Raw genomic sequence first — 72089 nt, forward strand, 5'->3', positions numbered from 1 at the left:
GGACCTACTACTGGCAATGTGGACGATCATTGTTTTACATTTGATCATTCCTTGACATTTGAAGAAATGTAAAAATCAAAGTCTTTTTTTTTAAATATACATTGTCCCAGGGATATTAAAACAAATGGGAAACTTACAATACAAGTGTAGAATGCAAAAAAGGAGCTTAGAAGCAAAACACAGATCCCTGCTTGATGAATATTAGTTGCAGTCAGGGAAAACATGGTGTGCTGCATGCTATAGACACAAGCGTTGGTCATAGCTCTGCGGACAGGAGGGGAGAACATGCTGTGGCAGACAGTAATATATTAAACCAATATTGATTCTTTTCTAGTAATTTAGTTGAAGGGTACCAGGAACTGTATTGGAAAAAAGTCTTTTACATTTTGTGCTGAAGATGTGGGAGCCATTTAATCAAATGTGATTTCCCGTAAGGAGAAAAGTTCCTAACCTTTATCTGTTTACATGAAATTGTATTGGATCTCTCCATTGCCAAGTCTGAATATACATTCAATGCACATAGTCATGTTCCTTTTTTCTTGTAATAGCGGTGGAACCCTGGAGATCTGTACAAACTCACATCATCACAAAATCAACCCAACAATTACCAAAAAATTAAATCTGTAGTCTTCGTATAGATAGCTAGATAAGTATATGGAGGTAGCATGCTTAGTATATTTAGTATATTAAATGTATAGCCAAATTTTACTAATACCATTTAGACAGTTGTCAACAAACCAAGCGTTACCATTGGAAGATTTTCCCTTGACTATGTCTTGTCGCAAAAGTAACATTTTGGTGTGGTGGCCCCATTCATTTTTTTTCATGCAATCTCCACCTGGTAATCATGCAAATAACACACATGCTGTCCCAGCTTGGCTATGTTCACTCCATTGTATCTATGGACCAGTTTGGTGCTTTAATCTCAAATTTAGATATTGTCTTCACATTCTGAGGTTCTTGGGTTTGGTCCTTGGTGTACAAAAGCAGCCCACATATTACTCAGATGCCCCTTAGAGACACTCAGGGCCGATCCGCCCTATAGGCTCACTATGCAAGCCACATAGGGCCCCGCAAAGCTACGGAGGGCCCCCCAAATTACTACAAGCCCCGCCTGGTGAGAAGTAATTTTCGGTCCATGACCCGGCTTCTTAACTCGCTGGCTGCATGGGAGAAGAGGTAAGAAGTCAGCACCCCCGCTTCTCACTTTGTCAGGCCCCGTACACACGACCGAGTTGTTTCTCGGCAGAATTCAGCCAGAAACTCGATCGGAGTCGTATTCTGCCGAGAAACCCGGCCGTGTGTACACTTTCGGCCGAGGAAACCGACGAGGATCTTGTCAGGCCAAATAGAGAACATGTTCTCTATTTCCTCGTTAGTCAACGGGGAAACTTGGCTCGCCGAGATCCTCGGCGGTTTCACAAGGAACTCGACGAGCAAAACGATGTGTTTTGCTCGTCGAGTTTCTCGGCCGTGTGTACGGGACCTCAGATGTAATTTCCGACAGCAGAACACCCCCGCTTCTCAACTTTAATCTTTAATGTGACGTTCCACTGTCGGCAGCGCCCCCCCTCCGTTTCTCAACTTTAATGTGACATGTCATTTTGCTTAGGGCCCCAGGAAGGTCAGGATCGGCACTGGAGACACTATCAACACAGCATTGGTAAAATACACTTTAAGTATCAAAACATCACTTACCATTGTCCGAAAGTTCCAGGGCCATCAATTTACAACTCTAAGCAGTTCTTTTAAAGCAGTGGTTCTCAAGTCCTGGAATTGAGAACCACTGTTTTAAACCATCATTAAAGCTGTCAAGTTTAAAACATTTTAGCCTTCCCCAGGATCCTCATACTGCCTTGCCTGGTCAAAGTGGGTACAGCACCCAAGGTGGAGAGCCAGAGGAAAAAGTCCTGCTGGAGGGGTCTACCCTGAAAGGATCCTGGTACTCCATGGGATGGAGGAGAAATGTGGCGCGGAATCCTGGCTTTTTGACTTATCTGAAGCCCTAGCCCTCACTACCAGTGAGCTGGAAAAATTAAATATCTGAAAAAGACTAAAGTGATTGGAGCTCTTCGTTATTATAATTCTCCACTATGGCAATAGATCCATCCTGGGGTAATCTCAACCCACCCCCTCTTCTGAGGTTTTCCATTCTTCCCAGTTGGGGCAAGAGGGGGTACACAAAAAAAAAAAGGGAAAAAAAGGTTTTGGCTTTATACATACCCTATCCAGATTTGGGTGGCCTGACCCTTTAAGAAAACATTTGCATAGAGTCCACTTAAAACTGTAGCCACCGGTTATTCTGTACAAAGAGCATTGATCCAGGAGACGCCAGTCCTATGGTTGCTAATAAATTCTATTTCTGCGCCAATAAGTGGCTTTTCATATCTGTGCTCTCTGTTGGACCTGTCAATGGGTATTTCTGATTTGATTAATAGGACCCAGGGTTAAAGCTGACGAGGGTCACTAATCAGTTATCAATAGGCCACCTGGCTGCTTCCAGGAAATAATGATTTACTGCTCCTGCCTTGGAAAATAAAAAACAAGGCGCGTCCGTCCGGAGTCACTTAGTGTGAAACGGCTTTGTTCCCTGAGAAAATGCACAGCGTTGCTCAAACCTCCCACTGTCTTCCCCGCCGTCATCTAAGAAATTCGCCTTCAAAGTGGTCTAATAAAAAGAAGAGCATTATTTTTATTTATACAAAGGTAGTTTTTAATGTGTGCGCCTTGAACTTCCACACACTCCCAGGTAATTCCGCTCTCTTTTATTCTAAGTACATTAATTACTGTCACCGTCGGTAAATATATTACAAATTGGTACAGAGGGTTGCTCGCACATGCTACTCATTTATTGACCTTTGTTAGAAAGGGGGGAGAGGGGGGACAACATGAATAAATTAACTTGCCTTCTTCAGAGTAATTTTAGAATTTTTTGTATGAAGGACGGCTGTACACAGTGGATTAAATCCTTTGGCAACAAACAGAAATGCATTCAACACAATCATGGCCAAAGGTCAACGATGCCTTCATGTCCACACCAAACTTAGCAGCATCAGTCTGTGCCGGTTAAAGCAGAATTACGCCTCTGCAAAAGAAGAATTGAAGATTGGTCCACTAGAGTTTTTAACCATAATGGATTGTGCTGTCAGTGCTCCAGTCGGTAACGGGGGGCTTCCACCTTCAACCTGTGTTCTGTCGAATTAGCCAACCCATCAGAAACTCCAGCCACGTCACTTCCGGTTTCTTTAACCACTTGCCGCACAAGTTTTTATGTCGACAGAATGGCACGGCTGCGCAAATGTGCATATATATACATCCCCTTTAATTTGTCGCCGCATGGTCCTGCGCGATGTCCGCTAGTGTCCCGCGATCGGGTCACATAGCTGAAGAACGGCGAGATGTCAGTGTAACCACAACATCTCCCTATTCTTCACTGGTCGTCGGTTCCCTGTCATCGGGAACAGCGATCAGTGACATGTCACGGCAAGCCACGCCCCCTAACAGTTACAATCACTCCCTAGGTCACACTTAACCCCTTCAGCACCCCCTACAGGTTAACCCCTTCACTGCCAGTGTCATTTTTACAGTAATCAGTGCATTTTTATAGCACTGTTCGCTGTTAAAATGACAATGGTCCCAAAATGGTGTAAAAAGTGTCCGATGAGTCTGCCACAATATCGCAGTCATGATAAAAATCGTCGATCGACGCCATTACTAGTGAAAAAAAAATTATTAATAAAAATGCCATAAAACTATCCCCTATTTTGGAGATGTTATAACTTTTACGCAAATCAATTAATAAACACTTATTGCACTTTTTTATTTTTTAACCAAAAATATGTAAAAGAATACGTATCGGCCTAAACTGAGGGAAAAAAACTTTTTTTATATATTTTTGGGGGGATATTTATTATAGCAAAAAGTAAAAAATATTGAATTTTTTTCAAAATTGTCGCTCTATTTTTGTGTATAGCGCAAAAAATTAAAACCGCAGAGGTGATCAAATACCACCAAAAGAAAGCTCTATTTGTGGGAAAAAAAGGACGTCAATTTTGTTTGGGAGCCACGTCGCACGACCGCGCAATTGTCAGTTGCCGAATCACAAAAAGTGGCCTGGTCTTTGGCCAAAGAAATGGTCTGGGGCTTAAGTGGTTAAACCATCCGAAATTTGAGATTTTGACAAATTGCTGTTTGGACACAACACCAGCAACTGAATACAGTTCTGTACGGGAAAATGTACCTGTTTTGAGAGCACAGCGGCTAATGAGGACAAAGTTGTCGCTGCCTAGGAGGTGGTTATTTTGTTGGCTAGTATTGGAGCGGAGTAACAATCTTCGCTCATAATATTGCGCACTGGACTATTCGTTGTGTCCAAACAGCAAAACAGAAATTTGTCGCAATCTCCAATTACTGATGGTTTAAAGAAACCAGAAGTTTTTTTTTTTTCCAATCAATTATTATTGAGTTTTAAGAGAAAGTATACAGCAATAAACATAGTTGCAGAATCAGCCTCTGTAATAACAATGGACAGTGGAAGGTATCTTGTTGAAGTAGCCGTAAAGTTTAGTATGACACACGATGGGGGTTATTTACTAAAGGCAAATCCACTTTGCACTACAAGTGCAATCTGCAAGTGCAAAGTGCACTTGAAATTGCATTCAACGTGCACTTGGAAGTGCAGTTGCGGTAAATCTGAGGGGCAAGATCTGAAATGAGGGGAAGCTCTGCTGATTTTATCATCCAATCATGTGCAAGCTAAAATTTATATTTCTAAAAAATGCATATATGTAGAAAAAAGTATATATTAAAGGGGTTGTAAAGACAAAAATATGTTCCTCTTAAATTAAAGTCTGACAGTAGCTGATAAAGTAAAAAGTAATGTTTTGCATTATAACTAGTTTGATACCTGTTGAAATCGAGACGTTTTATTCACCTCCAGCACTCCTGAATCATTATTCTCACTGACTTCCTGGTTTGCGGTGCGCATTCATTCTTGCTACATCACAGCCTAATGGGAACTACAGTTCCCATTAGGCTTAGCCTCCATGCCTGTGAGGGATAAGAGAGCATCTTCACGCAGGGCGGTAGTCATAGGGAGGGGGTGAGCACATTCTGCTTTCCACCATGCAAAACGGCTCAGATGCTGGTGGAAAGCAAGAAGAGGAGAGACAGGAAATGGCATTTTCAATCCTGGATTACTGTATTTTGGAGGTCAAATGGAAAAACGAGGTAAGTGATATTTAAATGCTCTAGCTTACAGCAATCAATTGATCTAATAAAAAACAAATCTTTAATGTTCCTTAAGTGGTTAAAAAAATATCTGTCCAACGTAATATTGTACTGGAATTTTTTAAGGAGGGTATTTTGGCAGAAGTAAACTTTTTGGTGAGTACAATAAATCTACTCTTTTGGCTCTAGTTTATTTAGATAATGTATAACATTTCAAGCTTGCACCGTACATACAGTATGGGTGAAGAGAACAATTTAACATTTTACATTTAATAGGAAATGTGGCTTTTTCTTTTCTTTTTCTTTTTGCCTTACAACCTTGTTATAGTTGTCCTTTAAATAATTCAATGTCTGAATTCCTACAGTCAATTAAAGTCAACCTGTATGGCGTAGTTTTGCTGATTTGCTGCCGCTGCTCCACACCGAGCCCCTCCTTGATCAAGGCTAACAGACAGTAAATCTAAATTTCAAAATAAACACTGCGCTACTCAATAAATTAAGAAAAGCTGAAAGCACTACAACCAGACAAATTGGGTAGATAATAAGAATATTCAAGTGCGGCATTAATCCATATTATATGTGTAAACTGAAAATGATAAAGGTCTAAGTAGACATGTGCAATTTGTTTTGTTCCAAATTATGGCCAGATTCACAAAAGAGATAGGACGGCGTCTCCTTTTACGCCGTCGTATCTCTGAGATACGATTGTCGTATCAATGCGCCTGATTCATAGAATCAGGTTACGCATAGATAGCCCTAAGATCCGACAGGTGTAAGTGACTTACACCGTCGGATCTTAGGCTGCAATTCTAGGCCGGCCGCCAGGTCGGCGTAGAATATGCAAATGACTAGTTACGCCGATTCACGAACGTCCGCTTTGCCCGTCGCTCTAAATTTACGTCGTTTCCGTAGAGATACGTCGCGTAAAACTAAGCATGCCCTCTAGGTGGCCTAACCAATGTTAAGTATGGCCGTCGTTCCCGCGTCGAATTTTTAAATTTCACGTCGTTTGCGTAAGTCGTCCGTGAATGGCGCTGGACGCCATTTACATTAACGTCAAAACCAATGACGTCCTTGCGACGTCATTTAGCGCAATGCACGTTAGGAAATTTTAGGGACGGAGCATGTGCAGTACGTTCGGCGCGGGAACGCGCCTAATTTAAATGGTCCCCGCCCCATTTGAATTAGGCGGGCTTGCGCCGGGCAGATTTACGATACGCCGCCGCAAGTCTACAGGTAAGTGCTTTGTGAATCAAGCACTTACGCTGTAAACTTGAGGCGGTGTAACGTAAATGGGATACGTTACGCCGCAGCAGCGTAACATATTTCTATGTGAATCTGGCCCTATATTTTTTACAAATTTCGACAAATTCGTTAATTTGGAAACATCCGAATGAACAAAAACCCATTTAACAAATTTTTCTGAATATTTGAACATTTTAATATTGGAAAATTTGTAAATTCTTAAATTCGAAAATCTGAGATAATAACTAACTATTAAATTATAGGAATTGGAATTTACTTTCAAATTTGGATGTTCGTGAATGTAATGAATACAAATTTATCCGAAGTTACGAATTATCCGAAAAAACGGATGCCGTATCTAAACAAATGGAATGTAATGAATTAATAATAAATAACAATAATAATAATAATAAAAACGTTTTATTATTATTATTTATAATTCATTTATGCAAAGTAAAATTTGGATGTAAGTGGATGTAATGAATACAAATTTTTCCGAAGTTACGAATTATCCAAAATAACGGATGCCGTATCTGAACAAATAGAATGTAATGAATTTATAATAATAATGAAAACGTTTTATTATTATTATTTATAATTCATTTGTTTAGTTTGATTAGAAGCAGCATTCGTTATTTCGGATGATTCGTAACTTTGGATAAATTCGTATTTGTTATGTTCACTAACAGCCAAATTTAAAATACCTACAATTTAATAGTTATTATTTGTTAGTCAGTTAGTTATTCTTTAGAATGTTCAGGTTTCAGAACACACACCATACGCGATGCTTGCGTGCACGTGCACGTGAGAACGTGAGGTCGCGGTGCGCTCTCGGGTGAGGTGAGAGAGCTATGGGAGAGTCGAGAGGAGGGACGGCCCAGGACAGGTGAGGCGGCGGCGTCACCCCCCCAGGCTTCCGCACACGCCGCACAGCCGACCCGCCGAGTGTCATCCCCAGGCTGCTACACACGCTGCACAGCTGACCAGCGGAGCGTTACCCACAGGCTTTCGTACGCGCCGTACAGCTGATCTGCTGAGACCCGGGAGCAGTTGGGATCGCTCAACCCCTGCCACATGGAGAGCCGAGAACAGCTGGTCGTCATCCGGTGCTGTACTGCAGCTGATGGGGAAATGTAAGACAGAGCAGCAAACGGAGAAGGACAGCGGAGGACGCAGGGAGGAAGGCACCCACCGATTACACCCCCCCCGCCAGGCTATACTATACTTTAAAGAAAGGACGTGAGTATGGAGAGCCAGCAGTACCCTGCTGAGCTCTGGTAAAACGCCTGCACCTCCTCCGAAGGATATAAGAGGTATGAGAGACATGAGGTATACTATTAGAATGGTGACTAAAAATGCGGTGTGAAGACTTGGAGGGGCTATATGCAAATGTTCCTTTTTTTTTTTTTTTTTTTCTCTTCCCTGGGAGCCGTGTGACAAAGGGGAGACACACGGGGTCCTATCATTGAAAATTCTCAGTACCTTACATTTTTTTTTTTTTTTCTCAATATATCTTGTTTCTACTGCCCTATACTATATATCAACCCATATATCACGCTTTAAAGTGGGAGTCCCCTGTTGCACACCCCAAGAAGCTGTTGACCGAAGAACTCCCTCAAATATCCCGCCCCCAGAGAGACCCAGGGGTCCCCTCCCCCCCCTCGAAGCAGGACCAAGAGTTCATAATCTGTTTTTTTTTCTTTTCTTTCTTCCTGCCTTCCCGCCTCTTAAAGGGAAAGAAGGACACATTGAAGGGCGGTGAGAAGGAAGAGGAGGGAGGGAGAGGAGGGAGAGGAGAGAGAGGGGAAAATTACTTCACAAAACTCTCAGGGGAGATTGGACCTAGCACCCAGGATCCCATATGGGTTACCCTCATACACATTAAGACCGCTGTCTTTCTGCGGGGAAACAAAGGGTCAAGCTGGGGAAGAGAATCAGAAGGAAAAAAATTGACATGAGCAGAATGACAAGTAGATCTACAAAAGGGGGACCCCCCGCCACCCCAAGCAATACAACAGCAACAAGTTCAATAAGACCATTCATGACTAAAGGGGAAAGCCCACGAGCCCTTGGAGCTCAGGGGGCAACAAAACAACAACAACAAGTAAACAAAGCGAAAAAAAATTAAAATAAGAAGCCCCAGAGTGAAACCTCAAGAGAAACATCTCTGGAGATTAGAGACGAAGGGTCCCCAGGAGGAGGACTAGAGGACAGTGAGAGGGAGGAACAAAGGTCAGACGCTCGGCCTCTCTCAAGGGGAGACATGGCAGAGATGCTGAAAAAAATGGAAAACATAATAACGGGCGAAATACAGAACCTGCGGACTGACCTCGGCCACATGCTCTCCAGACTTGAATCAGTAGAGGAACAAGTAGAGAAACAAGAGCAAGACTTAAACTTATTAAAAGATTAGATCACACAGATACAGCTACAACAGAGGCAAACACTCTATAAACTGGAAGACCAGGAGAACAGAAATCGGAGGCAAAATCTGAGGATAAGATCACTACCAGAGAAGAAAGGAGAGGACCTCAAGACAATACTCCAGACGATATTTAATTTACTATTGGGAAGACCGGCAGACAACCCACTTATGATCGAAAGGATCCACCGAGTTGGAAACCCGAAAAGAACGCCCCCAGAGCGGAGTAGAGATGTCATAATAAGGTTCCGATATTATGAAGACAGGGAAGAAATCTGGAAGAAGCTGAGGGGATATCCCCCTTTAGTCTTTGAAGGGGTTAATCTTCAGATCTTCACTGACGTGGCCCCTGAAACCCTGGCTAGAAGATGGCTGTTAAAACCGCTCTTGAAACAGATGATAGACCTGGATATCAAATACACTTGGGGGTTCCCCGCCTGTTTAATTGGGACAAGGGAGGGAAGAACCGCAACACTGAGATTCCCCGAAGATTTACATGAGTTCTGTAGGAAACTGGATATTCGGGTGCCCGACCTTCCGGGCTGGAGTTAAGGAGGGGAGTGGAGCGAAAGAGGGGGCTCTACTTAGAGCTCCTCTCCCACTCTCCCCCCTACTTCTTCCGGCCTGGCCGGTCTTTCGGTACAACAATACTTTCTTGTTCTTTTCTTTTTTTTTTTTCCTTTCAGACCCTATTTCGCTTAGTGCCAGATGGCCCCCCCCGGTCAGGCATTATGTCTGTCCTTCTTTTTGGTTCTCTCTTGTTTATCTTTTTTTTTTCCTTCTTTTCTTTTCTCCCCCTTTCTGCCTTCGGGCCCCGAGAGGGTTCCCGGGAGTGGGGGGGGGAGAGGAGGGTAACCGACCCTCCGCCCCCTCTGTCTAAAAGATAGGGGAGGGGGAGGAAAATCCCAAAAAAACCTCACCCAGAGTGCTTTGAACCAAGACATAGTAGTTGGTTCAGGGGCCTTTTATAGGCCAAATGGGGAAGGGGGAAGGGGGGGGGGGGGGGAGGGGGGGGGGAGGAGGGGGGGGGGAGGGTTAGAGGGGGGAAGAGGGGGGGGGAAAGGTCGATACCCCGTCTCACCCAGACAACCAGAAGAAAGTGTAACTAATAGAAAAGAAAATTGTAGACTCAGTTCTTGGGACATTGGAAGGAGATATTATAATCCACGAAGATGCCAGTAATAAAATGCCTCTCATACAAATGTAAAAGGTTTAAATAGCCCTTCTAAGAGACATAAAGTGTTAAAGGAGTTAAAATACTATAGGACAGATATCGCTTTCCTACAAGAAACCCATCTTACATTGGGATCTAATGTAAGAATATATTCACCTGACTTCCCCATCTGGTTCTATGGAGATACCATATCCAAGAGGGCTAGAGGAGTAGCAATCGGGCTAGCTAAAGGAACTAGATTTGTACCAACGGATAGACTAACAGATCCGGATGGGAGATTCCTCTTTTTGAGGGGGAAGTTGGAGGAGGAAGAGTATACCCTCGCAAACGTCTATGCGCCCAACACTTCCCCGTTTAAATACTTTTTGGGAATATTGGAGAAATTAAAAGATTTCAGTAGGGGAAAGATAATATTAGGAGGAGACCTAAATTTCGTCATGGATCCGAAAGTCGATAAGTCACATATAACATTAGAAACGCAGGGTACACAATTAAGAAAAGTTAAAGAAAGTCTACATAGAAGTCAGTTAGTAGACACATGGAGGATCTTCAATCCAAACCAGCGAGACTACACCTTTTTTTCCCAGGTACATGGCAGCTATTCCCGAATCGACCACATCTTGGTTGACCATAGAATGCTTGAGGATGTGGTCGAGACGAGAATAGAACCCTTGACGATTTCTGACCACGCGCCCATTAGTATATCGATAAACATAGCATGCAATCATAGGTCCTACCAAAACTGGAGATTAAATGAAGATCTGCTGATTGAAGAGAAAAGTATAACTAGGGTTAAAAAAGAACTTGAAGAATATTTTAAGATAAATGAGACAGAAGAAATCTCGGCAGCAACCCTATGGGATGCCCACAAGGCAGTGATTAGAGGGATCTTGATTTCGGAAGGAGCAAGGAGAAAAAAGGAAGCGATTAGCAAAAAAGTAAAACTATTAGATGAGATCTTTAACTTAGAGCAGAAGCATAAGAAAGATGGAAAGCAACAAGACCTATACCTGCGCCTGGTCAATAAACGAAACGAACTTAAAGATCTCATAGACCAAGAAACAAGAAAGGAATTTAATTTAATAGCAAGGGAGAGATACAGATGGGGAAATAAAACGAGCAAACATCTGGCTCGGATGGTAAAAAAAAAAAAATCAAGGAATTATATTGACAAAATTAAAAATGATAAAGGGGAGGTATTACATACAACAAAAGATATCGCCGAAACATTTAGACTATATTACGAAAAATTATACTCAGTAAAACAAAAGAACTGGCAGAAAGGAGAGAAAGAAAAAAAGATTGAAACTTTTTTAAAAGAGGCAAAACTGCCAAAAATTAGTCAATTAGAGGCCGAAGAGATAGATAGACCAATCACGGAAAACGAAATTAAAAGAGCATTGACAAGCTCAGCCTCAGGCAAAAGCCCAGGCCCAGATGGCTTTACAATAATGTATTACAAAAAATGTAAGGAGATATTACTACCAAGGATATGCCAGTACTTTAATGGCCTAGGGAAAAAATACAAACTAAGTAAGGAGGCCTCGGAAGCAACTATCACTGTGATCCCAAAAGAAGGCAAGGACATTGAGAGCTGCTCGGGCTACCGACCGATATCCTTGCTTAATACGGACATAAAATTGTTTGCAAGGGTATTGGCCGGGAGAGTCAGGGAGGTAATGACTAAACTGGTACACCCAGATCAGACGGGTTTTGTTCAAGGGCGAGAGGGGAGAGACAACGGAGTAAGAACACTTTTGATAATCCGGAGACTGAGAGAAATGAGATCCCCAGGTCTACTCCTGTCGATAGACGCAGAGAAAGCGTTCGACAGGGTAGACTGGGGATTTATGCTAGCTACCCTAAAGGACATGGGGTTTGGCCAGGGGATGAGGAACTGGGTGGATACCCTATATCAGTCCCCTAGGGCCAAAATAAAAATAAACGGTAGCCTTTCGCAAGCATTCCAAATGAGAAATGGAACGAGGCAGGGGTGTCCCCTGTCACCACTACTGTTCGTGATATCAATGGAACCATTTCTAGCTAAGGTCCGAAATTGCCAAACAATAAAAGGGACTAAAATAGGAGCGGAGGAACATAAGCTCGCAGCATTCGCGGACGATGTCCTCTTCTTTCTAACTGAACCCAAAACATCAATCCCTAACCTATTGAATTTATGTAATGAATACGGGGAATTCTCAAATTTTAAATTAAATATCACTAAAACAGAGATCATGAGTATAAACATAAGAAAGACAGAAGAAAAACTCTTGAAAGAGAATTATCGCTTTGCTTGGGTAAGGGAACTGAAGTATCTGGGGATTCTACTAGCTAAATCAATTAAAAAAACTTATGCGATAAACTTTATCCCATTGTTAAATGAAGTTAGGAAAGAAACAAAAAGGGTGGAAAATAGAGCAATATCGTGGATAGGACGAATTAATTACTGTAAAATGGTTATCATGCCCAAGATCTTATACAAATTTCAGATGATCCCTATAGCGCTACCAAGAACGCTGCTGTCAGCCCTCAATAAATTAATTATGAATTATATATGGAAAAATAGGAAACATAGGATATCACTTCAGACATTAAGACAACCAAAAAAAAAGGGAGGGCTTGCTGCTCCGGATGTTAGGAGATACTACGAGGCGGTTATGTTAACAAGAGTGGTGGAGTGGGCCAGAGTCAACACAGAAAAGAGGTGGGTAAGCTTAGAAAACGAAATAACACAGGTAAGGTTGGATAAGATTATATGGAACCCTCCCCAATTTAGGACACTAGATATTAATGCACATGAGATAACAAAAAATGCACTCAAAATATGGGATATAGTCTATAAAAAAACGGTGAAGGAATATAACTCACCCCTTTTAGCACTGAAAGATAACGATTACTTCGCACCGGGTAAGACACAAATAGGGGGGTACTGGATTAAAAAAGACACGGCACAATTAAGGGATATAATGAATGGGGATCACATTAAAACACTGCAGGAGTTAAAATTCAATAAAAATTTAATGGAAATTAATGAATGGAGGTATCAGCAGCTAAACCATTTCATTCAAGATCTCCCACATCCATTGAGATCAGAGGATCAGTTGTCGGATTTGGAAAAAATCTGTACGACAGAAAGAACTAAAGGAACCATTTCTACACTATACAAGATCCTATTGAAAATTGGAGAGCGAAGTATACCTCCTTTCATTGAAAAGTGGGAAAGGGAATTAGGCTCACAGAGAGATAAGGCTACAATAGAGAGAATGTTGACTCTGACACACTCCTCCGCGGTAGATAGCCGCACGGCTGAAATGAGTTTTAAATGTATCGCGGGGTGGTACATGACACCAGACAAATTAAAAAAATTTGATGAAGAGCAGACAGGGGAATGCTGGAGGGGTTGTGGATCACTAGGAAATATGGCTCACCTTTGGTGGGAATGCCCAAAGATAAAAAAGTATTGGGAAAACATACTGGGCTGTGTGGAAGAGATTACAATGGAAAAGATAAAGAGAGACCCATGGGTGGTCCTATTCCATGGGGGAGAAGAAGGCATAAAAAGGTATAGGGAAACACTTACACCGCATCTCTTAAACGCCGCCAAGAGATTAATCCCAAGGAGATGGCAGGATACAGAGTGCCCCCAAACCTGGGAATGGATCGATGCGGTCGAAGAAACATACAAAATGGAAGAACTGAAAGAAAGCTTAGAGGGAAATAACATACTACAAAGTATAAAATGGGATAACTGGAGGACCTTTAAGAGATCATGGAGTTATGCAGAAAAGTTAAGGGAAGAAGCCTAAAAGAATCTCTAGAAGAAATCAGAAAGAATTAGAGGTCTTCGAGCACGTCTAGGGTGAGACGGGGGGGGGAGGGGGGGGGGGGGAGGGAGGGGAAGGGGGGGTAAAAATTGAGAAGGATATACTTTGTGAGGTCTTCATTACTCTGTTATGCTTAAGCAGATAGTGGAAACATACACGATATATTTACACTTATATATATATATAAAAAAAAAGGAAAGAGAAAAAAAAAAAAAGAAAACACATGTAGAAAAGCGACACTGATGATGCACAACCAAATTAGAGATGCAATGGGCTGGTACGCAGATCATGAGCATCAAAGAAGCACTCTATGAGGTATAGTCTGAAGTGAAAAAAAAAAAAAAAAAAAAAAAAAAAGAATGTTCAGGTTTTCGTTCTTTAGAATGTTCGGATTTTCTTTCTTATTTTTGGATTGTCAAATTTACGATCATAACAAATGACCCAAAAAATGAAAAACAAAACAAAAATGAATCAAACTAAAACAAACACGTTTTTCGGCAGCGCACATGTCTAGTGCTAGGTACAAAAAACAAATACAGAATCTACATACAATTTATAAATATGAAAACACAAAATAGTCCATTAATGTGTATAACATGGTGAATTGGCAATAACCTGTGAGGGGAAAAGCAAAAAAAAAAAAAAAAAAACCAGTCCAAAGAAGTGAAATTAGATAAAAAAAAAATGAATAAAGTTCAATGATGAAATTGAAGGTATATTCGACATCAGAAGGATTAACCAGCATCCAATAAGAAATCACCGTAGATTGTGCATCCATCACCGATAAGAAAGATTGGGTACTCTTACCAGACTAGGTGGACCCAATGGCAGTGGCAGGGGGTCAGACAGGCATGGAACTGGGAACGTGGTCACTCTCAGCATATTGGGTCAGCTTCTGTTCCATAGAGAAAAAGCACACAGGGATTTATATACAGTATATAAAAAAAATCTCTGTGCACGTGCCTCAAGCTTTTACACATCCGTCTTGAATAATCTCCATATTGTGTCTAATCAGTTTACTTTCCATTATTATCAGCTCCATCTAGTGGCCATAATGCTGTATTTTCTTTAACTGGTTCCCAACCGGCTAACGCAGACATACGCAGAATGGCTCTCCTGGGCGAAATCCTGTACATATACGGCTTTGCCCAGGAGAGCCACCAGAGGGAGTGCGAGCGCTGCCGGAGGCACGCGTGTACGCGTGCTGCACAGCGGGGAACCCGATGTGCGTGGCTGGTGGGCACGATCCATGCGATCGCGTGCTCAAGCGGCAGCATGGGGGTTTGTGTGTGTAAACAAACCCCTGTGCTGTCAGAGGAGAGAACACAGATCGTCTGTTTCTACAAAGTAGAAATATCGATCTGTCATCTCTCCTAGTCACTCCCATTCCCCCCACAGTTAGAACACACAATAGGGAACACAGTTAATCCCTTGATTGCCCCCTAGTGTTAACCCCTTCCCTGACAGTGACATTTACATAGTAATCAGTGCATATTTAAGGCACTGATCGCTCTGTAAATGTCAATGGTCCCAAAAATGTGTCAAAAGTGTCCGAACCTGTCCACCGCAATATCGCAATACCACTAAAAATCGCAGATCATTGCCATTACTAGTAAAAAAAATAAAAAAATAATAATAATAATAAAATTGCCATATACATGCCATAAATCTTTCCCATAGTTTGTAGACGCTATAACTTTTGCGCAAACCAATCAATATACGCTTATAGCGTTTTTTTTACCAAAAATAAGTAGAAGAATACCTATCGGCCTAAACTGAGAAAAAAACATTACATTTTTTTAATTGAGATACTGTATTTACTATAGCAAAAAGTAAAAGATATTGTTTTTCAAAATTGTCGCTCTATTTTTGTTTGTAACACAAAGAATAAAAAACACCAAAAGAAAGCTTTATTTGTGGGGAAAAAAAAGGACATAAATTTTGTTTGGGTACAGCGGCGCATTACAGCGCATTTGTCAGTTAAAGCACCGCAGTGCTGTGTCACAAACAATGGCCTGGTCATTGTGCAACCAAATCTTCCCGGGGTTAAAGTTGTTAAAGGGTCACTAAAGGAAATTTTTTTTTTTGCTGAAATGACTGTTTATTGGGTATAGAGACATAAAAGTTAACTGATTCCTTTTAAAAATGATTAAAAATTGAATTTAATCTATCATATAATGTGCCTCTAGTTTCACTTTCACTTTCAAGGTACATACATGAAGTTCCGGGTGAGAGGTGATTCGGGAAGACTCACAGAACAAAAACAAACAAATCCAGGGCAGTGTTTTGTTTTTAAAATGAATCTGATTCGGTTCTGAGGAGTTTTAGACACACAGTAATGACAGCTTAGACCACCGTGAAAATCTCCCAGTACCATGGTTATAAGGAAACAGGCAACCAGGAAGTGTGGAGATCACAGCAGAATTACAGCCACTTCAAAGCAAAAACAAACAATGAGGACATGAAACCAGTACTGCAGTAAGGTAAAGGAAGCTATTTAGCTAAAAAAAATAATTCCTTTAGTGACCCTTTAAGTATCTCAATCAAGAAAATACTACATTCTGGCCACTAGATGGAGCTGATGATCTTAGGAAATAAACATATTAGACTCATTATTGCCATTATTTATGGAGGCTGTGTGAAAGCTTCACTCTTGTCTGCCAAACAAGATCTGGATGATGGGGAGCTAATGTGATGTAGACTGCGTGTTCGTGAGTAGCTCAATGATGTTGAGTTCAGCAGATTGGGGTAGTCATTCCATAACCTTACAAAAAGATACTTGGTGGGCACACCCTAAAAATGGTCCATCAACAGAGTTTGAAAAATATTAGCAAAAAGTATAAGTAAAATTTCAAAAGTCCAAGAAAGCAAAAGTGCAAGTGTAGGTCCGCAATATGGAGTGAGAGGAAAATGGGTATCCAGTGATCCTGAGGAAGTCACATGATAGTGACGAATGCGCATGAGTCCACTGAGAGGTATCGGAGGTGACGTTGGCGACAGATTGCCCCTCTTTTTTACATGCTCAATTGTATTTTGGATTATGTGAGTACCCCTGTCTATTTTCTTTGAGAATTAAAATTTTGAAAACGGTATCACACCATCGATGCTTTATTTCTTTGGGGCGAGAAACTGACCAATCTGGGACGAGAACTCCAAGGAGGACCTGCCGTTGTTGGATCAGAGCCCATCGAGTGAACCATCTAATGTGGTTGGATCTATATGCTGTTACCTTACAGCAGTAAGGTAAGGGGACATCCTTACTTACCCTAAAAGGATCACTGGATACCCATTTTCCTCTCACTCCATATTGCGGACCTACACTTGCACTTTTGCTTTCTTGGACTTTTGAAATTTTACTTATACTTTTTGCTAATATTTTTCAAACTCTGTTGATGGACTGTTTATCACCAATATAGGAGTGTCACTTAGCACAGTTACCTGGGATTTTTTTTTTGCACCATTACTTATAGTGTATTTCATCACATTAAGAGGAACCTGTGTAGTTATATGATTTGCACCATTACTGTTATTGTTCACTGATCATTTATATTTATTTTTATGCTGATGCCATTTGGGCTATATTGCTCCTCATTTCAATTACACCTACTTTCATTCCCCTCCCCCACCTGTTTATTCACTTATCCATTCACCACTGATTAGCGCAGCACTACCCTCCCCATTTTCAATTGCTTATGGTTTGATACACCTTCCAGTGCCGCAGCTGTACCTCCACTTCTCATCACTTTCATTTCCCCTCCCCCTTTCTTCCCCTCTCTGTTTCCTCTCCTTTGATAAGCGCGGTAATATCCATTTTTCCACACCCTAAAAATGCTATACATCTAAGATGGTGCTGCTATAAGACCAAATACAGTACAAAACAGATTATAGCGCACCCATGCAAAAATGACATTTATCCTGCAAGGCTAGTTAAAAACACCTGAACATATTCAAAAATACGGGGGTTTGGTCACACTATATGGTCATATAGTGCTAAGCCCACTTACTGCGACAAAGTACCCCGAATTAGTGGGTAATTCGGAGTCCATAACCTTAAGTCTACTTTCACACTGGGGCGTTGTGCCGTCGGCGGTAAAGCGTCCCTATTTTTAGCGGAGCTTTACCATCGTTTTTGCGGCACTATTTGGCTGCTAGTGGGGCACTGTTAATCCCCGCTAGCGGCCGAAAAAGTGTTAAAACCGCTGGTAAAGCACCACTGCAGCGGCGCTTTGCCAGCGGTTCGGCGGTGCTGCCAATTGATTTCAATAAGCAGGGGCGCTGTAGGAGCTATACACTGCTCCTACAGCGCCTCAAAGATGCGGCTGGCAGGACATTTTTGAGCGTCCTGCCAGCACACCACTCCAGTGTGAAAGCTCTCGGGCTTTCCACACTGGAGTGAGAGAAGAGGCGCTATTTTTTGCGCTATAGCGCCTGCAAAGCGCCTCAGTGTGAAAGTATCCTTACTTTTTTCTGCTGCACCTTGCTGGTTCACTTGGCCTTTTGTTTTGGATCATCGTGTTGGAAAGCCCAAGTGCACCTTTATGTGCAGCTTACAGTCTAATAATGCAAATGTACTTCCATTATTTTCTGATAATATGCTGTATTAATAATGCATTCTGCCTCTGTAGCTCACACACCACCAAAACAGGAGAGATCCACCGCCATGCTTCACAGTAGGGATGGTGCACTTCTGTCTATAGGTCTATGTTTTATGTCATAATCATAGTGTTCATGGCTGTGACAAAAAAGTTCAATGGTGGACTCATCACTCCAGTTTATTTAGTTCCAGATGTTTTGAGGCTTCTCTAGGTGCTGTTTGGTGTTTTGTACGTGGGGTGTTTTGTGAGGTTGTTTTAGAAGAAATGGCTAATATTTTACAAATCCAGTTGGTAAGTTATAATTTACAACCATATACCGATCATCCCTGGCGTTGCCATGGTCACGAGCAAACATTTAAATGTGACCAAATTATAGCTGGCTGTACATTGAGGCAGAAGGGACATTTTAATAACATTAAATTACACAGAATGGCTTAGGTAGTATTTACTGTATGAGTAAAATATTAGTTCTACAAAAGGGGAATTTTCCGTTAAAGTGGAACACCAAGTACATAAAGGAAAACACCCCTTTGCCTAATAATGTATTCATTATAAATATATGTATATATAACAGCTTTAATGATGCTTTTAAAAGGACTGCTTAGAGTAGTAAATTGATGGCGCTGGAACCTTAGGACAATGCTAAGTAATGCTTTGATACTGAAAATGTATTTTATCAATGCTTTGATGATAGTGTCTCTGGGTAATATGTGGGATGCTTCTGTAGGACCAACCCCAAGAACCTCAAAATGTGAAGACAATATTTAACCACTTCAGCCCCAGACCATTTGGCTGGCCAAAGACCAGGAGACTTTTTGTGATCGCTTCGATTTAACTGACAATTGCGCGGTCTTGCGACTAGTCACCCAAAACAAAAAATCCTTTTTTTTCCCCACAAATTAGAGCCGAAACAACTAATCGATTATGAAATTAATCGATTACAATTTTCATAATCGATTAATCGGCCAGTAACATAATGGGGTTAAAAAAACGAAAACTAGCCCTTTATAGTACAAAAAAGCAAATCACTACTGTAAATATAACTTTCACTGTCCCACAGTAAAAAAAATGAACCCCTTACAGTAGCGATTATTTGCGCTTTTTGTACTTTATTTTTTTTAACCCCATTATGTTACTAAACATCTCAGGCCGGGTTCACACCTGTTTTTTGGTGCTTTTTGCAGAAACACACTGCAGTTCATTTACATGTTTTCCTATGGGACACGTTCACATCCATAATTTTTTTTCAGCTGTTGCGTATTTGGAAAGGGCGAGGACTTTTTAACGCAAAATGGTGCTAATTTGTTTTTTTTTGGTTCACTATACTTCCATGGAGAATCTGCAGAAAAGCATGTAATGTGTTTTTGCGGTAATTTGTGTTTTGTAATCTGCCCAACAACAAATTGGCCCAAAAAAATTCAAATATGCTTATTTTTTTTATTTTTTTAAGGCTATTATCCGATTAATCGATTAATCGAAACAATAATCGGCCAACTAATCGATTATGAAAATAATCGTTAGTTGCAGCCCTACCACAAATAGAGCTTTATTTTGGTGGTATTTTATCACCTCTGCGTTTTTTTTTTTGCACTATAAACAAAATTAGAGTGACAATTTTGAAAAAAAATCAATATTTTTTACTTTTTGCTATAATAAATTTCCCCAAAAAATAAATAAAAACAATTTTTTTCCTCAGTTTAGGCCGATACGTATTCTTCTACATATTTTTGGTAAAATCGAAATAAGCGTTTATTGACTGGTTTGCACAAAAGTTATATTGTCTACAAAATAGGGGATAGTTTTATGGCATTTTTATTAATCATTTTTTTTACTAATAATGGCGGCGATCAGCGATTTTTATTGTGACTGCGACATTATGTTGGACACATCGGGCACTTTTGACAACATTTTGAAACCAGTGTCATTTTGAAATCAGTGACATGTTACTAGGAAGAACAGGGAGATGTTGTGTTTACACCGACATATCCCTGTTCTTAAGCTTCATGACATGATCGCGGGACACCAGCGAACATCGTGTCCGCGGGTCCCGCGTGCACAGTCACGAGCGCGACCACACAGTGGAAAATTAAAGGGGATGTACCTGTATGCCCATTTGCCTGTCCATGCCATTCTGTCAAGGGACCACACTTTGCCCCTTTCATCGGGGGCTCCGACATAACAAGAGAATCAGTAATAAAAAAAAGTCAAAGGATAGAAGAAAAGGAGTCTTATTTGTAAATTTATGCTGTACAGGACACCTGGAATGTGTCATAGACTACAGGTATATTCACCCTGTATTTGAGTCACAGTCAGGGCCGTCTTAATAGCATCATGGGCCCCTGGGCAAAGTAATTCTCTGGGGCCCCTACAATGGACACGTAGTACCCCCTTTTCCAGTGGACATACAGTGCATGTAAACTTTTGGCTCTGTGCCCACATACAGCACTACACTCACCTATACCAATCAAGCAGGCAGAAGGAGTGATCAATCCAAGCCTTTTGGTGCAAACAGTGCTGGACAGCTGGTCTCACCATGACACCACAATGCTACTTTCGTAGGAGGGCTCTCACTGCTGCCGACTCAACAGCTTCCACTCCAGCTTCTACCCGGCAGCCTTTGAGTCCTGAGCATTCAAGCTGCATGGGGCGGGGTCAGAGCATCATTGGCGCTCCGGCCCTGCCCCTCCCTGCTGGCTTTGAAATAATAGGTATTGTTCTGCACAGCGCACCACTGCCAGCCTGCCTCCCCTGTGTATCCATCAGTCTCAGTGCCATCATGGGGCCCCCAATTTCAGGGCAGCGTGGGCTTAAGTACCAGCTGCTTTGGGCAAAATGCAGGGGCCAAAAATACAAAGGAAAGCAGTGCAGCGCAAAACCAATAAGAACATATTCAATTGAATATATATATTATGTGAAATAAGTATAAATATAAATCAATAAAGTATAAAATTAAGTGATAAAGTCCAAATATTAAGTAGAAAATCCAGATAATCAAATCTTGGAATTCTTCACCAGGTGATGATGACAAAGCCAAACTTAAAGTGATCCCTCCACCAGTAAGAATGGGTACTCTCACCTCCACACATGGACCACTGTTTTACCAGATGGTCAAATAGGCAGATATCTCAGCTTAGGAGACCAGGAAGCAGATTAACAATTCAAATCCTCATAGCTCATCATTTACTCAACAGATGCAGATAAAAACCTGCAGTAGAATTTGGAAAACTCCTCACCAGATACATGATTAAAAAGCATTGCGAATTTGATAACGTTTAACATACATATGAGACCACTAGGGTTAGGGTTTCCCATTGAAGAATATGGCTAGGACTCAGGAATTGGAACAGGGACCTCTGTCAAAGGGTTAGGGTTTCCCATTGAAGAATATGGCTAGGACACAGGAATTGGAACAGGGACCTCCCCCAAAGGTCAAAGGTCAGAAGGCGGGTTCCCAGAGGTCAAAGGTCACAGGGCGTGGCTGACCCACCCCCACCAAAGTGTACCGTCTACCCCAACTAAGTCGGGGAATGAACAAGTCGGGGAATGAACAAGTGTATATGTGTATTAAAAAACGAAAATTCCAACAATCAAAATATCAAACAGCAAGTAAAATGATGGTGTCAAAAATGTGTTGCAGCTAAATGCTACAATGGTGGCTCAGTATCTGCACTTGTTGAAAATACAGTTAATTTTTAATAGTGGTGTATACTGAGTCTTTTTGGGTTACAATGCAATACACACAAAATGTCCTACTCCACATTGGTATATTAGGCTGTTTTACAATTTTTCCTTTTATATTTTCCTTTCCTCCCAATGATTGGCTGAGTTCTGTTGTTTCAATCTCAATGGAAATTTGGGGTCACAATTGGCACACTTACTGCTATTTCCTTGCATTACCATCCTTCCTAAATTGCTGCTGTTTCCCCCAACGCGACGCTCTGCTGCTGATGAGCTTGATTTATAAGTAAACAATAGCGCAGTACAGAAGGTCTAGTGCTTTTCGTTCTTAGAAACGTAAGCAATTCCCAGCAGAGAGCATACAAGATAACCACTTGAATATTCGGAGTTTAATTACTCCTTCAAAACAAGCATATCTAGAGAAGGCTGTGGATGGTAAATGCTTTCACCTCTGATGGGTCAGATTTTCATGAGCAAAAATTACTGTTTCAACCTCTAAGTCAAAAGGACGCTAAGTACTGGGGGCCAAATTCACAGAATAAGTACGCTGGAGTATCTGCTGATACTCCGGCGTACTTTCAAATTTGCCGCGTTGTATCTTTATTTGTAATTCACAAACAAAGATACGACGGCATTTGGTTAAGATCCGACAGGCGTACGGCTCCGTACGCCTTCGGATCTTAGGATGCAATACTTTGGCGGCCGCTGGGTGGAGATCGCGTCATTTTCCGCGTCGGGTATGCTAATTAGCTGTTTACGGCGATCCACGAAGATACGCGCATTTGTCGCATTCTCTTACGACGTCGCTAGCCAGCTTTTCGCGTCGCAAAGTTAGGGCTGCTATTTAGGTGGTGTAACAATAGACAGCCCATGTTAAAGTATGGCCGTCGTTCCCGCGTCGAATTTCAATTTTTTTTTTTGCGTAAGTCGTCCGGGAATACGAAAGTACGTTACGCACGTCGTTATTCAAAACATCACGTCGGGGCGACGTCATTTCGCGCAAAGCACGGCGGGAAATTTCAAAACGGAGCATGCGCAGTACGTCCGGCGCGTGAACGCGCCTAATTTAAATGGTCCCCGCCCCATTTGAATTAAGCGGGCTTGCGCCGGACGGCTTTACGCTACGCCGCCGCAAGTTTACACGCAATTGCTTTGTGAATCAAGCACTTACGATGAAAACTTGCGGCGGAGTAACGTAAAGGACATACGTTACGCCGTTGTAATTTTTCGTGAATCTGGCCCTGGAACTTTCACATGACCACAGCTCAGTAACTGTGCTGGGAGAATACTATCTGCACACAATCCTCAACTGTCATGGATGCATATGTGCGATGTGTGGGCATTAACACCTACCCTCTGTGAAATATGGTCAGCAAGAAGTTAATTAAAGTGGTTGTAAAGGCACAATGTTTTTTACTTTCATGCATTCTATGTATGAAGGTAAAAAACCTTCTGTGTGCAGCAGCCCCCCCCCCCCCAATACTTATCTGAGTCCCCTCTCGATCCAGCAATGTCCACAAGAGCCTTGTTGCCTCTCTGGGGACTCCCACTCCTGATTGGATTTTGGCAGCAGCGGGAGAGATAGATGGGGTAGGACTAAGCCACAGCTCAGTGTGTGAATAGAAACACAGAGCTGCAGCTCGGGAGTGCGATGGCTTGGGTGCCCAGCAGGAAGGAGGAGCCAGGAGTACCAGCGAAAAAGCGGAGAAGAGGAGGATCTGGGCTGTTCTGTGCAAAACCATAACACAGAGCAGGTAGGTATAATGTTTGTTATAAAAAAAAAAAATATGTCTTTGCTCTATATATACAGTATGTAAGGAAGGTGCACAGTGCAGAATCATGTAACAGGAGCTTGCATACCCATTTATAGGTCATTTGAGAAGCTTGGTAAATCTGACAGTAGATTTTTATTGACAGTCTAATGCCGCGTACACACGGTCAGAATTTCCGACAAGAAATGTTCGATGTGAGCTTTTGGTCGGAAATTCCGACCATGTGTAGGCTCCATCGGACATTTTCTGTCGGAAGTTCCGACAGCAAAAATTTGAGAGCTGGTTCTCAAATTTTCCTATGGCAAAAGTTCTTGTCAGAAATTCCAATCGCCTGTATGCAATTCTGACGCACAAAAATCCTACACATGCTCAGAATCAATTTGACGCATGCTCGGAATCATTAAAACGTAATTTTTCTCGGCTTGTCATAGTGTTGTACGTGACCGCATTCTTGATGGTCGGAATTTTCAACAACATTTGTGTGACCGTGTGTATGCAACACAAGTTTAAGCCAACATTCCGTCGGAAAAAAATCCACGGTTTTGTTGTCAGAATTTCCGATCGTGTGTACCCGGCACAAGTAGTTAAATCTAGTTGAAGATGTGTACCTAATAGCCATAGCATTTCTCTTTATTTATTACAAGGAACTGCTCTGCGAGTTTTATCCCTGATTCAGAAATTTTTATAATAATAATATTTAATAAAGAATTTCAAAAACAACTGTCCAATGGATTTTGAATGCCTCCCATGTCATATGAGGTGAAAAGGCTGAAGCTGATTGGTCACAGTTGAGTGACCGCACTGTCCACTCAAGTCTCTTTAGCACTGCTTACAAACTCTTCATCCTGAATCCCGGAAAAAGTAGTAACACTACCACATTGTCACATCTGCTTTCTTCGCCACAAATTTCCTCCCCTCCCCAAATTTCCTGCACGTTGTAGCTTTATTCAAGCTTGTAAAGTTTAATTTGAGACAGGCGTTGCGCAGTATAAACGTACAATGTAGAGAGGATAATGATTAGAGGATTTGTCAGGATCAGACAGGCATAGAGGTCTGAAAACTTGCTGTTTTCATTATGGAACAGAGCGGATTTTGGTTTCAGCTAAATCCCTCTATAAAGCCAGAAAATAGCATGAGAGGAAGAGAGAGGGAGAGAGAAACAGAGAGAGGGAGAGAGAGAGACGGAGAGAGGGAGAAACGGATAGAGGGAGAGGGATAAACGGAGAGAGAAACAGAGAGAGGGAGAAATAGAGAGAGGGAGAGGGAGAAACAGAGAGAGGGAGAGAGAGAAACAGAGAGAGGAAGAAACGGATAGAGGGAGAGTGATAAACGGAGAGAGAGAGAAACAGAGAGAGGGAGAGAGAGAAACGAAGAGAGGGAGAAACGGATGGAGGGAGAGTGATAAACGGAGAGAGAGAGAAACAGAGAGAGGGAGAAATAGAGAGAGGGAGAGGGAGAAACAGAGAGAGGGAGAGAGAGAAACGAAGAGAGGGAGGAGGAGAAACAGAGAGAGGGAGAGAGGGAGAGGGAGGAGGAGAAACGGAGAGAGGGAGAGTGATAAACGGAGAGAGAAACAGAGAGAGGGAGAGGGAGAAACAGAGAGAGGGAGAGAGAGAAACAGAGCGAGGGAGAGAGAGAGAGAGAGAAACGGAGAAAGGGAGGAGGAGAAACAGAGAGAGGGAGAGAGAGAGAAACAGAGAGAGGGAGAGAGAGAGAAACAGAGAGAGGGAGAGAGAGAGAAACAGAGAGAGGGAAAGACAGAAACGGAGAGAGGGAGAAACGTATAGAGGGAGAGTGATAAATGGAGAGAGAAACAGAGAGGGAGAAACAGAGAGAGGGAGAGGGAGAAACAGAGAGAGGGAGAGGGAGAAACTGAGATAGAGAGAGGGAGAAACTGAGAGAGAGAGAGAGAAAGAGAGAGAAAGAGATACGGAGAGGGTGAGAGACCGAGGGGGAAAGAGAGAGGGAGAGAGAAAAATGGAGAGAGGGAAACGGAGAGAGAAATGGAGAGAGACAAATGGAGAGAGGGAGAGAGGGAAACAGAGAGAGGGAGAAAAGGATAGAGGGAGAGTGATAAAGGGAGAGAGAGGGAGAAATAGAGCGAGGGAGAGAGAGAAACGGAGAGAGGAGGAGAGAAATAGAGAGAGCGAGAGAGAGAGAAATGGAGAGAGAGAGAAAGAGACACGGAGAGGGTGAGAGACCGAGGTGGAAAGAGAGAGAGGGAGAGAAACAGGGAGAGAGAAAGAGAGAGAGAGAGAGAGATACAGGTGAGGGCGAGAGTCAGAGGTTAAAGAAAGACAGAAGGAGAGACAGAGAGAGGATGAGAGACCAAAGGGGAAAAAGAGAGAAAAACAGAGAGGGTGAGAGGTAGAGGTGGAAAGAGAGATAGAGAGAGAGAGATGGAGAGACTGGGAGAAAGAAAGAGGGAGGGAGAGATGGAGAGACTGTGAGAAAGAGAAAGGGAGGGAGGGAGAGAGAGAGAGAGACCGGGAAAGACCAGGAGAAAGAGAGAGGGAGAGACCAGGAGAAAGAGAGAGGGAAGGAGAGAGAGAGAGAGAGAGAGAGATGGAGAGACCATGAGAAAGAGAGAGGGAGGAAGAGAGATGGAGAGACCAGGAAAAAGAGAGAAAGAGGGAGGGAGAGAGCGATGGAGAGACCGGGAGAAAGAGAGAGGGAGGAAGAGAGAGAGATGGAGAGACCGGGAAAGAGAGAGGGAGAGAGAGAGCGATGGAGAGACCAGGAGAAAGAGAGAGGGGGGAAGAGAGAGAGATGGAGAGACCGGGAAAAAGAGAGAGAGAGAGGGAGGGAGAGAGCGATGGAGAGACCGGGAGAAAGAGAGAGGGAGAGAGAAAATGAGAGGGTGAGAGACTTGGGTGGAAAGAGGGAGAGGCCGAGAGAAAGAAAGGGAGAGGGTGAGAAGAAAGAGAAAAAAAGAAAGAAAGAACGAAGGAGTGAAAGAAAGCTTTCTAGGCACAATCACACTTGCAGAATAATTTGGTAAATACATCACCTGTAGTTCTGCAGATGGGTCACTTAAATGGCAGCTAGTCCAATCTTTAAGGGATCGGTCAAATGACAAGACTCACCAGTTTTTTTTACCTGGTATTAGGCTAATTGACATTTTTATATTTTTAAACTCCATTTACACCAGATGGCATGTGTGAACAGGCATATTGCCAATTTGAAAATCTCTGTTTGAACTGGTTTGAATAGCAAAATATAGGTCAATGCATCCAAAATGCAGCCTGCAGGACCATTACCCAACAGACCTCAGTGCAATACTGGGAATGACAATGGTAAATTCATCCAATTGCATAGAGACGCTTAATTGTAAACAATAAAACTTCTCTGAAGAGTAATATTAAATTACCTGCACCTGTATTTATGGGTTATCCATACATCTAGATGTTTGTTGGTGAGTCCACGCTTCAATGTACAAGGTTTGCAAAGGTTAGTAGCACTTTTCTAAACATATCTATCAACCTTTCTGCACCAGGTTGCCCACTAAGGTTATATTAAAAGGTTACATTGGAAAATAACAGAGATCGGACCATCTGAATTCACTTACAAGCATGCAGGCAGTGTTGGGCTTATCAGAAATTCAAGCATTGCAAACTGTGCCACTTGGATGTATTTTGATGCTAAAGCTTGCTGCTCTCTCCCTCCTCCTCTCCTGTTGGTTAAGGAAAGAGACAGCTTTGAAAATTGATATTTTGGCAAAGAAAGTAAAATGAAAAATGTCAAAGTTAAAAATTAAGCCTATCGCTGAATACAGTATGACTGGTCCTCTTTAAAATAAAGATCTAAATATGGTCTGTCTCCAGCAATATCAATTACGAAGAAATGTCTGAATTGTAGGACTCAGCAGAAGGCCGCCTATTGATCATTACATGTTCTCCATCATATTAAAATGGTCATTTAATTACATATTTCAATGTCTGCAATGATATAATAAACAATTGCAATCCATTATCTCATGACAAAGCAGCTTGACATCTCTGCAATTATTTTATTGCAAACACAGCAACGATTAGCCCTTTGCCTGGCAAAACCACTCAGGGCGCACATCTAGCAGTCATCCTTCAGCAGCTCAAGTCCCTGCAGCAAAGGGAGGTGCTGGGGTGTAAATCAGCAGATCACAGGCGTGTAAAACCAAAGGGGGACAAAAAAAGACAACCTCATAGTTTGCATATTTCAACTTCCAAAAGAACAATTTCTTCCAGTGCACAGAAAAGATGCCCACTCAGGTTGCCAACCCAAAATGTATTTGTTTTACAGACACCAGCCTAAAAATTTAAGGAGAACTCAAACTGTTTCATGTACACATACTTGTAACCTGTGGTTCACAGGGATGTCCATACAGCAGAGGCAGAAGCAGGGGCGGACTGACAACTCATGGGGCCCCCGGGCAATAGAAGATAATAGGGCCCCCGGGCTTACAGATGGCCACCACGCTAGGAGGCAGTGCAGAGGCAGGGCAGCTAAAATCTCAGGAATTTCACATCAAAAGCATGTCGGTTTCGGACATATCAGCGACAGATGTAAAAAAACCACAGAATTTTACATAATGTCCCTGGTTTTATTGAGCCTGGCAACCCTGATGGGGCCCCCGGGCAGTGCCCGAGAGCCTCAAGGGTCAGTCCGCCCCTGGGCAGATGCTTTCTCTTGGTGGCAACTTACACCCTGGCAAAGTGGCATTTTCATTCTGTGCAAACATCTCATTGCAGATCCCCAGGTAGGTCTCACAATTCTAGGTCCAATTCTAGGTTTGTTGCTATTCTTGCAGCAAAGTGTGTGCCAAAACCAGGAGCCAGAGTCCTTAAAGCGGAGTTCCACCCAAAAATAGGACTTCCGCTTTAAGTTCAGGTGAGCCCCTGACAAGCCACATTTGGCATGTCATTTTTTTGGGTGGGGGGGGGGGGGGCGGGTGCAAACCCTCTTTTTAGAGTAGGGTGACCAGACATCCCCAGTTTCAGGGGAGAGTCCCCTGATTGAGGACACTGTCCCCAGACCAAGTCCGTCCCTGGTTTTGTCCCCAGATTGGATTTAATAGGGGGTAGAGGCAATTTCAAAGACAATCAGTGCAGAATTAAAATAAAAAAAATAGAATTGGACCCCCCCCCCCCCCCCCCGCTGTGCCTACTACCATAGGGGGATTATATTTTTCCCATTATCTGTGCCCCTTTCTGATGATCATGTGCTGGTCGGAGCGGAGGGAATATTTCTTCAGCTTCGCTCGCATGTTCTTCTGCCTTGCCTCAAATCCTGGCCAGCCACCTGCCTATCTCCTTGCCTTCCCTGGCAGAGTGATCTTCCTCCACTCCCCATCCAGTAGTAGCCGGGGTTCAAAGAGTAAGACTTGAGAGGCTGTGAGGCGGGCGACGACGGGCAGAGAGTCGCTGATTGTTGCCATTACTAGTAAAAAAAAAATATGTCCCCGGATTTAATTTAAAAAATCTGGTCACCTTATTTTAGAGGGTTCCAGCTCCCACTTCCTCCCGGGGCACCACGTCACCGGAAGGAAGTTCACCTCTCCCCCTCCCTCTCTGCCTGAAAGCCTGAAAACATGACCTGTTGGTGTGCCTTGAGGACTGGAGTTGGGAAACACTGCACTAAGGGACACTGATAAGTGGCACCGATGGAGAATGATAGGCGACACTGAAGGGCATTGAGAGATGGCACTGATATTCACTGGTGGCACTGATGGGCACTGATAGGCAATACTGATGGGCACTGGTAGGTTGCACTGATAGGCAGCACTGAGAAGTGATGAGGAGGCACTGATGGGCACTAATTTGCAGCACTGGTGAGCACTGATAGGTGGCATTGTTGGGCACTAATTAGAAGTACTGATGGGCACTAATAGGTGGCACTGATTAGCAGTACTGGTGGGCACTGTGAAGTAGCACTGGTTGGCAATTTTGGGCCCCTTTAACAGAAGCTGATTATTGACTTTCCCCTTTTCTCCTCCCTCTGTCGATAACCGGCTTCTATTTACATTGAGTGATCAGCTCACAGATGATCACTTGGTAAAAGGCTCCTGTCATTGACTCTTTACCCCAATAGCACAGTGCCGCCTGTGTGCCACAGGGCGTGCGCACAGGAGGATGTCAATGGACGCCCTCCCGGCATTGTAAGCTTGCGCTGTAGCCATCTTTCAGCTATAGAGTGGGTGGGGAGGGGGTCGAACTCTGCTGCTCCTAAACTCTGGTAAAAGCCTATGGCCCAGATTCTCAAAGGACTTACGATGGCGTAGCGCCATGTACGCCGTCGTAAGTCCGAATGAGAGCCGTCGTATCTATGCGGCTGATTCTTAGAATCAGTTACGCATAAATTCGACTAAGATACGAGTGGCATAAGTATCTTATGCCGTCGTATCTTAGTTGCATATTTACGCTGGCCGCTAAATGGCGCTTCCGTAGATTTCCGCGTCGAATATGTAAATTAGCTAGATACGCCGATTCAAGAATGTACGTGCGCACGGCGTATCAAGATACATTGTTTACGTAAGACATACACCGGCGTAAAGTTACCCCTCATAAAGCAGGGGTAAGTCATGTTAGGTATGGACATCGGAAACGTACGAACAGCGTCGTATTTTACGTTGTTTGCGTAAGTCGTCCGTGAATGGGGCTGGACATAAGTTACGTTCACGTCGACTAAGCATTGAGCGGGCGTAATTTAATTTGAAAATTCGACGTGATACTGAGAATGCGCGCGAATGCGCCGTTCGTTAAAAACTTCAATCACGTCGGGTCACGATACATTAACATAAAACACGCCCACACTAGCCTACTTTGAATTACGCGGGCTTACGCTGGCACAGTTACACTACGCCGCCGTAACTTTGGCCGCAAGTTCTTTGAGAATACGGGACCTGCCTCACTAAGTTACGGCGGCGTAGTGTATCTGAGATACGCTACGCCCGCCTATAGATAGGCGCTTTTTTTAGAATCTGGCCCTATGTGGGCATGGGCACATGGGTTGATTTACTAAAGGCTGTTGCCCTTTGCAAGTGCAGTTGCTCCAGAGCTTAGTAAATGAGGTAGAGCTTCACTTTAAAAAGAATACCCAATTACATGCAAGGAAAATTTAGCTTGCAGATGATTGGATGATGGAAGTCAGCAGAGCTTCTGCTCATTTACTAAGCTCTGGAGCAACTGTGGTCACACGATATGATTGCAAATGATATGATTTTGTAGATCTACTAAAAATGATGTAGGGCCTACCCGATGGGGTAGATAATGAACAGATTGCTTGTATAGATGCTGACACTTGTAAATTATAAATGATTCCATAGAGTTTATAAATCAGATTGCAATGCCTGTGGCCATCTTTATACAGTGGTAGTTCAGCTGCAAGCAGCCTGATCAGTGAGGACATTTGGTGTATTATTTTTATAAACTGCCTGGCAATAGATAATGCGGTTCCTCCTAAAGATAAATAGGCAGATTCAGGTATAGTTACGCCGGCGTATCAGAAGATACGCCGTCGTAACTCTGAATCCGCGCTGTCCTACATTTAAGCGTATGCTCACACTGAGATACGCTTAAATGTTGCTAAGATCTTCCTACGTTGTCGTATCTTAGCTGTCTATTTACGCTGGCCGCTAGGGGCGTGTACGCTGATTTACGCCTAGAATATGTAAATCAGCAAGATGCGCCTATTCACGAACATACGCTGGCCCATCGCAGTAAAGATACGCCGTTTACGTAAGGCGTTTTCAGGCATAAAGATAAACCACCAAAAAGATGGCGCAGCCAATGTTAAGTATAGACATCGGAACCGCCGTCGAATTTCACGTCGTTTGCGTAAGTCAATTCAGAATAGGGCTGGGCGTAGGTTACGTTCACGTCGAACGCATTGACTATTTTCGACGTGATTTGGAGCATGCACACTGGGATACGTCCACGGACGGCGCATGTGATGTTCGTTCAAAACGTCATTTACGTGGGGTCATGCTTTAATTACATAAAACACGCCCACCTCTTCACAATTTGAATTAGGCGCGCTTACGCCGGCACATTTACGCTACGCCGCCGTAACTTAGGACGCAAGTGCTTTGTGAATACAGCACTTGCCTCTCTAACTTGCGGGGGCGTAACGTAAATTACATACGCTACGCCCGCACAACTTTAAGCCGCAGTACGTGAATCTGGCCATTAGTCCTACCGATTCAGCACACTCTTTCATCTGATGTCTGACATGTCCGCTCTAGTTGAGGGCGACTATCCTCACCATGAACCAGAAGCTATTTTTCTGTTTTCACCTGCCGAGCTGAAACCCAACCTCGCAGAACTTTTCGGCCTCGTACACACGACCGAGTTTCTCGGCAAAAACCAGCAAGAAACTTGCTGGGAGATATTTTTTTGCAGAGGAAACCGGTCGTGTGTACATTTTCGTCGAGGAAACTGTCGAGAAACTCGACGAGCCAAAAAGAGAGCAAGTTCTCTATTTCCTCGACGGGAATGGAGAAACTTGCCTTGTCGAGTTCCTCAACAGCCCGACAAGGAACTCGACGAGGAAAACGATGTGTTTCGCCCGTCGAGTTCCTCGGTCGTGTGTACGAGGCTTTCATTGTCTGTTCTCCACTTTTCAGGGTACTTTTCAAATTCACATTTTGCTATTGTTAAGCAGAAGCTGAACAAACATTTTTTAGCAGGTTATCGGCACAGAATTTGACGCTCAATACTCTGTCAGCTCTTAATACCCACTCAGTTTCTTTTCCTATAGGTATTTATTTCCACTGAGTTGTAGTATACCACAGAATGCTAATACGTTTTCTTGTAATCTGAAAGGAGATAATGCCTAAAGCACTGGCAAGCCCGCAGAATAATTAAAATAGTAAATTCGATACACAGGGAAATGTGTGAAAAAGAGCCAAAACTGTTTGTATTGTATTGTTTTACTAGCATATTTTTGGAAGTTTATTGCAGATTGGTTTGTAGGGCAGGAAATTCTTTTATAGAGTTAAGAAAAGGTGTAACCAACCAGCATTATGAGCCAAGTAAAAGACAAGTAGCCAGATTCACGTATGGCGTTGTATCTTTATGCCGGCGTAGCGCATCCCATTTGCACTACGCCGACGTAACATAGTGAGGCAAGTACTGTATTCACAAAGCACTTGCTCCCTAAGTTACATCGGCGTAGTGCAAATGGCCCGGCGTAACCCCGCCTAATTCAAAGTAGGCATGTAGTGGGCGGGCTTCATTTAAATTAACCGTGACCCCATGTAAATGAGGGCCGTTGGTACGGCGCATGCGCGCGCATGCTCAGAATCACGTCGCAAATACTCATTGCTTTCGACGTGAATGTCACCTACGCCCAGCCCCATTCACGTACTCTTACGCAAACAACGTAAAATACGACGGCTGTTCCGTCGTCCATACCTTGCATGGGCTGCGCCATCTCTTTGGTGGTTTATCTTTCGCCGGAAAAACGACTTACGTAAACAGCATATTGGGCGCAAGTACATTTGTGAATCGGCGTATCTAGGTCATTTGCATATTCAACGCGTAAATCCACGTACACGCCCCTAGCGGCCAGCGTAAATATGCAGCCAAGATACGACGATGTAGGAGACTTACACCGGTCGTATCTTGGCCAAATTTAAGCGTATCTGGTTTCCAGAATACGCTTAAATATACGACGGCGCGCATTCGGACTTACGACGGCGTATCTACTGATACGTCATCGTAAGTCTTACTGAATCCGGCTAAAGATGTTTATATGGACCCTTTCTGTCTCGGTAAATTGTGGCTAGACAGACATGTGCACTACCAAAAAATGTGTTTGTTTTCGTTTCATTTGTTTTTGTTTTTCAGGTCATTTGTTATGATCACAATTCATAAATTTGTACATTCGTAAATTTGTAAATTCGTACATTCTTACATTCAGAATTTCTGAAATTTGGAAATGCGAAATTCGAGAATCCGAAAACCCGAAAATTCAAAAATCAGAAATAATAACTAACTAATAATAACTTAACTATTACTAACTATTATACTATTACTAACTATTACCGTATATACTCGAGTATAAGCCGACCCGAATATAAGCAGAGGAAACCTAATTTTACCACAAAAAACTGGGAAAGCGTATTGACTCGAGTATAAGCCTAGGGTGTCCATCTGCATGACTCACTTTGCCTCACTGTGTCCCTGTGCATGCCTCACTGTGTCCATGCCTCACTGTGCCCATGCCTCACTGTGTCCATGACTAGACTGACATTTAACATGGGAGTCTATGGAAGGGGTGTCCGGCTTTGAAAAATTGGTGCTCCCCAGCCGTAGGTCCCCAAGTTCCGGGTCCAGGGGAATTACGACCGGCCGGTACCGGGTCCCCAAAGTCAACGGAGAAATGACCGTTTAACATAGGAGTCTATGGAAGGGGCCCCCGGACAACAAACTTTGCACACTTGTAGAGGAAGAGTGGGGCTACATGTGTGCTAAATTTGGGCCAGTACCGGGTCCCCAAAAATCCGGGAGATCAGGCGCAAAAAGGTGACTCGAGTATAAGCCAAGGGGGGCATTTTCAGTACAAAAAAATGTGCTGAAAAACTCGGCTTATACTCGAGTATGTACGGTATACTATAGGTATTGGAATTTCCTTTTAAATTTGGCTGTTAGTGAACGGAACGAATACGAATATATCCGAAGTTACAAATTACCTGAAATAACAAATGCTGCATCTAAACAAATAGAACGGAACAAATTAATAATAAATTATAATAATAAAAACTTTTTGATTTCTATTCATTCCTATGGAAAGGTCACTCACCACTGGGACAAAAAATAGATGACCTTTCCATAGAGTGAACAGATGTCACGAAGCACATGCATGAAAGAAGCTGTTTCCGACAGCAAAGTTCTTTGGAAAATGTTGATGGGTAAGTGTGAGACTCGGTATGTGTCTTGGTAGGTGTCATGTGGGTAGGGTCGGTTGTCCTGTAAAGCAGCGGTCTCCAAACTACAAATTTTTGCTTGCCTTTATGCGGTCCTTGGGGTGCTATTCCGTTCATTGACACCAACAATGGGGGACTATTCCTTCCATTGACATAAATGATGGGGTAGAATTCCTTCCATTGACATCAAAGTTGGAGCACTATTCCTTTCACTGACAAAAACACTGGGGTACTATTCTTACACACGGCTGGTTTTCCCACCCAAAAGCTGTCATGGCAGTTTTCCCGACGGGAAAACGGTCGTGTGTACGAGGCATCAGGATCATTGCAGTGGGCAGCTGGAGAGGTATATATTTCCCCCTTCTTTTATTTACCAGGTATGCCTGGCCTGGCAAACTTTGCTGTAGTAGCAGGGTCATGAGTAGTGAACCTCTGAATTCTGCTCACTTTAACCTTTAATCCTAGTTTTTTTTTTTGTTTATCAAATGCTTATTTAGTAGCCATTCGGCATGAGTGCAGTGAATTCTAGGAATAATATTTTGCTACAAAATTATCAGTTTCTTAATTATCCAAATGTCTCTGAAATCAAAGCTCTCAATTTTGCTTACTGGCAAAGTTTGTTTGAAAAATCCATTTATTTATATTTTATTTAGAGGTTGTGTTTAATTCATGTGGTGTTTTTTTTTTTTTTTTTTAATCATTTAGTGTTATTTGTATTTGTGCATTTTCCAATGTGTGCTTTAGTTTTCCTATTTTTTGGGGAGGAGTTAATACTAGGGGGCGATTAAGGGGTAACATATGTGTTCCCTCTGCATGTTCTAACTGTGTGGGGATGTGAGTGATTAGGAGAGAAGGCCTATCGTTTATCCTACTTCGTAGGAAGAAACGATAGGGCTCCTCTCCTCTGACAGCACAGGGATTTGTGTGTTTACACACACAAATCCTCATGCTGCAGCTCGTGCATGCGATCGCGCGTGGCTGGCAGCGATCATGCCCGCCGGACACGCGCATGGGGTCCCCTGCCGTGCAGCGGCGCAAGCACGCCCTCTGGTGCCCAAAAATGGGTAGGACATACCCGTACAGGTTTTCACCCACCCGTGCCATTGTGCTGCAGTATATGTGCGTGACACGGTCTTCAACTGGTTAATCAGTTTAATGAACACTTATATTACTTTAACCTCCTTAGCGGTAAGCCCGAGTCAGGCTCGGGGTGACTTTTTTATACCAAAAAGCCAGACTCGGGATTGTATTGCAGGATACAGGGGGAAGTTACTTACCTTGTCCCTGGATCCTGCGATGTGTCCCCGCTGTGTGTGCGGGCTCCTCCGCTGTGTCTGCTCGCTTGATTCACAGTGCCACCGAGCTCCGTTCCCTGCGACGTTACGACGCACAGGGATGGAGTTTCGCACCAAATTCAAAAAGTGAAAAACACAATACACATACAGTATTCTGTAATCTGTAAGATTACAGTACTGTGTGAAATAAATTCACACACCCTTTGTCCCTAGTGGTCTGCCCAGTGTTCTGCATGGAGTTTTATATAATAAAAACTGTTCTTTCTGCCTGGAAACTGGAGATTGTCCATAGCAACCAAAAAGTTTCCCTTTACATCAAAAGTGCTTTTAGACCAGCTAGAAAACAGCGATAATAAATTATAATCACTTGCATAATTGAGCGATAGCGATTTGTGGGGAAATTCGTCATCAAACAATAAAAGTTATAACAGCGACAATTCTGCAACCGAGAAAATTTCAGTGATTTTGAGTTGATTACATTATTGAATATTTTTTATTATAATTACATTATTATTTGTTAGAATTATTTATAGTTATTTATTATATTATAATTTATGATTTTGTGTTTCAAACTTTATCATACCCGGGATGTCTACTAGACTCTCAGATTTAAGTGAGTTATTCCTAAGAATTGCAGGCCTAAAATATAAAACGCCAAATTTCCTTGCAAAAAATTGTACCGCTTTTGGTACAAAATTCCAGACATAATCATACCGCCAGGGAGGTTAAATGTGAGCTATGCACTAGTCATGTTGTTTTTCTAATAGGATCCTGAAGGACTGATGTTCAGACAGAACTGGGCAAACTGGAGTGTCACATAAATAGTTATTTTTTTCCTTTTAACGGAGGCCCTTCATTTACAGTATGTATCCACTTAGATAAGGGGGTATATGGTTCACAGTGCTAGCAGTCTTCAATGAGTAGGAATGCCACAGTAGTAGCATAAGCGCAGGCTTTTTGTAGTTTTTCACTTTACAAGCAATGTCAACTTTTTCCACGCTGATATTCACATATAATTACAATATAGAAATAAAAAAATAAATGCAGTTAAATTTTTACAGTTTAGGCCTGCTTTGTGTTCGAAACCCAAGCTCCAATCTATATCCACAACAAATATGTTAACGCTAATGAATCTGGCACCAATTAGAGCAAAAATAAACAACATGGTTGTTCGGGGCCAACTAAACGGGAGCCGTGCCCCAATTGGTGCAGCCAAAGAGTCGAGTAGATCGGTGCCAAAAAATTAAGTAACTGTGTTTTGGAAGGTCAGTGACTGTGAGCTCTGCCAGAAACCAACACAGTTGAAGAGAGGTGAATTAATGAAAGGGATTAAAATAAACTGCAATAAAAATTAGATTAGAAAAAAAATTTTTTTTTTTTTATATATAGACACTTACAAAAACAATTTTGCTTTCAGTTCATTTTATTTTATAGATGAATATAGTGAATACATAATCATGATGACCAGAAGTCACTGAAGACTAGATACCCAGATATGACAGTTACTTTGACAGTATCTTTAATTTTCGTACTTAAATGATTTTTATTTGGTACCTGTGTATTAGATTTGTATATATATTATATATATATATATATATATATATATATATATATATATATTATATATATATATATATATGCAGTATATGTAATTTTTTTAATTAATAGATTAATCATCTTTTTTATGTTGCAACTGTATGTGATAATAACAATATTAAAAAATAATAATAACAAAAAAAAACACAAGAACCTGCACTGTTGGTTGTCAACTGTTAAACTTAGAATAACAATTATTATCTAGGTATGGGTCATCAACAGATTACTGACAGAAAACATATCAATTATAACCACTTGACCTCTGGAATATTTAGCCCCCTTCATGACCAGGCCATTTTTTGTGATACGGCACTGCATTATTTTAACTGACAATTTGTGGTCGTGCGACGCTGTATCCAAATAAAATGTATGTAATTTTTTCCCCCCAAAGCTTTATTATGGTGGTATTTGATAATCTCTGCATCTTCTTATTTTTTGCGCTATAAACACAGACAATTTAGAGGATTTTTTTTTTCACTTTCTGCTATAAAATATATCCCCTAAAAAATAATAAAAATTCAAATTTCTTCATAAATTTAGACCAATATGTATTCTGCTAAATATTTTTGGCAACAAAAATCCAAATTAACCACTTCAGCCCCCCGGACCATTTTGCTGGTCAATGACCAGGCCACTTTGTGTGATTCGGCACTGCGTCGTTTTAACTGACAATTGCGTGGTCGTGCGACGAGGCTCCCAAACAAAATTGGCGTCCTTTTTTTCCCACAAATAAATCTTTCTTTTGGTGGTATTTGATTACCTCTGTGGTTTTTATTTTTTTCACTATAAACAAAAATAGAGCGACAATTTTGAAAAAAAAAAAAGAATATTTTTAACTTTTTGCCATAATAAATATCCCCCAAAAATATATAAAAAAAATTGTTTTCCTCAGTTTAGGCCAATACTTATTCTTCTACATATTTTTCAGAAAAAAACCCGCAATAAGCGTTTATTGATTGGTTTGCACAAAAGTTATAGCGTCTACAAAATAGGGGATAGTTTTATGGCATTTTTATTAATATCTTTTTTATTACTAGTAATAGGGGCGATCTGCGATTTTTATCGGTACTGCGACATTATGGCGGACACTTCAGACACTTTTGACACATTTTTGGGACCATTGGCATTTTTATAGCGATCAGTGCTATAAAAATGCATTGATTACTGTAACAAATTTCACTGGCAGGGAAGGGGTTAACACTAGGGGGCGAGGAAGGGGTTAATTATGTTCCCTAGGTGTGTTCTAACTGAAGGGGGGTGGGACTGACTAGGGGAAATGACAGATCGCTGTTCATACATCGTATGAACATGTGATCAGTCATTTCTTCCCCTGACAGGACCGGGAGCTGTGTGTTTACACACACAGCTCCCGGTTCACGCTCTGTAACGAGCAAATGCGGGTGCCCGGCGGTGATCGGGCCCACAGAGCACGCATGTGGCACCAGGGGCGAGCAGGGGGCACGCACCCACGTCCCTAGTGGCTGAAATGCGAAATGACGTAATATTACGTGATTTTGCGCAGCCGAGCCGACCTGCCGCCGTAAAATTGCAGCTGGACGGCTAATAGTTATTTATTGGTTTGCGAAAAAGTTACAGCGTCTACAGACTATGAGATATTTTTATAATTTCTTCTTACTAGTAATGTCTGCGATTAGCGACTTATAGTGGAACTGTGATATTGTGGCAGACAATTTGGACACTAACTGACACTTTTGACAGCTGGCCCTGCCCAAAAGCTGACGAGAAATCATGTAAATGATTCTCCTCAATGTAAATATTTGCTATTATTACCAGAGACCCATAAGGAACCCATCCATTCATCAGCACCCTTCCCTCGCTTTTACCCTATATGCTCAAGGTTCCTGTTTAGAGCTGTATTTCATGCAGGTAGTAAAAAATGGTGAACAGCACTAAGGACCAATCAGATCCTGCAGCAGTGCACCTGTCCCCACAGTAAACAAGCTCATTGAAAGAAAAAAAAGATGGCTGACCTAGTCTATGTGCTACAGCTGAGCTCCTTCATAGTCCTAGCAACAGGTTGGGTGCATTCTTGACCAAGCTGAACCAGAGCTGGGCTGTCTGACAGAGGTACCGAAATTCCTAGAACAGAATTACTGTACAAATCCTGAAGCAAGTAAACCAGTTCCAACATATTTATTTCACAAGTTTATTTTGCTACTCGCCTTTAGTAGATTCTTAAAATGAGATTGCTAAAGGCAAAGACCATAACTAGAACGTTGACCGTTTTTGGTTGTGTTAGGCCTCGTACACACGATAGGTGATGGACCGTTTTTATCGGTCAAAACCGATCGTGTGTAGGCCCCATAGGTTAAAAAAAAGCCAACTTGCTTTAAAATTAACCTATGGATTCCTAACCGATAGGTCAAAACCGATCGTTAGTAGGCACGACCCTCGGTTAAAAATCCATGCATGCTCAGAATCAAGTCGACGCATGCATGGAAGCATTGAACTTCGTTTTTTTCAGCACGTCGTTGTGTTTTACGTCACCGTGGTCTGACACGATCGGTTATTTAACCTATGGTGTGTAGGCACGACGGACCATCAGTCAGCTTCATCGGTTAACCTATGACAACAGTCCTTCGGACCGTTCTCATCGGATGGACTGATCGTGTGTACGAGGCTTAACCACTTACCCCCCGGACCATATTGCTGCCCAAAGACCAGAGTACTTTTTGCGATTTGGGACTGCGTCGCTTTAACAGACAATTGCGCGGTCGTGCGACGTGGCTCCCAAACAAAATTGGCGTCCTTTTTTTCCCACAAATATAGCTTTCTTTTGGTGGTATTTGATCACCTCTGCGGTTTTTAGTTTTTGCGCTATAAACAAAAATAGAGCGACAATTTTGAAAAAAATGAATATTTTTTACATTTTGCTATAATAAATATCCCCCAAAAAATATATAAAAAAACATTTTTTTTCCTCAGTTTAGGCCGATACGTTTTCTTCTACATATTTTTCGTAAAAAAATCGCAATAAGCGTTTATTGATTGGTTTGCGCAAAAGTTATAGCGTTTACAAAATAGGGGGTATTTTTATGTCATTTTTATTATATTTTTTTTACTAGTAATGGCAGCGATCAGCGATTTTTTTTTCGGTACTGCGACATTATGGCGGACACTTCGGACACTTTTGACACATTTTTGGGACCATTGGCATTTTTATAGCGATCAGTGCTATAAAAATGCATTGGATTACTATAAAAATGCCACTGGCAGTGAAGGGGTTAACACTAGGGGGCGGGGAAGGGGTTAAGTATGCCTGGGTGTGTTCTTACTGTAGGGGGGGTGGCCTCACTAGGGGAAACACTGATCCTCGGTTCATACATTGTATGAACCGAAGATCAGCATTTCCCCCCCTGACAGGACCGGGAGCTGTGTGTTTACACACACAGCTCCCGGTCCCCGCTCTGTACCGAGCGATTGCGTGTGCCCGGCGGCGATCGCGCCCGCCGGGCACACGCACGGGAGTCGGGGGCGAGCGGGGGGCACGCGCCTCCGGCGGCGCGCGCCCCCTAGTGGCGGCTGGGAGAGAGGATGTCATATTACGTGCTCTCGCCCAGCAGAGCCACCTTGTGGACGTATAACTGCGGTGCGCGGTCGGCAAGTGGTTAAAGGCACTAAAGGCAGATTTTTTTTTTTTTAAATAACAAACATGTTATACTTACCTCCGCTGTGCAGTTCGTTTTGCACAGAGTGACCCGGATCCGTGTCTTCTGGGGTCCCTCGGCGGCTGTCTCTGCTCCTCCTCGCAAAAGCTTTCCACGTGCATGCGAGCTCCCTCACATGGTGGAAAGCTTTTGCGAGCGCGCTCATGTGATACATCGGCGGCCATAGCCGCCGACTGTATCACTCGGCCCCGCCCCCCGGCGCGCCGCGTCATCCGCTGTGATTGACAGCAGCGCCAGCCAATGGCTGCGCTGCTATTAATCCGCCCAGCCTAGCCAATCAACGGCCAGGCTGGGAACCAAACAAGATGACAAGCACACGCCCGGGACTTTCAAACGGTGAGGTAAGTAAAACGGGGGCTCGAGGGGGGGAGGTGCTGTCAGATGTTTTTTTACCTTAATGCATAGGATGCATTAAGGTAAAAAAACTTTTACCTTTACAATCCCGTGTCAATATAGTTTACATTTTAAGAGAGCAGCGGTGATTCCTATGGCAGAAGAATTCCACAAAACGTTGTCTCGCCAGCTGTTTCTCCTTCACCTAAAGGCTTTTGAGTCTTTCCAGAGCGAGGGCCCTCAGATCCACACCCCGGTGTGAAGAGGTTGATGTCTTTAACTTGTGATGAACCTGACTTTCAACTCCTGTTTAAGTCAGTCTTCAGTTTGTGTCAGCTTGCTGTCTGAGGAGAAATTAAGCTCAAACCGGCCTTTTATCCCCAAAAAGTGAAAAAAAGTAAAAAAAATAAAAAAGAAAGGTGGGTGTTGTTTGATAGGCGCACGGCAGGTGGGTAATAAAGGCTGATATAAAGGCCTTCACAGCTTCTCAATGGGGTCCCTGCTGGGATGGAAAAATTCATTGCAAAATCTTTTTTGCTGGTTTGACGGGCTTCATTTGTTGGATGTGTGCCGAAGCCAGTTGAAAACGGTCTACTGACACCAAGTTTTTTTCAAGTCTGAATCTCTGACATTATAAGAGAGCTGCCAAGTGTTTCGTTACACAGCCTGATACTAATGCTGGGTTAAATGTACAAAGCTAAAATAAAATGTTTTCCTTATTGTGTCTGGAGGATATATATACACCGCCTCAGGGACAGCCTTTTCGTTCCCCCCCCCCCAGTATATGTTTGTTAACCACTTAAGCCCCGGACCTTTAGGCAGCTAAATGCCCAGGCCAGGTTTTGCGAATCAGTCGTGCGACGTGGCTCCCAAACAAAATTGGCGTCCTTTTTTCCCCACAAATACAGCTTTCTTTTGGTGGTATTTGATCACCTCTGCGGTTTTTATTTTTTGCGCTATAAACAAAAATAGAGTGACAATTTTGAAAAAAATTCAATATTTTTTAATTTTTGCTATAATAAATATCCCCCAAAAACATATATTAACATTTTTTTTCCTCAGTTCAGGCCGATACGTATTCTTCTACCTATTTTTTGTGAAAAAAATAGCAATAAGCGTTTATCGATTGGTTTGCGCAAAATTTATAGCGTTTACAAAATAGGGGATAGTTTTTTTTTTTTTTTTTTACTACTAATGGCGGCCATCAGCGATTTTTTTCATGACTGCGACATTATGGCGGACACTTCAGACAATTTTGACACATTTTTGGGACCATTGTCATTTTCACAGCAAAAAATGCATTTAAATTGCATTGTTTATTGTGAAAATGACAGTTGCAGTTTGGGAGTTACCCACAGGGGGCGCTGAAGGAGTTAGGGTGCACCTAGTGTGTGTTTACAACTGTAGGGGGGTGTGGCTGTAGGACTGACATCATCGATCGAGTCTCCGTATAAAAGGGATCACTTGATCGATGCAGCTGCCACAGTGAAGCAAAGGGGAAGCTGTGTTTACATACGGCTCTCCCCGTTCCTCAGCTCCGGGAAGCGATCGCGAGGGGGCGGCTAGAAACGAATAGCCGCGCCCTCGTCCCGGATCACTCCCCGCGGGTTACCGACCGCCGCATGTACCGGGGGGGGTCCCCCGACCCGTGGAAAGGCGGGGGACGTACATGTACGCCCATATGCCTGTATGTGCCATTCTGTGGACGTATATGTACATGCGGCAGGCGTTAACAGGTTAAACCCCCCAGGGCCATCTTTAATGTTGATTGGACCCACCCAATTATGCTCTCTGCTTGATCTCAGACATACAATAAATATCAGCTAGACTTAAAATCTGTATCAGTTCAGGCGGTGATTGCGATTGGTTGCCAAAGGTTACAGCATATCATTACCACTTACTGACTGGTTGCTAGAGGTTACAGCACACAGTACGGCTCACTAATTAGTTGCTAGAGGTTACAGCACATGATTTCTTCTTGTTGATTGGTTGCTAGAGATTACTGTATAGTAATACTGCTCACTGATTAGGTGTCTAGAGGTTACATCACATCATCTCCTCACTGCAGAGGGGCATAATATACATATGAATGCCGCCTTTATTTACACATGAGTGCTGCTGGCCTCAGCTATTTACATAAGAATGCTCCCCTTATTTACATATGAATGTTGCCACTATTTACATATGAATGCCCCCTTATCTACATATGAATGGTGTCACTGTTTACATATGAATGCTCCCCTTATTTACATATGAATGCCGGTTATTTACATGTAAACACAGGGTCTGCGCATGAGTTACCTGTACACAATAGGGCAGAGCTGGGCAACATTAGTAGCAGCACTTCACACTGAGATATTAGGACACAACACATGACTAAAAATTCAAGGGATAAGGACATTTAAACTGGGATAGTTGGCAAGTATGAGGCAGCTACGGGAGCTGTGGTGGCTCAACGCGATTGGCACTGCGCTGACAAGCCATTCACCTCTGCAGCTAGGGGTTCGGATCCCGGTCTCGGCTACATGTGAATTGAGTTTGGTGGTCTCAGCCTGGCTCCCGGTGGGTGTGCTATGCGAGGTAAGCCTGCGCTTAGTACCCCACCCCCCTCCCACAAAAAACCACCACACTTGCAAATTGGGTTAACATGCACGCACTTTGACCATGCGGTCTCTAAAAAAGAGAGGCAAAGGACTAACGGGGCTGGTTGAGCGGGCAAATCCTCTCACTCCCTTATAGGGAGTCCCTCTGCCCTGTTGGGCTTCAAAGCGGAGCAGGTAGGGCGGGCTGTGTGGGAGAACCCCCTCACACACCCGCCATTGCCACCCGGGGCATGGAGAAAGGTGGCAGATTGCCTCTGGGGGAGGCCTGCCTACTCCCAACTCCTGCAGTCCGGCTCCCCTCTCTCGAGTACACGCACAAAATACACTTAAAAAAAAAAGTATGAGGCAGCTTCTTTTGGCCCCAAAACAATCTCAGGGACCAGGGCAGCTACCCCTTTTGCCTGCCTTAAAGATGGCCCTGAGCCCCCCATATACGTTACCATTTTCCCAGTCACAACGTTTTATATGCCTTTAAAGGGGATACTCTAATGTTTTGATTTCTGCTGAGGTTTTATCTGTCTGTTTTGTTGTGTATTTTAACTACCTAAAAGGAAAGGATAAGCAAAGCTTTTTTGGTCATACTTCTCTCACTCAGAGTCAACTAATAGCCGGCTATTACCTGCTATCAGATGACATGGCAGAGCCACTCCAGGTTCTGAAAGGATCTCAACAATATTGTCAAGATCCACCCACCAACCTGCCTGATTGGCAGCTGGCTCTGCCTCTCAGCACACTGGTGAGAGGAGACAGATCCAGCGGAGACGGATCCAGCTTCACCTACCAAAACCTCTGTTCAGCACTCCAATGAGGCCTTGTTTACATTTCACATAGCAAGAACATGAGTTCCCTCCCTCGAACCAGCCAGTTAACTATGTGTGAGGGGAGACACAGGAAGCGCCACCTGAGTGTAGTATGTTTAGTACAGTTTATTAACTTAGTAAGTAATGCTCTTACTGGAAACAAGGTAAAAACAGGCTCATCTGTATGGGGATATGATGTAGATGTGGTCTGGCATCAGAGACGAACATCCACAAGTATGGCAGATGTTTGGGGGAGCCGCAATCTGTTCTGTGGCCACCAGGAAGTCGGCCTGGGCCAGTGTGGAATGCAGGGAAATGACGTCACCGAAAGCAGAGAAACATTGGGGGAAGAACAGCTGGATGAACAAGGCTACGTGCTCGGAGCATCAGCTCCTTCTACAGGCCTAACAAGATAATGCTGGTATAGTGCTATTTATGTACCGGTACGTATAAAAAATATTTATAGAAAAAAAAAAAAAACAACATATGAATATACATAAATACATACATTTAAATGCTCATAAATGCGCAAATTTCAAAAATAAAAAATTATACTAATATTCACATGAGATCTGCATAACGATTAATTGTCATAAATTAAAAAATTATATAGTAAACCGTTTACCTGGATATGTAAACATATACATGCGAGTTAACTCTGTGTTCCGGATTCAGAAAGAGATACGACGGCGTATCTCCTGATACGCCGTCGTATCTCTGAGTCCGGCCGGTCGTATCTATGCGACTGATTCAGAGAATCAGGTTACGCATAGATATCCCTAAGATCCGCCAGGTGTAAGTGTCTTAGGCTGCAATTTCAGGCTGGCCGCTAGGTGGCGCTTCCGTATGTTTTACGTGAGGAATATGCAAATGAGGATTTACGCCGATTCAGAAACGACCGCCCGGCGTTTTTTTTTTACGTCGTTTGCGTTCGGATTTTTCCGGCGTATAGTTACCCCTGCTATATGAGGCGTAGCTAATGTTAAGTATGGCTGTTGTTCCCGCGCCGAGTTTTGAAATTTTACGTCATTTGCGTAAGTCGTTCGCGAATACGGATGGACGTAATTTACGTTCACGTCGAAAGCATGACGATTTGCCGACGTCATTTGGAGCATGCGCACTGGGATTCAGTCGCGGCCGGCGCGTGTTCGTTCGGTGCGGAGACGCGCTTCATTTAAATGATACACGCCCGATACCCGCCAAATTTGAATTCCGCCGGGTGATTTACGCTACGCCACCGCAACTTTACAGGCAAGTGCTTTGTGAATAAAGCACTTGCCTGAAAAACTTGCGGCGGCGTAACGTAAATGAGATACGTTACGCCAGCAGAAAGATCCGCTGATCTTTCTGAATCTGGCCCTGTGTGTTTATCATGCCAGAGAAGCTCAGGGATCAAATGTTGGCCCTGAGCCAGACACATTTTTATATGCATGTTTTGCTGTGATTCTTGTGCGTTTTGTCATGGGCCAATTTCGGCAAAATCGCACACCGCGTTTTGGGGTTCCATTCAGGATGAATGCAACCCAAGCGAGAATTGCGTGTTTTCTTGCAATTTGAAATCGTGGGAAAAACTATACAGATTCTGCCCGCAATTCCTAATCACCCAAGTGTAAACAGGGCCTGAGCACTTGAAGGGCAGAGCAGAGAAAGTTGACTGACAGTCACTGCTCTCTGATTTCAGCAGACGGAGAGTTGAGCAATGAGCAGTAATGTTACTTAAAGTGGAGGTTCACCCAAAAAACAAGTATATAACATTACATTCTGTATACCTCATGCTGTTTTTTTTTGGGGGGGGTGTACATACGGTATTATCGCTATTTTTCACCTGGCTTCCGGGTACTAGCTCCCGCGGGAGTAGGCGTTCCTATGCAGTGGCGCAATGTCCTCTGGGACTTCGCCCAGATGATTGACGTGCCTGACAAAAACTTCCCCCCAGCGGATAAGGCGTGCCACGAGTTTCCGAAAACTAGCCGAACTGCGAGTCAGCTCTATACGGCGCCTGCGCACCGACTAGGAGCCGTGTAGAGCTGACTGCGCAGGCGCCGTATAGAGCCGACTCGCAGTTCGGCTAGTTACGGAAACTTGTGACGCGCCTTATCCGCCGGGGAGAAGTTTTTGTCAGGCACGTCAATCATCTGGGCAAAGTCCCAGAGGACATTGCGCCACTGCATAGGAACGTCTACTCCCGCAGGAGCTAGTACCCGGAAGCCAGGTGAAAAATAGCGATAATACTGTATGTACACCCCCCCAAAAAAATTTAAAACAGCATACTGTACATGTTTGAGGTATACAGAATGTAATGTTATATACTTGTTTTTTGGGTGAACCTCCGCTTTAATGTTGATGTGGGATAGCTGCAGTATGGATGTGAGTATGTGTGTTTGGTTTATTCAAAGTCCACACTTCTCCTTTAAAGTGGCTCAGTTGCTATGCTTAACCACTTCCCATCTAGCATATGTGTGTGTGTGTATATATATATATATATATACACACACACATCCTCATACGGAAATAGTTATACCAGGATCAAACATTCCTACTGCACTGTGCTGTATCTGAATAGCAAAAAAGGAAAGTAGAGAAAACAAATCTGTCAGCTACAGCTGTAACTGGCCCCTGATGACGTCCTATATGACGAAGCGCGTATGTTGCACCACTCATGTACAATATATACTCGTGACCATCTTGTAATTGAGTATTTGGGGCTTATCTTTGTATGCTGTACATGCCCGCTTTTATCTGGAATATTGTAAGTGGAATACCTTTTAATAAATCTTTTATTGAGTCAAACTGGACTTATCTATGGGATTCGTTCTCTTTGTTTGCATGCCCAATGTTGTCTGAGACCCATTCATTTGGCATTAACCCGCTGCCACTGTGAGATTAACAGGGTTTGGTAAGCACCCCCCCCCCCTCCCACTGTTGCACAGAGTGGCATGCTTTTCAATCTGGGATTTTTGGATGGACCTGAACTTTTTCTGCTGACACTTTTCTACCAAAAGACCTTTTTTTCCACATGTATAACATTTAACCATATTAATTTTGGGGACTTCCACTTTTATGTACATGAATGTATTTGGCTAATTTCAGATTTTTTTTCTCATTTATTCGTGCACTTATTTGGTTGTCACCTATAGCTATTTGTGGTTCATGAAATTAGTCATTTTATATGTCATAAAATGAGTCACTTTATACGTAATATGTATGCTTAAAGCAAGTAGCGCTGCACGTTTGTGTTCCTATACCTTCATACTTTGTACCTGAGTATCACGCTGGCTGCTTCATCTATCACTCTACAGACCACAGCACGTAAATTCCTTCTCTTTACAGCTGTAAACGGTGCCTTGCAACTGCAGCTGGCTGGCCATTAAAAAAAACAACAAAAAAACGAGGAGATAAAAGAACGAAAATAATTGAAATATTAATAATAACAATAATAAACATAATTATAACAATAATAATAATAATAATATCAACTTGTTTCCATCAAAAATGTAAAAATGATTTGGGTAGGACAACTGAACAACAAATTTTTTTTAAGTAACAATATTTTTTTATTTTATTTGTTGAGAAATTGTTGCATTTTTTACGTATTTTATATTGATAATTTTTTTTTTTTTTTAAATGCACATTTGAATTTAATTTGTTTATTAATATTATAATATAACCCAGATCTCTATTTCTAATATACTGTTTACAATATTTAATTAGTGGGATCTATACTAGCTTGACATTTTTTAATTTATTTTTTTATTTGAGGCTTTCACCATATATAAACCGTAACCAATTAGGTTTATGTTAACTGATGCATACTGACGCTGCTAAATGCAGACTGGGCATCTACGCATCAATGAGCACTAGACATGACGAGGTTATGGGCTATTGAGCTATGTTCAATCGACCTTATAGGCAAAGAGAGCCTACAAGTTTAGGAAAAAATATGACTGCCCCCATTTTTACATACAAATATAAAATATATGCACACATGCAATTTAAAAAGTAGTCTTGGTGATCAGATCCATATGCCATATGTATTGTAAGGGGTCAAGCTCCACTGGTAGTAGCAAGCAGTAAACCATGCAATGCATCTCAGGCTAAAAAGCCTTAGTCATAGCTATCTTGTACAAGCACAACCGACCGCTGTTATACATAACAATTTATAGACAGGGATTATAACTATGGTTTGCATCCAAAGAAGTTCACTGCTTGCTGTCATAGGAGGTATGAAATTCTCTGCAAAGCAATTCCCCATTTTAGCATGATATTCCTTCTTTCTGGTGATTTGTTGGTTTGGAGACTTGCTGATACACAAGCATTTGCAGACACTGGGAACATTGACGGGTTAAATAGCGATTCTTGTTCACAACATTCTTATGTAGAATTATTCCGGATTATACAGCAAGCTCTGAAAATAGATTTCTACTGGCACAGTCAGTGTCTCTTCAATATGCTGTGGACATGACTTCACTTCTCTGTGGCTCACATCCGCTAGGAATAAATGATTAAAATAGTTTTCAATGCAAAAAAAAAAAAAAAAGGATGGCGTTATCAAACCTTTGTTCTGTGTACTGAGCAATTAAACCCATTAATGTAATATTCATGGCAATGGGATAAATTGAACTGGACTTGATTCAGTATTATTTCAGACTCAAAAGGCTAACTAGGCCTGTGACGGGCCCCGGGAATCAAGAGGAGAATTTGTTTTTTTCTTCTTACTATTTAGAATAGTTTCTCTGTCCAACTTTTTAAAGCAGTGTTTCGCCCCCAAAACCTAAATCCAGCACCTACACATACTGCAGCTTCTGGATTTTAATAAATGGGCACTTCCAGCGATGTCAGCCCCCACACCTGTAGCCTTTCGGCTTTACCCTGGGAACCCTACTGCACATGCGCGAGGCCCGCTCTTCTCTCTCCTACTGGCCCAGCAGGCCAGGGGGGGAGGAGGGAGCCCCAACTGGCCCTTTCTTCCGAAAGTGGGAAAGGATACCTGGTATCTTGCCCCCCCTCCCCCCGAATGATGCCAATTGTGGCACCGGAGCAGGGGTGAATCCGATGAGCTGAAGTTCCACTTTTGGGTGGAACCCTGCTTCAACTTCTGTAGCACCCTGATGTTTGGGCAGGGTTGCTATCAAATTTAGTTGCCTTGGCAAATTGTTAGGAGATCAATTGATTCCGCTCGGAATCTGGACTTGTTGCACTCTTTCTCATCTGTCACTGGGTGATACTATGCTAGTGACATTGGATAAAACAGGGGCTTTGCAAGCTTGGACATGAATGGATGGGGAGTCTCAGCCAATTTGTATGGATGTTCTTTGGTCTCTTGGCCTGCTGGGAGAGCCTATTTATTTGGGTAGAGTCAGGTGATCGGGATTCTGTGCCACCCGGATGGCTGCCTGGGTGGACATGTGATGTGCTGCCCCGGGCTGATAGGCCGGAAGCCTGAGTCCTATCCCGGGGACGTTTAGCTGCTAGGCTGCCTGAGGGCCTTTCCAATCAGAAGTAGTGGTTCCACTGGACGGTGAACCAGCTGTGGTCGGAGGTAGAAGGGGAAGCTGTCGCCACTAAGGGACCAACCGACCTGTTACTGGAGACCACTGTGAGTAAGCTGAAGCCAGTACCAGAGCAGTCTTCTCACCAGTGGGAAAACTTCAGTGAGTGCCAGGCCAGGGACTATTGGCAACACAAACAGTTCTCTGCTTACTCCACAGTCACTCACTATGGGTCTTTAATCAATGAACTCCCAGTCTTTCACTAGACTTCAGATCCAATAGCCACTGGATCCCCTGCGCTCTTCCACTTTAGTGCTCAGTATCTTCCTCAAGCGTCACCACCCTTCCCTGCTGGGTCCCTGGCTTGGCACTTACAGATATTCTTCAAGTGTCACCCCCCCTGACATGCTAGGTCCTTGGCTTGGCACCCAATGATGCTCCACAAGCGTCACCTCTGCTGTCCTGCTAGGTCCCTGGCTTGGCATTCACTGAAGTTTTCCCACTTCGATGGCACCCACTGATGCTCCACAAGTGTCACCTCTGCTGTCAGCAGATGTCCGCTGTATAAGTTTCTCTTGCATGGTAACAGAACGATGCCAGATCTTGCAGCCCACTCAATCACTAGTCGGGACACAGCGTAGGGTGGTGAAAAACATAAGGCTGTTGATTAAAACATAGGCACAAAGAGATATACACTCTTGGACAATCTCCCTTTCTTTGCATAATGACACAGGGTGGAGTAAACTGTGCTTCCAGTAACATGAAATAGGTATATCCAAACTTTGCAACATATAATTCAATCAGTAACTGGGCGAGTAGATAGCCTTATCAGCAAGAAGGACCACTGGAGAAAATCTCCCCCTCCCCCACCCTGCCCCCGGTCTACGTGCTTAGAAAACACATAATGCAAACAGTAATGCCCCGTATACACGTGTGGGATTTCCGACAGGGAAAAGTTCACGTCAGAAATCCTGAGGGGAAAGCTGAGAACCTGCTCGGTTAGTCTTTCCCCTACATACGGCCGGTTTTCCCAACAGGAAAACTGCAATGGAGCTTTGGTCATGCTCCATCGCAGTTTTTCCCAAAACTGCCAAAAAACGTTGGGAAAAAGTCCGCCTTTCTCGGCGGGGTAAAAAAGAGAGCTGGTTCTCTTTTTTTGTCTGGCGGTTTTTGGGCAGTTTTGCCGTCGGAAAAACTGTAAGGAGCATACACACGGCCGGGATTCCTGGCCAAAAGCTCTCCTTGCAGTTTTCCAATTGGGAAAACCGGCCATGTGTACGAGGCTTAAAGATGAGCCGGGCGTGGAAGCAACGGTGGCCGATATTAGTTCTATAAGCCCGGCTGGGTGAAGTGTGACCGCCCGGTAACTTAGGAACATGGTACGGCAGTCACACTTTAAATCTGGTCACATATGGTCAGTGAAAACAGTGCTACAGTCATTGCTGGTTTGAGGCATAGAGGCCTCAAACCTCCAGTTCCCAGAGTCTGTGTGTTTTAAGGAGTTGAATCCAAAGCAAGACCATTTCAAGGGTCCCCAAGGAACACACCTCCCAAAGAGTAGTGTTCCCTTAAAAGCCAGGGCCCATAGTCTGTATGCAAGAGGCCACCCTGCAGTCCCCTCAAAAAAAAGCCCCTGTCCTGGCTGGGTCTTTCACATTACCTAAAACTGGTATTTCAGTTTTGGGTGGGCCAGTTGGGTTGAATAACTAATATGATATTTATCAGAGATTTTGAAACTCTAGTTTACACCTCTCAAAAGATCATAATAGTTGTGTTACTCTCCAGGGCTTCCTGGATATATGTTCATTGGCATTGTAGAGAATCTTCGAGGGGGGAGAGAAACCATCAATTCTGATTGGGATATTTCAAAACTGGTGTCCCTGCAATGAAAGAGGTAGCACATTCACCTCTCCAGCAACCCATGTCTCCTAACTTTGTATCAGGAATCAGCAGCAAAGATGGCCAAATCTGTGTAATTACGCTAGAAAACTGGGACCACACTATATACAATATATGACAGCCTTCAGCAAGAATAAACAGGAGCAATGCTGGAGGCAATTTACAGCACATGCTTATTTTGGTAGCATAATTATTAATGTAGCGCTACCCCCGAAGGAGCCGCTGATTTGTTGTTGAGTAGTGAGCGAATGTCCAGACACGGAATAGAGGTTTTCCAATGCTTTATTTCCAGGCCAACACCAACATCAAATAGGAAGAAAAGGTTGATGAAGAAAGAGGGAGAACTTTGCGGTATCAGGCCTAGATAAGAACCGAGCAATCCTGCTCTCAGTAGTACCAAATTACAGTTCGTCGCCACTCTAGTCAGAGTGGGTGAAGTGCCCCCGGACAGACTCCTGCCACAAGCCTGGTAGCCGAAGTGTCACTTTAGATTGCTGGGAGGAACAGATCTCTCTCACAGACCTGGCTCTAGGCCTCTGCCACAGGCCAATTACTTGAATGAGCTAAATGGCTGAATTGAGCGAATCCTCCCAGTAGGTTTTATCATAGGTCACCGGATGACAGCAAAGCGTACCTGTCAGCATTCCGGTCACCAGATCCCTGATTGGTTCGTCCAAGCCCTGCTGGACAACCTGCCTCCGGGTTCTCCTCAAGCCGACCCCCCAATCGAACGGCATCCAGCCTGGGATCCTCTCAATAGAACTGGGGACCCAGTAAGTCACTGGGGCCCCTTTCAGCAACATAGAGCTCTGCGTAGCATTCGACTCCGGCCTGGAGGCCATCACCGGGGTCCGTTGGATGCGCGCACCCTAAAGGTGGATGCCGAACCTGGAACCCGTGGGAAGAAACAATAAAGATGGCGTCTGCCACAGATATACTCTCCCCCAGCATGCCCGCGAGGGAAAAACTCCTCTAATTGGCTGCTGGGGAAAATTGCTCTGCCAGAACCCCTCTAGCACCACCTGTCGCCCAGGGGTGGAAACAACACCCCTGGAGCGCAGGCTGACCTACAGGACATTTCTGGAGTGACAGCAGACCAAATTTGACAAATTGTGAATGGGAGCAAGAATAACTCTCCTATTCCCCACTAACTTTAGCGTAGTGCCCATACTGGAAGTAAGGGGGCGCTACATAAATATGGAATGTATGTTCCTTGCTAAAGAATATTATTTGTTATCACATTGTTAAGAGTAAAGTTCGGCTTTAAATCAATGATTCAATATATATACGTACATGACTTCCTATTCTTCCAAATTTACATAAAGCCTCAAAACAGTGGCATGTCCAATGATCCAAAAAGGTCTAATCAAATATATTGCAATACCTGGTGTATAAAAAAAAGCAATGCCTACAACATACAGAAATTAATTTGGCACGCAAATCTGCCATTTTTTTCTTGGGCATTTTTAACCACCTCCCACCCGACCACTGCACATATACTGCCGGATGGGTACTTTCTTCTTCAAAATGGACATTCAGGAAGGTCCCTCAGAAGCAGGGGGATTGCGCGCACATGCTCACACATCAGCGCGATCCCAATGCGCTCGTGTCATCCGGACACGGCGCATCTCCGATCGGCAGGAGGGCTCTGTGATTGTCCCTCCTGATCACATGACGGCTGTGTCCAATCACAGCCATCATGTGATGTAAATAGAGAGCCGGTTGCTAAGCGATCGGGAGAGGAGAGCGGATCTCTGCAGCCGGCCGGTGATCAGTGAGTATGAGCTGCTTTTTTACAGCTTTTTACACACTGATCACCAGCCCAGTGTCCCCACACATGTCCCCACACAATGTAAACACAGAATGTCCCCAAAATAGTGTAACCAAAACACTGTCCCCACACACATACCCCCCCACACAGTAAAAACACCTGTCCCTCACATATGTAACAGTAAAATCACATGTCCCAATGATCATCTGCACACATATGTCCGTGATCACCTGCACACATCTGTACATGATCATCTGTGTACATATGTCTGGGATCACACAAACCAATTATTATACACTATCAGGATTTTGTTTACCAAAGACATGTAGCAGAATACATGTTGGCTTAAAGGAACACTAAAGGTACAATTTTTTTTTTTTTTAAATAACATACATGTTATACTTACCTCCACTGTGCAGATCGTTTTGCACAGAGTGACCCGGATCCGTGTCTTCTGGGGTCCCTCGGCGGCTGTCTCGGCTCCTCCTCGCAAAAGCTTTCCACGTTCATGCGAGCTCCCTCGCATGGTGGAAAGCTTTTGCGAGCGCGCTCCCGTGATACAGCAGCGGCCATAGCCGCCGACTGTATCACTCGGCCCCGCCACCCGGCGAGCCGCGTCATCTGCTGTGATTGACAGCAGCGCCAGCCAATGGCTGCGCTGCTATCAATCCGCCCAGCCTAGCCAATCAACGGCCAGCCTGGGAACCGAGCAAGATGACAAGCACAGTGAGGTAAGTAAAACGGGGGCTCGGGGGGGGGGGGGGGCGGTGCTGTCAGATGTTTTTTTACCTTATTGCATAGGATGCATTAAGGTAAAAAAACTTTTACCTTTACAACCCCTTTAAATTTATGCCAAAATTTGATTTTATTGGATTTCTTTTAAAATTGAAAGTAGAAAATATTGGTTTTTTTTCAAAATGTATCTCTTTTTTTTCCGCTTATATCGCTAAACAAAAAACGGAGTTGTGAATAAATATCACCAAAGGAAAGCTCTATTTGTGTGAACAAAATGATAAAAATGTAATTTGGGTACAGCGTTGCATGATCGCGCAATTGTCGTTGAAAGTGCGAGAGAGCTGAAAGCTGGAAATTGGCCTGGGAAGAAAAGGGGAGAATGTGCCCAGTATTGATGTGGTTAAATAGCTGCCAACTTTACAAAGTTATTACATTAAGCGTAATTATGCTAAAATAAAACCTCTATTACACACATAACATTTACTTTCTTCGTCTTTTTTTTTTTTTTTTTGCCTGTTAGCTGACCTTTTTTGATACATTTTCTCTCTTTTTATCTATATATAAAAGAACATTAAGCTTTCATTCATTTCGTCATTTCAGTCAAAATAGAAACTATGTATCGGTGGAAAGTAAAGCATTCAGAGAAGTGAAATATCATACAAATAATAGGCTGTTCGTTCAGCGGAGAGAGAAGGATGCAGCTGAATACAGAAAGGCCAAAGGACGGATCTCTTTTAACATCTGCTGTTGCCATGACGGCAGAGAGCAGATTTGGCCTTACCTTTTCAATCCACCAAATTTCCTTCTCGCAGCAAATTGAAATGCAATTGTCAGAGTGGCTTTTACCCATTTAATTAAGTCACTCACTGCTACTGAACAGGAAAGACTCCGAATAATTCATATGGTCGTACAGTCCTGTTTTTTGGCAATCTGTCCCAGCTTTCAATGGCACCCCTAAAAGAAAATGAGACTTTCATCTGTCATTTCTGAAAATCTACATACACACACTTTCCATAGTCACTTCATCTTAAGATTATAAAGCATCTATTTCGATGAGCTGACAGTTGCTCGAGAATCTGTCACTATGCACATCCAGGGAAGATTGACATGTTCTCTTTAAAGCCCACCCCTCGTTCCTCTCATCTACTTATACTACTTATACTCATCTTACTCATAATCCCCTGCCATTCTTTATCAGAACCCTAATGCCGCGTACACACGACTGTTTTTCGGGTTGTAAAAAATGCATTTTTTTTTAAATGTCAATTTAACATTAGATTGAGGCTAATTTTAGTAAGCAGAATCCGGTGTTCTTTTTAAAACGAATGCAGTACTTACCGTTTTAGAGATCGATGTTCTCCCGCCGCTTCCGAGTATGATCTTCGGGACTGGGCGTTCCTATTTGATTGACAGCCTTCCGACGGTCGCATACAGCGCGTCACGAGTTGCCGAAAGAAGCCAAACGTTGGTGCGGCTCTATACTGCGCCTGCGCACCGACGTTCGGCTACTTTCGGTAACTCGTGACGCGCTGTATGCGACCGTCGGAAGGATGTCAATCAAATAGGAATGCCCAGTCCCGCAGCCCATACCTGGAATCGGCGGGAGAACATCGATCTCTAAAACGGTAAGTACTGCATTCATTTTAAAAACAACACCCGATTCTGCTTAGTAAAATTAGCCTCAATCTAATGTTAAAAATGTATATTTTGGGTGAACCTCCACTTTAAAAACGATCGTGTGTGGGCTTCAGAGCATTTTTCACGATGTAAAAAATGGGCATTAAAAATTTAGAACATGCTCTAATTTGTCACGTCGTTTTTAACGTCTTCGGTTTTAACGTTGTAAAAAATGTTCGTGTGTGAGCTTTAACGACGTGAAAAAAACACGCATGCTCAGAAGCAAGTTATGAGACGGGAGCGCTCGTTCTGGTAAAACTACCGTTCGTAATGGAGATAGTACATTCATCACGCTGTAACAGACTGAAAAGCGCGAATCGTCTTTTACTAACAAGGAATCAGCAAAAGCAGCCCCAAAGGTGGCGCCATCCGAATGGAACTTCCCCTTATAGTGCTGTTGTACGTGTTGTACGTCACCGCGCTTTGCTAGAGCATTTTTTTTTTCACGATCGTGTGTAGGCAAGGCCGGTTTAACAATAATCGGGTTAAAAAATCCCAAAAAAATGGTTGTGTGTACGTGCCATTAGAACTATCTGATGCTTCTGGGTATGGGGGAGCATGTGACCTTCTGCCCTTACCCCAGGATGGAGTGCTCATGTTTGAACTGCCAATTGCCAAGCCCAAATAATGTCATGTTATGTGGGGAAGGGGAGCAAGTCATGAACCGCGTGTAAGCTCTGACAGCGATTGACATGCGGCCCCCCCTGCGGCCCCAGAAGGAGGGACAAGCAGAAGTAGAGAATAGCGAGGGGGGCCTTGCCCATTCAAGGCTTCTCTTCTCCATCATCCTCATCCTGTATTATCATTTCACTATTCTATGTCAGGACCTGGATTACCTGCTGGTGGCACTGTGGTTCCCTGGGTGGAGGGTTGTAAATCCAGTTTCCACCAGCTGTTGTCTCCCAGCAGCCAGCAGATCCCAGTAATCAGTTTCCACCTGATGCTGGCTGTTAGGAGGGTATTTAGGTCCTCCCCTATTAGTCCCTCTCACTCCAGTGTTTTTCTTTTATCAGACTCTGTTTGCCATATATCTGATCTTGCTCCTGCTCTGCATCCTGTACCCTCATGCCTCTTTCCTGCTCCCCTTGTATCTGATCACAGATTTGGTTCTCCCTTTCCCATCTGCTCCCTTCACCTCCAGATTTCTGTGTTCCCCATTTCATATATATTATATATAGTTAGATGTCAGTTAGTCTTTATGTTTTGTTAATTATTAGTCAGGTAATCTTTCACTGGTTTTTTTATGGTTCACTTATATGCTTATGTTTGCTGTGTGTTGGTGTTTGGATGGATTTTGTTTCATTGTACATAAATCTCACTTATAGCAGATGCAGTGGGGTTGATTTTGTTACTTCAGCTTGTTCAATTAGGCTTTGACAAAAAAAAAAAAAAACGGAAGCTGATTGATTTTAATGCTGATTTTGCACTCTCCCGTTTTAGTAAATCAACCCCAGGCTGGTCACAGTTTCCTGAGTGTATCCACACAGATCTGCCCATCTCTGCTGCTGATTCCCGTTCCTCCTCTTGCCTACTTTTATTTATTTTGACATTTCTTCACTCTCCTGTGAGCACCTCCCACTCCATCTCTTCTCTGGTTATCTCCAACCAGATCACTTTAGATCTTGCTCGAATCTGGTCACATTCTTCTTCACTCTTCTTGGATCAGTGCTTGCAATGTTTTCCTCTGGTTATCTCTGACCCAACTCTCCTTTGACCAACTCTAGCCCCACTTTTCTTGGATCACCTCTATCCCACTCTACTCTGGTCAGCCCTGGCCCCAGTAGGTTATTGTTTTATACATTGAAAATATCCAGGTTGTTGCTCTTGAAATCTTGCTAGTGCAGTCTAAGATCAGTTGTCTTCATATGACTTTTCATAATGCATACTGGAACCAGTCCTGGGAGTAACACAGACCTAGTATGCTGTGAAAGATGAGAAAAAAATTGTTGGAATTTATAATTAATTTTATTTATTTTAAGCAAAATAATCATAACTATTAAGCTACTGACAGCCATGTTTGTATGGGACAGCAGAATGGAAGCAGGTTAAAGCAGAACTTATTAAAAAAAACAACAACTCTGCATCCTTTCACAGATTTAGACACAAGGACACCTCTTTACCTTCACAGTAGTAGTAATAAGTTAAATCATTTACCCAAACCAGAATTTGACCTGGAATAAATGTTCTCTCAATCACTTTACGAATGCAAACAGATAATAATTTAGTATTGGGGGTTGCACACAGCCTTATTTGTGTACCCTGACATCACAATGTTCATTATCAGAGTTACAAAGGTGGGATCTCTATCATGGAAATGACCTAGTATAGGAACCAGAATGAACCCTCTTTCATTCTGGTTCCTATACTAGGTAATTTCCATGATAGAGATCCCACCTTTGTAGCTCAGATAATGAACATTGTGATGTCAGGGTACACAAATAAGGCTGTGTGCAACCCCCAATACTAAATTATATGCAGAGGAGGACAGTACAAATAAAATATATTCATATGGTTACCGTGAGTAGAGGTTGAAGGGGTGGGGGGTCAGCCTGTCAGTGCCCAGACCATACGCCGCACACTGCATCAAATTGGTCTGCATGGCTGTCTTCCCAGAAGGAAGCCTCTTCTAAAGATGATGCAAAGGAAAGCCTGCAAACAGTTTGCTGAAGACGAACAGACTAAGGACATGGATTACTGAAACCATGTCCTGTGGTCTGATGAGACGAAGATAAACTTATCTGGTTCAGATGGTGTCAGGCGTATGTGGCAGCAACAAGGTGAGGATAACAAAGACAAGTGTGTCTTGCCTACAGTCAAGCATGGTGGTGGGAGTGTCATGGACTGGGGCTGCATGAGTGCTGCTGGCATTGGGGAGCTACAGGTCATTAAGGAACCATGAATGCCAACATGTACTGTGACATACTGAATCACAGCATGATTCCCTCCCTTCAGAGACTGGGTCGCAGGGCAGTATTCCAACATGATAATGACCCCAAACACATCTCCAAGATGACCACTGCCTTGCTAAAGAAGTTGAGGATAAAGGTGATGGACTGGCCAAGCATGTCTCCAGACCTAAACCCTATTGAGCATCTGTGGGGCATCCTCAAACGTAAGGTGGAGGAGCGCAATGTCTCTAACATCCACCAGCTCCGTGATGTCTTCATGGAGGAGTGGAAGAGGACTCCAGTGGCAACCTGTGAAGCTCTGGTGAACTCCATGCCCAAGAGGGTTAAGGCAGTGCTGGGAAATAATGGTGGCCACACAAAGTATGACACTTTGACCTAATTTGGACATTTTCACTTAGGGGTGTACTCACTATTTTTGCAAGCGGTTTAGCGTTTTGCTTTTAGGCCAAAAAGTTTAATTTTGGTCTCATCTGACCAGAGCACCTTTTCCCACACGTTTGCTGTGTTCGGCACATGGCTTCTCGCAAACTTGAAATGGGACTTCTTATGGCTTTCTTCTCGACAATGGCTTTCTTCTTGCCACCAGATTTGTGGAATGCATGACTAATATTTGTCTCCCACAGGACATATCTTTTTTATAACCTAACCCTGCTTTAAACCCAGCTTTTACTTCTCCACAACTTTATCCCTGACCTGTCTGGTGTGTTCCTTGGCCTTCATAGTGATGTTTGTTGTTCACTAAGGTTCTCTAACAAACCTCTGAGGGCTTCACAGAACAGCTGTATTTGTACTGAGATGAATTGCACGCAGGTGGACTCTGGTTACTAATTAGGTGACTTGAAAATTCGTTTTACTAGATTTTAGTTAGGGGCATTTGAGTAAAGGAGGCTGAATTCACACTTTTTACATATTAATTTGTAAAGAAAAATTAAAAATCATTTTCCTTCTACTCAACAACTACGTGCCACTTTGTGTTGTTCTATCACATAAAATCCCAATAAAATACATTTACATGTTTGGTTGTACCATGACAAAATGTGGAAGATTTCAAGGGGTATGAATACTTTTTCAAGGCACTATATATATACACACTATATATATATATATATATATATATATATATATATATATATATATATATATATATATTAGGAAGTCAGGCTATTACTGGCCAAAACATTGGTTTATTTTAGAATCCATAATATTTTCCTTAGACTAATGCCCTGTACACACGAGCGGAATTTCCGTCGGAAAAAAGCTGGATGGTTTTTCCGACGGAATTCCGCTCAAGCTTGGCTTGCATACACACAGTCACACAAAAGTTCTCTGAACATTCGAGCGTTAAGAAAGCGGTGACGTACAGCAGTACGACGAGGCGAGAAAAAGAAGTTCAATGTTTCCGAGAATGCTTCAAATTATTTCTGAGCATGCGTGTGTTTTTCCCCGTTGGAATTGCATACAGACTAACGGATTTTCCGATAGAAATTTTTGAGAACCTGCTCAAACTTTTATTGGCGGAAATTCCGACAGCAAAAGTCTGATGGAGCATACACACGGTCGTTATTTTCGATGAAAAGCTCACATCGGACTTTTGCTGTCAGAATTTCCAATCGTGTTTACGGGGCATTAGTTTAGATATTCAGTTGGGGGGCAGTAAAAATACATAAACCCTCTTAAGTTGCAAATGGCATTGGACAAGGGTGTTTACATGCCACTGTCACAATGCTTCTCTGCATGCCCATGGCAAAAACGGCTCAATATGTCAAGTGAATGGGGGAACGCCACATATGCCCACAACTGAGAACATTGCATTGCACGTTTGTTGGCAAAAATGAGGTTAAAACAGGTGTAAGGAGGCATCACATTTCCTCCTCGTTGTCTATCATGTGCCTCTAGAAAGTGATCCGAACGTGGATGGCACGTCTAAATCTAACCGTACTCATTGCCTAATGTACTTAAATTTTTACCTCTGTGAAGTATCAAGGCTTTATTTTGGTGACTTGAGTCCTGATAACGTTACTCTATATATGAAAGATATCATACAAATAACCATATTTGACCCGCCATTTCACTATAGTCACTAATCACTGTTGGGTATTTGTTCTAGCCACTAGGACACTGTCCCTATGATAAGGGTGATTCGTTGTGTTTGCCTCCCAGGCCAAGAGTTCCCAATTCTCTTCTGTAGATACTTAAAGTGGAGGTTCACCCTCATAATAAACTGCAGCTCATTCAGACCAGCACACTAACTCCAAATACGGAAAGGTTTTTTCACAGTAAGAGCTGTGAAAATGTGGAACAGACTCCCTCCAGAGGTGGTTCTGGCCAGCTCAGTAGATTGCTTTAAGAAGGGCATGGATTCTTACCTAAATGTACAGAATATAACTGAGTACTAAGATTTGTAGGTAAAGTTGATCCAGGGTAAATCCGATTGCCTCTCGGGGGATCAGGAAGGAATTTTTTCCCCTGCTGTAGCAAATTGGATCATGCTCTGCTGGGGTTTTTTGCCTTCCTCTGGATCAATTGTGGGTATGGAGTTGGGTGTATAGGATTTTACTGTGTTTTTTATTTTGTTGTTTTATTTTTTGTGGTTGAACTGGATGGACTTGTGTCTTTTTTCAACCTGACTAACTATGTAACTATGTAACTACATACATTTTTTAAATCATTTTAATACCTTTAATTGGGGTGAAATTAGCAGCCACTTCCGGGTATCACTCCCGCGGGAGTGGGCGCGTCACTTCATTCCCAGATCGCAATGTCTCCTGGGAGCACAGTGTCTCGCTTCCCAGGAGACGATGTATAACGCTGTATCAGTAAATATCGCAGGATTTTGTGATCAGCTGCAGTGCTTTGTGAGCTTGTGCTGATAACACTGCCCATGCGTGGGATAGAATCCTGGAAGTATTTGCTTGTGGGCTTCACAGTGCCCACAAGCAAGATGGAACATGACAGGACACATTTTTTATAAATATTTCTTCACGGCCAAATGTGCATGCGGATGGCTCTAAAATTCAGAGACGTAAGTACACTTACAACTATGTTAAAGGCAGTAGATGCGCCAGAAAAAAAATGTTTTCCCGCGGAACCCCCGCTTTAATCCCCAATATATATTCAATTCTTTCTTGGCTACCTATATGTCAACCTTTAGATTTCCATGAACATAGAAGATGTAGAAGTTAACTGGTAAGGGATCTAAAGGAACCTTTTACCTAACAAGTTGTAGACCAATAGAATATCATATCATTGTCCTTGTAAATGATATTGCATGGCTAAAGTAACTGGATCCTCTGCGGAGTGGGTCTGTAAAAATGTCTGCACAAATGTCAATCTGCCAAAGAGGAGAACCAGGAAAATACAATAAAAGTGTGAAAAATCCATTATTTATACACAAGTAGGACAGAACCTTGCGTACCCTTTATCTTGGCAAAGGCCTTATCGCTGATTGTTGCCTGTGGCAAGTCATGTGCAATAACAGTGACTACAGCCTGCTGCCTCTGGGAAACAACTTTTAAACGTCTTGTTCAAATACGTGCAAACACACAAATAAATAAATGTGGTTTGTTTCCGGAAAGGAGCCGCGGGAGGATTTGTAGGAGAAAGAAGCTGCTTGAATAAAAGGCGCTGACAGAGACTGCAGAACTGAGATAGTGGCGTAGATGAACTGACTACTGGGCCTGGCAAAGAACTGGCTTTGTTTGAATGGAAAACAGATGAGATTTTCTTCAAGGCCTCATCCAGGACCCTATTACCGCCCAGAAGGCCCAAAGGCATTTTATTTAACCAGACATAAACACATTCTGTCCAGTCAAAGACCTAAAAAAGTCCTGAGGATACAATGCAGTCAGTCATACATTTGTTTGCATTTAAACAAGTGAGGCGATACTAGGGTTTCCACTTTTTCTTCAAGCCAAAACCGAACACTTTAACGGCACAAAATCCCAAGGGAGGGGGCGAGTATGCTGACTAACCCACAGCCAGAACGGCTTGGATGATGGGGGTTAGTCAGCAGGCTCGCCCCCTCCCTTGGGACAACATCCCTGCGGGGAGACGCTGTGGCTGGGGGTTAGTCAGCATGCTCGCCCCCTCCCTTGGGACTACATCCCTGCGGGCAGATGCTGTGGCTGGGGGTTAGTCAGCATGTTTGCCCCTCCCTTGGGACTACATCCCTGCGGGGAGGCGCTGTGGCTGGGGGTTAGTCAGCGTGCTCACCCCCTCCCTTGGGACTACATCCCTGTGGGGAGACGCTGTGAACATGACGTCTCCCTGCAGGGATGTAATCCCAAGGGAGGGGGCGAGCATGATGACCAACCCCCAGCCAGAACGACTCAGATGATGGGGGCAAGCTTACTGAGGAGGAACAGGAAGTGAGAAATTCAGAAAAAGAAAAAAACATTTAGAAGGGAAATCAAAGGAAAAGGTAAGTGAACCAACAATGCACTTGCTTAAAGGAACCTATTTAGAAAAAAAAAAAAAAAAAACTTTACAACCCCTATTAAACTATGTAGAGGGTTCTTTACTGTAAGAGCGGCAAGGATGTGGAATTCCCTTGCACAGGCGGTGGTCTCAGCGGGGGTATCGTTGGTTTCAAGAAACTATAAGATAAGCACCTCAACGACCGCAACATACAGGGATATACAATGTAATACTGACATATAATCACACACATAGGTTGGACTTGATAGACTTGTGTCTTTTTGTTCAACCTCACTTACTATGTCACATACTAAGATGTATCCCAACTTCTCAAATTCCGCTCAATGACAACATGATGATTTCATAAGAGGAGACAAATTCCATAGTGTAGTAATTGACATTTTAATGGTTGAAAATAAATAAATGTATAAACTACTCACAAATATCAATCATGCAAAGCTCTCAGCTCGTATACTCGTGCAGGTAGAACGCTCACCAAAAGACATTGACCCACTAGCCATCTTACAAACTTCCAAATCTTCAGATTCTTAGAAATATGCAGATTGGATTCTATCCAGATGACTATGGCCCACTATCAGATGCAGGCTGGAATCAGTGTTTTTACACAAACTTTATTCAAACTTTATTCAATCAGATGTTCCACTTGAAGTTTCCCACATGTCATTGTATCCATGAAACAACCGCCTCAGAATCCGTATGCAAACCGAATAGAAACAAATACAGTGCCTCGCAAAAGTATTTACTCCCCTTGGCTCTTTACCTATTTTGTAAGGCCTTGTACACATGATAAGTTAACCAGAGGACAACGGTCTGAAGGACCGTTGTCATAGGTTAACCTATGCAGCTGACTGATGGTCTGTCGTGCCTACACACCATCTATTAAAAAAACTATCGTGTCAGAACTCGGTGACGTAAAACACAACGACGTGCTGAAAAAAACAAAGTTCAATGCTTCCAAGCATGCGTCGACTTGATTCTGAGCATGCATGGATTTTTAACCGATGGACGTGCCTACTAACGATCATTTTTTCCCATCGGTTAGGAATCCATAGGTTAATTTTAAAGCAAGTTGGCTTTTTTTTAACCTAAGGTTAAATAACCTATGGGGCCTACACACGATCGGTTTGAAGCGATGAAAACGGTCCATCAGACCGTTGTGCTCTGGTTAACCTATCGTGTGTACGAGGCCTTACATTACAGCTTTAGTTCAATGTTTTTTTTAATCTGATTTATATGTGATGGATCAGAACACAATAGTCTAAGTTGGTGAAGTAAAATTTGAAAAATATATACATAATTTATTTTTCAGAAATACAAAACGAATAATTGGCTTGTGCATACAGCTGGTGACCACAATATTGTCTCTAAACGGGGCTTCTGTGAAGGCGAATAATGCCGCTGCCGAGTCCTGTCACAGGAGCCAGCACCAAGCTATGTCGCGCCTCCCATTCTGAAGGTAATTGGTTACACCAGAGCTTTTTATGGGCTTCATAACAAAGGGGGTGAATACATACAGTACCTGCTGCCCCCAATAGACTCCCATGGATGCGTGGCATCTTGTGGGGGCGGCGAGCGCGAGAAGCACAGCCTGCATCACCGATTTCCAGTGCAATGGGATTGCGCTGGAAGTGCAATATCGGCAGCAGGTACTGTATGTATTCACCCCCTTTGTTATGAAGCCCATAAAAAGCTCTGGTGTAACCAATTACCTTCAGAATACACATAATTTGTGAAATGATGTCCACCTGTGTGCAACCTAAGTGTCACATGATCTGTCATTACATATAAACACCTTTTTGAAAGGCCCCAGAGGCTGCAACAACTAAGCAAGAGGAACCTCTAGAGCAGTGTTTGTCAACTCCAGTCCTCAAGGCACCCCAACAGGTCATGTTTGAAGGATTTCCCTCAGATGAAACAGCTGTGGTAATTACTAAGGCAGTGAAACTGATCAAATCACCTGTGCAAAATAATGGAAATCCTGAAAACATGACCTGTTGGGTGCCTTGAGGACTGGAGTTGAGAAACACTGCTCTAGATGAGCCCTTGAAATAATTCTCAGGTGTTAGGGAACCCCTGATAAAACCAACGCATCAGGGTGCGTGGGTAAATATGCACCTTACATCGCTGGTCAATGCCCTCCTTAAAGTGGTGGCTGGAATTCCATCCTCAGGCCCCGTACACACGTCTGAGAAACTCAACGTGCCAAACACATCAAGTTCCTCGTCGAGTTCAGTGTTGAAGCCGCCGAGGATCTCGGCGGGCCGTCTTTCCTCATTGAACAACGAGGAAATAGAGAACATGTTCTCTATTTGGCCCGACGAGTTCCTTGTCGGCTTCCTCGCTGAAAAGTGTACACACGACCGAGTTTCTCGGCAGAATCCAGCTCCGATCGAGTTTCTGGCTGAATTCTGCCGAGAAACTCGGTCGTGTGTACGGGGCCTCAGAGATAGCTAAAAAGATCATTGGTGTTTTGCCATTGACTCTGCAAAGTGGTGTTGGCCCCGAAACCAGGTAGGCACCATCAAATGGGAAGTCAACCAGATGCAGCTCAAAGATCCCCAAAGAACCTCTGGAGGAACCATAAATTTCCAAGGAACCCTGGTTGAGAATAGTGGTTCTAAAGACTACAGAATGCCTTCCCTTCCCCTCTTCTCCATAAGATAGGGGTGAACTTTACAGACTGCACATTACATTATTAATACCTGTAATAAATAAATAAAAGTGTCAGCTTGACAAGATATCTTTGAAGGACCAACAGGAGTTTATCCATTTTTGACTTATCCAACAGATATAATAAAACATTTTGAATGGTATATTTAAAAGACCAAAAGGGAGCAAATAAAAGAAGTTCATTGTTAAGTTTTACATACACTTTAATATAACCTTGCCTTGGCCATGTATACATCTTTGCTGAATACGTGAAATCTATTTCCTTTCATATTTCAAAAACTAGACACGTTACAGATCAATGACTATCGGTGCCATTTTAGGGGGCTGACATTCTTTAAAATGTGTTCCTTGAGTAATCAATAATAGGTTGGAGACCCATGATTTAAACAGTTTTACGAGTCCACTGTAATGGATGTTAGAGTAATAAATTGCATTGGCGAACTGCATTTAGCACATGCATTTGTTATGCAATCTATGTATAAATCTATTTTCTTTGAGGATTAATGGCGCTTGCATGGTAACATATGACGGCATCAGGAGGCAGCAGCAAAACATGATGGATCACCTGGAATAATTCCTAAACTCTCTTTACTTGTGTTGACAAAGTACAGTTCTAAAAAAAAAAAAAAAGAAGTTGCACATAAGAACAATCGCACACAAGAAAAATGTTGGTTAAAAAATAAAAAAAATCCGCAGCGAGAGTAATTGAAACCATTTTTATTTGGACAAATAACATTCAGACAGAGCGCCTGTTTGCAAACTTTCAGCCCACTGAGATTAGAAAGAGGAATGACAATGCAGGATATGAATTGAAGTCTGGGGCTGAATCCTAAACGCAGAGCTAGCACAATGCATGAAAGTCGAGGGCTGAGACGTGTTTGACTCTGGGCTGGCTCCAGGAGGGGGTGTCTGAGCAGTGGGGGGCAGTGCAAGTTAAATACAGAGTGTTGAAAGCCTTATTCGTAAAGCATTTATAGAGTGTGAAAAGGGCCTGACTTGTCTTTCTTATTGTCCTAACATCATAGCAGAGTCAGCTTTGTGGATCATTGGGCAATAACACTGTTGATGGCTAAAGAGAGGTTGGTGGGGCATTTGTAAAGTAGCTCTGTGACGGAACAGCTTGCACCCCGATTAGGTGCTTCCGCCAAACAGTGCCTCCTACCCTCCAAACCGTTCCAACAGAACTAATACCAGCCCTTTTTATCCCAAGCCTCCTCACAGACAAGATGTTGGGATTAGACATATGCACTGCCGAAAAATGTGTTAGTTTTCATTTGTTTTTTCGATCATGGGTCATTCATTATGATCTCAATTCATAAATTCGTAAATTTAAATTAATAAATTCGGCAAAAATTCGAAAATACGAAAATAAGAAAGAAAATCCGAAAATTAAAAAGAACGAAAAGCTGAAAAATTCTAAAGAATGACTAACTAACTAATAATAACTAACTATTAAATTATAGGTATTGGAATTTTCTTTCAAATTTGTCTGTTAAGGAATGTAACGAATACGAATTTATCGGAAGTTGCGAATTATCCAACATAACGAATGCCGCATCTAAACAAATGGAACGGAACAAATTAATAATAATTAAAAGGTTTTATTTTTATAATTATTAATTTATTACGTTCCATTTGTTTAAATACGGCATTCGGTGTTTCGGATAATTCATAACTTCGGATAAATTCGTATTCGTTACATTCACTAACAGACAAATTTGAAAGGAAATTCAAATATGTATAATTTAATAATACGTTTTATTTCAGATTTTTACATTTTCGGGTTTTCAGATTTTCACATTTCCGATTTTTACGAATTTACAAATTTGTTAAACGGGTTTTCGGTAATTCGGATGTTTCCGAATCAACAAATTTGTCAATATTTGCAAAAATTTTTTTTGGAGTGAAACGAATTGCACATGTCTAGTTGGGATAGAACCAAAGGAATGACTGTTTATTGGAACTCAGACACATAGGCCCGGATTCACAAAGCACTTACGCCGACGTATCTCGAGATACGCCGCGTAAGTGTAAATATGCGCCGTCGTATCTATGTGCCGTGCCCATAAACTGAGATACGCCTGAAAATAGGCTTCATCCGACCGACGTAACTTTCCTACGCCAGTGTATCGTGGGTGCATATTTACGCTGGCCGCAAGTGGCGCTCCCATTGATTTCCTATTCAAATATGGAAATGGGGTCGATTCACGAACGTACTTGCGCCCGGCGCATAATATATGCGGTTTGCCTAAGTCGTACGTCCGGCGTAAAGTTATTCCCCCATATATGAGGCGCAACTCATGCTAAGGTATGGACCAGGGAACACAGCCGTCGTATTTTACGTTGTTTACGTAGTACGTGAATAGGGCTGGGCATAGGTTACGTTCACATCATAGGCAGTGATCCGTCGTATCTTAGGGAGTAGTTCCGACGTGATTCTGAGCATGCGCACTGGGATACGTCCACAGGACGGCGCATTCGCCGTTTGTTTTAAGTACTTGTATGGCACTCAGCCCATCATTTGCATGGGGTCACGCCTCATTAGCATGGCTCACGCCCACTTCCACCTACGACGACTTACGCCGAGGGAACCCAGCGCAGTTTGGGAGGCAAGTGCTTTGTGAATTTGGTGCTTGCCTCTCTGCGCTACGTTGGCGTAGCATATATTGGATACGCTACGCCGGCATAAATATGCGCCAATGTATGTGAATCTGGGCCATACTTTATACCCCGCAGGAGAGCATTCTCCTCTTGAGGATATTAGCATGACTATGCAAACTTCAAACACCAATCCAATTAACAGCTAACAACTAACAGCGATCTTAGTTAAACAGTAGTCTAATTAAACAGTAAGTTAATCAACAAACATATAACTTCCTACAATAATTTGGTTACAAGGTGAAGTGGATGCAATACTAGCAGACAGACAGAAACAATAGGTGTCTCAATTAACTGCATACCTAGGAAGCACACAATGGGAGAGACACACTTAATAAACACATAACACCTTAATAAATAGATTATAGTAGGAAACCCCCAGCACTCGGTTACTTGTGCTGGTTATATTAACATCTGCCCTGAGTCTCACAGTCTAATATAGTAATTGCTGGTTTAGGCCCAGAGACCCCAAATATGTATGTAGGTCCTCCAGTTTCCAGAGAATTTGTGTTTTGGGGAAACATTGACTTGAATCTGAAAAAAGACCACTCCAAGGGTCTCCCAGGCACACACCTCCCAAAGAGTAGTGTTCCCTTAAAAGTCAGGGCTCATAGTCGGTAGGCAAGAGGCTAGCCTGCAGTCCTCTCCAAAGCCCCTGTCCCAGTTGGGTCTGTCACAAGTTCCAAGTGAAAACTGACGTCAAGGCTTGAGTTATACCATGCACTAGGCAACTAGGGGTTGCCTGGCAGAAAGACAAGTATTTGGCTAATGCATAGATGCCAACTGTCCTGGATTTCACAGGACAGTCCTATATCTAGCTGCTCTGTCCCAGTGATGCTGTGTCTTGGGCTGTGTTCCAAGATCACGGCATCATCCTTATTTGCGGTACAGAGCATGTGCAATTACAGATGGTGGGGTATTTGTAGCACAGCTACATTCTGACATCAAGGTTTGAGTTACACCATGCAGTAGGCATCTTGGGGTCACCTGGCAGACAGATAAGGATTTAGCCAATTAATTGATGCCAACTGTCTTGGATTTAGTGGGGAAATCCCACATCTTGGTGCTCTGTCCCAATGATGCTGTGTCCCGGGCTGTGATAAAAAGCCTTCTGTGTGCAGCAGCCCCCCTCAGCCCCCTTAATACTCACCTGAGACCCTTCTCTATCCATGAGTCCCTAAGCCATCCGGGACTCTGCCTCCTAATTGGTTGAGACACAGCAGCAGCGCCATTGGCTCCCACTGCTGTCAATCAAAGTCAGTTAACCAATCAGGAGAGGGAGTGCCGAAACACAGCTTGTGTCTGAATGGACACAGGGAGCTGCAGCTTGGCTCGGGTGCCCCCATAGAAAGCTGCTTGCTGTGGGGGCACTCGACAGGAGGGAGGGGCCAGGAGCAGTGGAGAGGGACCCTAGAAGAGGAGGATCTGGGCTGTTCTGTGCAAATCCACTGCACAGAGCAGGTAAGTATAACATGTTTGTTATTTAAAAAAAAAAAAAAAAACATTTTAATTTACCGTAGTTGAGCGTCCCATCAGCATTATGTTTTCCCTTAAATCGCCAGTTGTATCTGTAAGACTAGATGTCCAAAGTACCCCACTCCCCCTTATATCAGATGTCAAGCGCCCCCGCCCCCGCCACTATCAAAAGTCAAGAGCCCCCCACCCTCCCTTACATCACAGTGCACCCCCCTTACCTTGTGCCACTGCATGCATTTTATATAGGAATGTAAAAACTTAAGTGTGCAGCTCCCCCCTCAGCCCCCCTAATACTTACCTAAGCCTGATCTCCATCTAGCAATATTCTCTCCCTCCTGATTGGCTGAGATGCAGCAACAGGGTCCATTGGCTCCCGCTGCTGTCAATCACAGCCAGTGAGGTAGGGGGCAGGGCTGAGCCATGCTCTCTGTGTCCTATGGATACAGAAAGCCCGCTCGGGAGCAAACATGCACAAGTGCCCCCACAGCAAGCTTGCTATGGGGGGCACTAGGCAAAGGGGAAGGGGCCCAGAGCACCGGCAGGGGACCAGAGAAAAGGAGGAATGGGGTTGCTCTGTGCAAAACCACAGCACAGAGCAGGTAAGTATAACACAAACTGATAAGAGGCATGGAGGAGCTCAGCTATGAGGAAAGATTAGAGGAACTGAATTTATTCACTCTTGAGAAGAGGAGAATAAGGGGGGATATGATCAACATGTACAAATACATACGGGGTCCATATAGTGAACTTGGTGTTGAGTTATTCACTTTACGGTCAACCCAAAAGACAAGGGGGCACTCTTTACGTCTAGAGGAAAAAAGATTTCATCCCCAAATATGGAAAGTTTTCTTCACAGTAAGAGCTGTGAAAATGTGGAACAGACTCCCTCCAGAGGTGGTTCTGGCCAGCTCAGTAGATTGGATTATTTCCTAAATGTACATAATATAACTGGGTACTAACATTTATAGGTAAAGTTGATCCGGGGAAAATCATATTGCCTCTCGGGGGATCAGGAAGGATTTTTTTCCCCTGCTGTAGCAAATTGGATCATGCTCTGCTGGGTTTTTTTGCCTTCCTCTGGATCAACTGTATGTATAGAATTGGGTATATGGGATTGTATGATAATATTATTATTATTATTATTATTATTATTATTATTATTATTATTATTTTATTTGTTTATGGTTGAACTGGATGGACTTTTTTTAAC

The sequence above is a fragment of the Rana temporaria genome, chromosome 1, assembly GCF_905171775.1.
Source record: "Rana temporaria chromosome 1, aRanTem1.1, whole genome shotgun sequence".
Lineage (NCBI taxonomy): Eukaryota > Metazoa > Chordata > Amphibia > Anura > Ranidae > Rana > Rana temporaria.